The sequence below is a fragment of the Moschus berezovskii genome, chromosome 1, assembly GCF_049115385.1.
Source record: "Moschus berezovskii isolate FMDL1 chromosome 1, NW_MosBer_1.0, whole genome shotgun sequence".
NCBI lineage: Eukaryota > Metazoa > Chordata > Mammalia > Artiodactyla > Moschidae > Moschus > Moschus berezovskii.
The window spans coordinates 88,224,482-88,293,232 of record NC_142460.1 but is presented as its reverse complement, the minus strand read 5'-3'; the positions used below and the strand labels follow the sequence as shown (position 1 = coordinate 88,293,232).

At 42.1% G+C, this 68,751-nt stretch overlaps 1 protein-coding gene across 2 annotated transcripts; it reads right to left on the bottom strand.

Annotated features, from left to right (window-relative positions):
- Nucleotides 1-13,964: 13,964 nt before the first annotated feature.
- Nucleotides 13,965-46,549, bottom strand: CASR (calcium sensing receptor). 2 transcript variants are annotated; one of them, XM_088841012.1, is made up of 6 exons: nucleotides 46,214-46,549; nucleotides 43,499-43,805; nucleotides 38,725-39,609; nucleotides 22,871-23,101; nucleotides 17,216-17,375; nucleotides 13,965-15,487 (listed from the first exon to the last, which is right to left on the bottom strand). In XM_088841012.1, exons 1-6 carry the CDS (start codon nucleotides 46,501-46,503, stop codon nucleotides 13,965-13,967), a joined length of 3,396 nt encoding a protein of 1,131 aa, XP_088697138.1. In that variant the 5' UTR covers nucleotides 46,504-46,549. The 2 variants fall into 2 exon arrangements, with proteins under 2 accessions (XP_088697138.1, XP_055274483.2); XM_055418508.2 differs by having other exon boundaries at nucleotides 17,216-17,339.
- Nucleotides 46,550-68,751: the final 22,202 nt, after the last annotated feature.

Sequence of the window (68,751 nt, the reverse complement as noted above, 5' to 3'; positions counted from 1 at the left end):
ACTGAATCTAGATTTCAAATCATATATAGAAAGCCTTTCCCACATTTAGGTTATAAAGGAATTCAACATATATTTCTTCCAGCATTTTTATGGATTTTATTTTTTATACTTAGAACTGATCCATTTGGAGATTCTTCTTCTGTATAATCTGAGGTATGATCCAATTTGATCTTTTTAAAAATGGCTACCTAGTTGTCCTCAGATCATATATTTGCCCCAGTCATTTTGAGATGCCACCTTTATCACGTTCTAAATTTCCATATATATATAGGCTTAATTCTTGAGTCTGTATTCTATTGCATAATTCTGTCTACTCATGTGCCAGTACCAAACTTTAATTATAGAAGTTTCATTTTCTAATATCTGGTACAGTATAAGCTACTTTTACCTTATAGTTCTTCTCTTTCAAGTTTTTTAAAAAAGGTATTCTTGCACATTCATTTTTCCACATGAAGTTTAGAGTCTTATTCAATTTATAAATTAACTTGGGAAGAGCAGACATCTTTTTAATGGGAGTTGTTATATTTAAGGGCATGAACTATCTTTCCATTTGTTCAAGTCTATTTTTGGGTGTTTCAGTAGTGTTTTAAAGTTTTTCTCATGTTAATCTTGCACATTTTTGCTAAGTTTATTCCTTAGAGTTTATTCCTTAGAGTTTATTTTTTGTTGTTGTTGCTATTGGAAATAGGACTTTTTCCTCTTATATTTTTGAGCTGGATATTGTTAATGTACCTAATGACTATTGATTTTTATATGTTAGCTTTATATCCTGCTAACTTTAGAATTCTTTTATTGCATGGTTACTTTTGCCATTGATTCTCTTTAAGATTTTGTGACTATAATGTTATATAATCGTTAAGCTCTTGCTTTAGAACTGAGGTTATGTATTTTATTACATTAAGGAAATACCCATTAACTCCTATATTCTGAGTGTTTTTTTAATGTCAAAATGGGTGTTGATTTTTGTCAAATATGTTTTCAGCTTTTATGGTGATAATCATAGGATTTTTCTACTTAGATCTATTAATATGGTGAATTATGGTAACATATTTTCTAATAACAAAACACCCTTGTATTCCTGAGCTAAATTCATTGGGCATGGTGTATTATTTTCTTAATGTGGTACTGCATCCTGTTCAATAATATTTTAAGATTTTTACATCAGTGTACATAAGTGATATTTCTCTGTCATTTTTTTGGTGTTGCTTTTGTTGGGCTTAGGAATAAACTTTATGCTTAATTCATGAAAAAAATTTAAACTTTTCTTGTCTCTAGAATAATGTATTGGGACTATCTGTATTGGAAGATGTGATGGCATTTCCATTTGTAACTGAGTCTGGTGCATTTTTGTGGATACTTCTTTGATAAATTTCTCTACTTTTTAATATGGACATCAGTCTGTTTGAACTTTATACCTCAACTAGAGTCAATTTTTTTTTGGCCATACTACACAGGTTGCACAATCTTAGTTCCTTGACCTTTACCAGGGATTGAACCAGGGCCCTTGGTAATGAAAGCACAGAATTCTAACAACTGGACCATCAGGGAATTCCCAGGAATCAATTTTGATAGACTGTATTTTAGTAGGAAATTATCCATTTCATCAGACTTTTCAAATGTATTTGCATAATGATGTACAAAGAAGTCGCTTAAAATTTTAAAAAATATTTTCTATGTTTCCGTGGTTATTTATCTTATGTCATCTATCATTTTGTTTGAGTTTTATTAGTTTTTCAGAAAATAAAAAAAAAATTTTTTTTTTTAATGCTGCTGCTGCTAAGTCACTTCAGTCATGTCCGACTCTGTGTGACCCCATAGATGGAAGCCCACCAGGCTCCCCCATCCCTGGGATTCTCCAGGCAAGAACACTGAAGTGGGTTGCCATTTCCTTCTCCAATGTGAAAGTGAAAAATGAAAGTGAAGTCGCTCAGTCGTGTCCAACTCTCCCTTAATCTGCACACCTAGGGCTTTTCCTGTAATTCAATTATTGTCCACTAAGTGGTAGCAGATGTCTTGGCTCTACAATTCACAAGCTCAAATCAATTTTCTGCTTAAATTCATTGTATTAATAGATTTTAACTATATATTTTTCAAATAAAAATAAAGTATTTAAATAAAAACTTTATTAAGTATTTCTTTGAGGATTGGAATGAAAATTGACCTTTTCCAGTCCTGTGGCCACTGCTGAGTTTTCCAAATTTGCTGGTATATTGAGTGTAGCACTTTCACAGCATCATCCTTTAGGATTTGAAATAGCTCAATTGGAATTCCATCACCTCCCCTAGCTTTGTTCATAGTGATGCTTCCTAAGGCCCACTTGACTTTGCATTCCAGGATGTCTGGCTCTAGGTGAGTGGTCACACCATCGTGATTATCTGGGTCGTGAAGATCTTTTTTGTACAGTTCTTCTGTGTATTCTTGCCATTTCTTAATATCTTCTGCTTCTGTTAGGTCCATAATATTTCTGTCCTTTTTGAGCTCATCTTTGCATGAAATGTTTCCTTCGTATCTCTAATTTTCTTGAAGAGATCTCTAGTCTTTAAAATTCTATTGTTTTCCTCTCTTTCTTTGCATTGATCACTGAGGAAGGCTTTCTTTTTTTTTTCTCAATTAACAATTTTAAGATTTTATTTATTTTTTATTTTTAATTTATTTATCTTTTATTGGAGGCAAATTATTTTTACAATATTATATTGGTTGGTTTTGCCATACACTGACATGAATTCGCCCCGGGTGTACATGAGTTCCCCCTCCTGAACCCCCCTCCCACCTCCCTCCTCCCTTTATCCTCCCTCTGGGTCATCCCCACACGCCAGCCCCGAGCATCCTGTAACATCCATCGACCCTGAACTGGCGATTTGTTTCACATATGACAACATACATGTTTCAATGCCATTCTCCCAAATCATCCCACACTCACCCTCTCCCACAGAGTCCCAAAGATTGTTCTACACATCTGTGTCTCTTTTGCTGTCTCGTATACAGGGTTATCATTTCCATCTTTCTAAATTCCATATATATGCGTTAGTAGAGGAAGGCTTTCTTATCTCTCCTTGCTATTCTTTGGAACTCTGTATTTAAATGGGTATATCTTTCCTTTTCTCCTTTGCTTTTCACTTCTCTTCTTTTCACAGCTATTTGTAAGGCTTCCTCAGACAGCCATTTTGCTTTTTTGCACTTCTTTTTCTTTGGGATGGTCTTACAATGCCAAAGAATGCTCAAACTACTGCACAATTGCACTCATCTTGCACACTAGCAAAGTAATGCTCAAAATTCTCCAAGCCAGGCTTCAGCAATACATGAACTGTGAACTTCCAGATGTTCAAGCTGGTTTTAGAAAAGGCAGAGGAACCAGAGACAGATTGCCAACATCCTCTGGATCATCAAAAAAGCAAGAGAGTTCCAAAAAACATCTATTTCTGCTTTATTGACTATGCCAAAGCCTTTGACGGTGTGGATCACAATAAACTGTGGAACATTCTGAAAGAGATGGGAATACCAGACCACCTAACCTGCCTCTTGAGAAATTTGTGTGCAGGTCAGGAAGCAACAGTTAGAACTGGACATGGAACAAGAGACTGGTTCCAAATAGGAAAAGGAGTACGTTGAGGCTGTATATTGTCACCCTGCTTATTTAACTTATATGCAGAGTACATCATGAGGAACACTGGGCTGGAAGAAGCACAAGCTGGAATCAAGATTGCTGGGAGAAATATCAATAACCTCAGATATGCAGATGGCACTACCCTTATGGCAGAAAGTGAAGAAGAACTAAAGAGCCTCTTGATGAAAGTGAAAGAGGGGAGTGAAAAAGTTGGCTTAAAGCTCAACATTCAGAGAGCTAAGATCATGGCATCGGTCCCATCACTTCATGGGAAATAGATGGGGAAACAGTGGAAACAGTGGCTGACTACTTTTTTGGGCTCCAAAATCACTGCAGATGGTGATTGCAGCCATGAAATTAAAAGAAGCTTACTCCTTGGAAGGAAAGTTATGACCAACCTAGACAGCATATTAAATAGCAGAAACATTACTTTACCAACAAAGGTCCATCTAGTCAAGGCTATGGTTTTTCCAGTAGTCATGTATGGATGCGAGAGTTGGACTGGAAAGAAAACTAAATGCTGAAGAATTGATGCTTTTGAACAGTGGTGCTGGAGAAGACTCTTGGGAGTCCCTTGGACAGCAAGGAGATCCAACCAGTCCATCCTAAAGGAGATCAGTCCTGGGTGTTCATTGGAAGGACTGATGTTGAAGCTGAAACTCCAATACTTTGGCCACCTGATGTGAAGAGTTGACTCATTTGAAAAGACCCTGATGCTGGGAAAGATTGAGGGCAGGAGAAGAAGGGGATGACAGAGGAGGAGATGGTTGGATGGCATCACCCACTCAATGGACATGCTTTTGGGTGAACTCCGGGAGTTGGTGATGGACAGGGAGACTTGATGTGCTGCAGTCCATGGGGTTGCAAAGAGTCAGACACGACTGAGCGACTGAACTGAACTAAGTATTTCTTTATTAGAAATCATATTGACCGATCACATACATATATATATATATTAAAGTCTAAAAGGCAAGCTATACAAAAGTGTTTTTCATTCTGCTGCTGCTGCTAAGTCACTTCAGTCGTGTCCGACTCTGTGTGACCCCATGGACGGAAGCCCACCAGGCTCCCCCGTCCCTGGGATTCTCCAGGCCAGAACACTGGAGCGGGCTGCCATTTCCTTTTCCAATGTGTGAAAGTGAAAGTGAAGTCACTCAGTCGTGTCCAACCCTTAGCGACCCCACGGACTGCAGCCTGCCAGGCTCCTCCATCCATGGGATTTTCTAGGCAAGAGTACTGGAGTGGCTTGCCATTGCTTTCTCCGGTTTTTCACTCTACTGTTAGCTAATTGTATTCTTATATAAGAACAGGCTGGAATGCTATTTTTACATTCCTTCTGATGTTATTTTGTTATCCTATCTATCTGTAGAAAACTGGGTAACACAGGTTTCTTGCAATTTCCTTCTGCTACTGGTTCTAGAATGATTCTGGTTCTGGATGTGGGGCCTCCAGTAACAATTTTCGTGCCCATTTTCTTGTCCATAATTTCCATTTCTTATTTTCAGAGTTTCACTTTTATTCCTTCTGTTGACAAAATCAAGAAATGAAAATCTCTGAGACAGCAGTAACTTTCCACTGATTCAGAGGATGACATCAGTTTTTCTTCCCATCAGCTTTCTAACTGGAAACTCATTTAAACTATTTTACATATGGTGATGCTTATCTTGCCACATTCTAACCACAAATCTGAATTGCTACAATTAATTTTAGAAAGAAAGTTCTATGCATAGAGAGCATTTTCAGCTAAAATGTAAAGTTTCTGTGCAATAGCTCAACAAACATTTATAAAGTTAAAAAAAAAACAAATTATTGGGCTTTCCTGGTGGTCCAGTGGTTAATAATCTGCCTGCCAATGCAGGGGACATGGGTTTGATCACTGGTCTAGGAAGATGCCACATACTGAGGTGCAACTAAGCCTATGGGTTGCAATTACTAAGCTCATGCCCAGAGCCTATACTCTGCAACAAGAGAAGCCACCACAATGAGAAACCAGTGCAATGCAACGATGAGAGTGTAGCCCCCGCTCTCTGCAGCTAGAGAAAGCCTGCATGCAGCAATGAAAACCCAGCCCAGCCAAAAATAAATACATTAAAAAAAAATTCCTTACTTTTATTGGAAAATTTCTACACACTCAGAAAAATAGTGCAATAAACACCCCTCATCACCACTCAAATCAAGCAATTATTATTTTGCTGAGCATTTCAGTATATATCTGTATTTTAAAGAAACATTTAAAAGTAGTTGCAAACACTGTGCTGATTTACCCTTAAACAGTTCAGCCAGAATCCCCTAATTATAAGGACATTTTCTTACCTAACTATATTATCACCCCTAAGAAAATTAACAATACTTCTTTACTTTCATCTAATAACGAGTCTATATTCTCATTTCCCAAATTTCATTCAAATTAAAATTTCACACACTTACTTTTGGTTTCTTTTCAGAAATTTATAATCCAGAAAGCCCTTTACAAATGATACTGACTTTTCAAAAGGACAAGAAAATTTGGCTTACTTTTCCTTGTAGTATCATTTAATTCTAAAAGCAGATTATCAGTTTTATGATAACAAATTCCTATTACCACATGAAAGTTTTCAGAAGTTGCAGTGATTTGAAGTCACAGAATCTTTTTGGTCTGCTGATTCTTTCATGGTTCCTGAAGGTTTGCAGCTGTGGAATGTTGGAGCCAGAAAGCCCACTCGCCACTGACACGGTAAAGGTCAGTGTAACAGTTTCCTACTGCTGCTGTAGTAAGTTACTCCAAAGCAGTGGCTTCAAACATCACACATTTGTTGTTTTCTAATTCTGGATGTCAGGAGTCCAGAAAGGTGTTGGCAAGGCTGACTTCCTTTTCTGGACACCCCAGGGGAAAACCTGTTCCTGCTTCTGACTTACTGGCAGCTACCTACATTCATTGACTTGTGGTCTCTTCCTCCATCTTCAAAACCAGCAGCATAACATCTTCGAATCTCTCTTAAAAAAATTATATATAGTTTTTAAAAATTGAAGCATATAGTTGATTTACAATATTATATTAGTTTTAGGTGTACAACATAGTGATTCAATATCTTTAAAGTTTATACTACATTTAAAGTTATTATAAAATAATGTCTTTATTCCCTGTACTGAACAATGAATCCTTATAGCTTACTTATTTTGTATATAGTAGCATTTTCAAGCGGAGAAGGCAATGGCAAGCCACTCCAGTATTCTTGCCTAGAAAATCGCATGGACAGAGGAGCCTGGTAGGCTTCAGTCCATGGGGTTGCTACTAGTCAGACACGACTGAGTGACTTCACTTTCACTTTTCACTTTTACACATTGGAGAAGGAAATGGCAACCCACTCCAGTGTTCTTGCCTGGAGAATCCCAGGGATGGCGGAGCCTGGTTGGCTGCCGTCTATGGGGTCGCACAGAGTCGGACACGACTGAAGCGATTTAGCAGCAGCAGCAGCATTTTCAAGAGCTTCCCAGGTAGTGTTGGTGGTAAAGAACCACCTGCCAATTCAGGAGACATAGGAGATGTGGTTTCATCCCTGGGTCAGGAAGATTCCCTGGAGAAGGAAATGGCAACCCACTCCAGTATTCTTGCCTGGATTATCTTATGGACAGAGGAGCCTAGCATGCTACAGTCCATGGGGTCACAAAGAGTTGGATACAACTGAAACAACTTAAGCACAGCACAGCATTTTCAAATTTCTGCCTCTGACCCTTACTTTCTTGCTTCTTTCTTCCATTTATAAGCAGTCTTGTGATTACATTGGGCCCACCTGAATAATCCAGAATTCTCCCTATATCAAGATCAGCTGATTAACAATTTTAATTGCATATGCAACTGAATTCTCCCTTGCCGTGTAACATGACACATTCACAGGTTCCCAGGGTTAGGTCCAGATAAAATTGGGGGCCATTATTTTGCCTGTGACAAGAAGTGGCTAGACAAAGTTTCATTAGTTACTCACATGAGTCCCACTGCAACTTTATATATCTGTTTGTTCTGCATTGGAAGTTTTGGGTCTTCCCAGGTGGTACTAGTGCTAAAGAACCCGCCTGCCAATGCAGAAGACATAAGAGACGCAGGTTCAGTCCCTGGGTTGGGAAGATCCCCTGGAGGAGGAAATGGCAACCCACTTCAGTATTCTTGCTTGGAGAATCCCATGGACAGAGGAGCCTGGCGGGTTACAGCCCATAGGGTCGTGAAGAGTCGGACATGACTGAAGCGACATTGCACGCATGTAAGCACACAGTCCATTGTACCTTGGCTGTCAGTTCAGTTCAGTCGCTCAGTCATGTCCGATTCTTTGCGACCCCATGAATCACAGCACGCCAGGTCCCCCTGTCCACCACCAACTCCCGGAGTTCACTCAAACTCACCTGCATCGAGTCGGTGATGCCATCCAGCCATCTCATCCTCTGATGTCCCCTTCTCCTCCCGCCCCCAATCCCTCCCAGCATCAGAGTCTTTTCCAGTGAGTCAACTCGTTGCATGAGGTGGCCAAAGTATTGGAGTTTCAGCTTTAGCATCAGTCCTTCCAATGAACACCCAGGACTGATCTCCTTTAGGATGGACTGGTTGGATCTCCTTGCAGTCCAAGTGACTCTCAAGAGTCTTCTCCAACACCACAGTTCAAAAGCATCAATTCTTCGTCGATCAGCTTTCTTCACAGTCCAACTCTCACATCCATACATGACCACGGGGAAAACCATAGCCTTGACTAGACAGACCTTGGTTGGCAAAGTAATGTCTCTGCTTTTTAATATACTATCTAGGTTGGTCATAACTTTCCTTCCAAGGAGTAAGCTTCTTTTAATTTCATGGCTGCAATCAGCATCTGCAGTGATTTTGGAGCCCAAGAAAATAAAGTCTGACACTGTTTCCATTGTTTCCCCATCTATTTCCCATGAAGTGATGGGACCAGATGGCATGATCTTAGTTTTCTGAATGTTGAGCTTCAAGCCAACTTTTTCACTCTCCTCTTTCACTTTCATCAAGAGACATTTTAGTTCCTCTTCACTTTCTGCCTTGGCTTTACTAGTCCTTAAATCATGGCTAAAGTACTTCAGGTAAGGGTGTTCCTGTTTTCTCTCCCTGCCTCTCTCATTTCAATGAAGTTGTGTAACTTTACAAAAGAAAGAAGCAAACAATAAATTGTTTCCCTTCCCTGTATTCCCTTCTCTCCAGTGAAACTTAATCCATGTTATTCTGTGTGGACATATGATTCTGTGTCCTGCCCTCTTCTTCACTGTTATTTCTAAGTTTGATTACCGCTTTGACCTCATGCACATGCTGTCATATCTGATGTGTGTGGGTGGGCTCTTCTACAATGGGATCATAGTGTAATTTCCTCTGCCATTCCCCAGGTGATGCGTGTCTGGACGCTTTCCTGTCTGCATCTGCAGTGTGCCTGTTTGCAGGCCTCCCTGCACACGACCAGGGGCATGGAGGTCATGTATCCAGAACATATAGGTACTAATTAATTTTGCTGCCTGTTGGCTTATTTCCCTGGGAGTATATTCATAAACAAATTTACTGGCACAAAAGTTAAGAGGGATCTGTTAAACCAATTGCCTGAGGATAATTCAGAAAACTTGAGCAGCCCACAGTTGGTTCAACTAAGGATAAGATCATAATAGATCACATCAAGATCCAGGAAGACTTGTGTTTCATCAAGCTCCAAGAAGGCCTTTCTGGTATGCTCCAAAGAGTTGCTTTTTGAAGCTCATTGTAAAGGTCTTACATTAAATTTTTCTTGGTTTGTTTTTCAACTAAAATTTTAGTTGCCTGGCAGACTTTCAGGTTCTTTTTGTTTGTGTGTTTGATGTACTAGCTTCTCTTGTGATAAAAAACAGCCAAAGGATAAAAAAGAATCCACCAGTCAAAAAATTGTGATGAATAGGGCCACTCAAGTTATTGAAATCTTTGGTGTGATTTTCTTTTTGACTGGTGGATTCTTTTTTAAACTTTAGTTGTTTTTTAACTTTAATTTTTTATTTTGGAAATTTAGAAACACATAAAAAATAGGAGTAGAAAACTGAAGCTTCAACAGCCATTGACTTCCTGCTGTTTTTTCTTATCTTTCTCCCTACATACTTGTTTTCTCCCCCATTGTGGTTTCTAAAGCAAATTTCAGACATCCTATGATCTCACCCATAAATACTTCAGAGTGCATCATGTTTTGTTAAATGACCACAATGCTGACAACAAAGCAAATGAGGTAAAATGTTAATAATAAGTGAATCTAGGTAGAAGGGGTACAGATGTCTTTTGGACTGCTTATTTTTGCAAAATTTATATAAGCTTGAAATGAGTTATAAATAAAAAGTAAAAAAAGTGCAAACAAAAAATATGACTGTAATATGATCACATTTGATAATCCAAGAAAAAGATGTTTTTCTTTTACTATAAGACATGTTCCTAGAAAAAACCCAGAAAAATATTAAGAAGGAAATAAGTCATTCATAATTCTAACACCCAGACATAATCACTGTTAAACAATTGTGTATTATGTATCCAGGCTACTAAACGAACCCAGACACACAAACTTTTGCATATCATTTAAAAAGTCCAACAGTGCTAATGAGTTTATAATCAAATTCCCGTCCTTCCACCCCTCCGCAGTCCCACCCGCTGAGTACTTGCCCCTGCTTGCTCTCTCTTTTATCTGTTATCAGCCTCTCTCTCATGGCAAAATGCCATCTGCAATTCTGTCTTCACAGTATCTTTCTGATTTACCACAGCTGTTAAGATGAAAGGGAATCAAATTTTGCTTATTTTTTCTCAGCAGGGTGTGTTTTTCATTTTGTGTTTGATCTTAAAAAATGCTTTGTTTGTGGGTAGTGGATACTGCAGACTGGCTCATTCATCACTCACCTTCCTCCAGCACGTCATCCTGTACTCCAGAGGCTGGAGGGCAAAGACCACTTTCCCAAACTTCCTTTGGAAGAGTTCTGCATGTGACTGATGGGAATCTTGGAAAGATGATACCAATGGGGCCAAGCACAGAGGCAGAGAACTTTGGTTCCTCCAGCTACAATGAAGGTTCCAGTGTTTGGATCCCTGTGTTGTGGGTGCTGAGTGCATGGCAGGTAGTAAGTTTTTTTTTGCCAAACAACCCTGTGGAGGAATTAGGAATTTCTTTTGCATTAGGGCAAGGAGAGAAGAGCCTGAGGCCTGCTTGGTAATTCCCAGGCCCCAGTGCTTTCTCATGAGAGATCTGGCAGGCCTGGAAGGGGCCTCGTGGTTGGGACAGAGTGATGCAGTCATGAAAATCACTGTGGATTCTATGCCCTGGGGACACAGATGCCTCAGAGGATGTCAGAATGGAGTCATAATAATCACTAGATAAGAATATTCTCAGAGGGACTTCCCTAGTGGTCCAGTGGTTAAGACTTCAAGTTCCAATGCAACGGGTACAGGTGCAATCCCTGGTCAGAGAGCTAAGATCCCTCATGCCTCGAGGCCAAAAACTCAGTACATAAAACAGAAGCACTGTTGTAACAAATTGAATAAAACCTTAAAAATGGTCCACATCTAAAAAAGATAAAAGAAAAAGAAAATGTTCTCAGAGATGTCAACGGGAACTGTGGATGTTTGGGGACCCCTACCTCCTCACAAGATAGAAACCTTCCTGGAAGGGGGAAAGGAGAAACCTCTGAACAGACCCCTAAAAATCTAAATTGATTCAGAAAATTCTGAATTCGAGAGAAAACCCCAGTTTGACTAAAATGAAGTTTCTGTCATTAGGCTCAATGGGAATTTGAGAAGGAAACTAGGTTGTGACAGAAAAATAATGCAGATTCATAACTGACACCCTGATTGTGTGCTGAGAGTCGTGCCTGCTACGAATGACAGAGGACAGTGATGTTCAGTCTTCCTTTCTAACAAGAAGGTGGGGAGAGGCCACTTTATTTGCAAGCACTCGTTGAAGTGGAGCTCACCGTGAATGGTGTGTGTTTTCCCTGAGAAACCTCTTCCTCCAGCTCAGCCATGAGGGTGAGCCACTTGTCAAAGCAAACTTCGGAAGGATGAGTGTGTGGCATTTTGCATTGCAAAGTAGCTGTTTCCACTTGGCTGCTTTGACCATTAAAATAAAAATAAAAACTTGTATTTAAAACAAGCAAATAGAAAAATTAAAACCAAGCCATCAAATATTCAGCCTTTTTTAAAAAAAGTCCAAGTAAAATGTTAAATATAAGTCTTCATTCTGCTCTGGGCCTTGCTCAGAGGTGTGACCAGGGTGGGAGTGGCAGTCTGGGTCTGGTTTGGGGGAGCAGATGCCTCAGGTCTTCCTGTGTGAGACCTCTGTCTCCTACATGACGCCCTCTGGTGTCTTTTCATCCAGACTGACATTTGTAATTTCCACAAGTCATTTGTTTTTTTTTAAGTTTCAACTTTAATTTTTTTAATCTTTTGGCCTCGTCATGTGGCATGTGGGATCTTAGTACCCTGACCAGGGATCAAACCTGCGTCCCCTGCATTGGCAGCATGGTCCTTACCATCGGCCTACCAGGGAAGTCCCTTCCACAATTCATTTTCATTTTAAAAATCAAGGAAAGGTGGCCCTTTTGGAAGAAAATGGTCAGAAAGTCATCAAAAACTGTAAACTTCGTGGTGTCACACAGGTTTGCCTGGCTTAAAAGCAGCATTTAGAGAGAGCTGAGACTCAGCTGCCAGACTGGGATGGTCTTCCCTTGGTGCCGGACATCTTGGTTCTGACATCACAGAGGTGGGGGGACCATGGGGCCCTTGGGGGACTGATGTTTGGCTCCACCATGAGCTATGGTGTTCAGGACCCCTGGGATTGGGCCCTAGAGTTCTTGGGCTGATTATGGAGAAAGTTAGTGTGATCATTGGGTTTGTTGTTAAAGTGTGACTGGTTAAATAAATGTGTTGTTTTCTATTTTAAACAAGTGAAAAAAATTACAATATCAGTAATAATATTAACTAATATTTATTGCGTGCTTACTATGGACTAGGCACCATGCTAAAATACTTTACATACATTTATCTCATTTAACCCACATAAGAGTTCTGAGGGAAAAGAATGATTATTACCTCCATTTTAGACACAAAGAAGCTGGGGCTGAGTGAAGTCAAGGTTCCCTGCCTGTGGTCACCCAACTTGTGAATGACAAACCCAGCATTTGACCCCAGGTCTCTCTAGCTCCGAAACCTGACTGTTCAGCAGTATGCCATTCAACATTCGATCGTGTAACTACCCATGGGCAGACTCCCACTGCTGGAGGGAACCTAAGTTCGGCATTTGGGGGTGCCAAGACTAAAATCCCATGAGAGCTCTCTTGGAACCATGTGTTCTTACCCCAGAAATTGGTAGGCGGTCAGAGACTGGGAGCTTATTCTTCACAAGGGGAGGCATGGATCTGACTTCAGGAAGCGTTTGGGGTGGAGAAAGAAGGAGCTTCTGGATCACTGGGCCCTGAAAGGGCTCATCTAGGGCTTAGCTCATTTGTGAGTGGTGGGGTGCGCAAAGAAAATGGAACTCAATAATACTGCCTTATATCAACCAGACTGGGACATTTTTTCCAGTTTATATTGTCCATGGACTATTAAAACAGAAGCATTTTCTTATGGATAAAGCTACATATGACAACATTAATTACAGATACAGCTCATTGGATTCGTGCAGTCCCTTCCCAGCAGTCTGAGGTGATTCCTGAGATCCTGGAATCTAAACCTGGCATCACCATCACACTCCGGACAAAATCAGACGTACTGTTAGAGGATGGATGCTAACCTTCTCCACGTCACATGACAGCAGCAGCAAGTAGGAGACCACATGTTCAACAGTTTTCATAAATATGAGGGGACACATTCACCTTACAGCTTTGGACATTTCAAGTTCTTCTCACTGTCAAGGTGTTGGGCAGCGCTGGCGACATTCTGTCTTTCACACTCAACTCTAGCGGTGGCCAATGCAAAGTTCAGGGCAGACGTTTCAACATTAAAAACAAAAATCAAACCAAAACAACAGCGACAAAAACAACACCCTAGGGGGAATAGGTGGGTATCTTAAAGCCATGGTTTTATCTCTGGACTGTTGGGTGGGATAGAACAGAATAGGAGAATGGAAGCAGGGATAGGAAAGGTGAACCTGACTATAGGGATCTCAGCACTCTGATAAACCTAACCACAGAAGCACACTGCTCCCCTCTTCTTAATTTTAAGGGGGGCATTATTTCATTCACTGTCGTTTATAGCAGTGCAACTAAGTTCCAAGCATTTGGTGGGTCTCATCCCTCCTTCCTGGAGGAAGGGAGCCAGGGGGCAGTCCTTCATCCCTGTGGAGGTCATCCTGGGAAAACTGCCTGGATTCCCCCTGAACTGGCTTTCTCCTTCCCTTTAAGAACGCAGCATGTTTTCTGTAACAGTGCCGCCTCCGCCGCTGATGACAAAGCTCCGGGCATTAGACACGACAAGTGCCGGGGGCATCTCTTCGGGGTCCTCCATCGCTAGCTGGTGGGCCTCACCCACAGGGCCCTGCAGGCCTGTCTCCTGGGCGGTCAGTTCCGAGTCCGTCTCCCCGCACTGCAGCGGGAGCAACGCCTGGTGTTTGGTCAGGGCGTCGTTGCTTTTCTGGGCCTCCAGGGAGGTCTGGTGCGTGGAATTCCTGTGAGCCACGGCGCTCTTCTGAGGCTCGTCAAAGCTCAGCGAGAAGGTGACGGTGCCGCTGCCGAAGATGACCTTCTGCTTGCATCTGGGCGGCTGCTGCGACTGTGGCTGCGGCTGCGGGGTCGAGGGTGGCCGCGGCTGTGGCTGCTGCGCGTTGCGCGGGCTCAGGGCCAGCGGCTGCGGCTGCTTCTGCCTCTCCGGCTGCTGCTGCGGGAAGGGGTCCTCGCTGTTGCTCTTGCTGCTGATGGAGGAGGAGGGGGTGGATCCCGTGGAGCCCCCCAGGCTGCTGGACCGCTGGCGGGAGACGTTGCTACGGCGCAGCGTGGCTCGGGCGGCCACCTTGAAGGCGTGTGCCGCGGTGCTGCAGCGCACCTCCTCGATGGTGTTCCGGGACGGCTTGAAGAGGATGATGTAGACCTTGTTGAAGAAGATGCAGGCCAGCAAGCCAAAGCTGGCCGCCAGGATGGCGATCACCTCCACCGCAGAGACGAACTTGCCGTAAGTGCTGGCGTACGCGGGGATGAAGGAGATCCAGACGATGAAGAAGATGAGCATGCTGAAGGTGATGAACTTGGCTTCGTTGAAGTTCTCTGGCAGCTTCCGGGACTTGAAGGCGAAGAAGAAGCAGATGGCGGCCAGCAAGCAGGTGTAGCCGATCAGGAAGCCTAGCGCCATGAGCGAGCCCTCGTGGCAGGTGATGAAGATGATCTCGTCCTCCAGCTCGTGGTTGCGGTAGCTCGAGGGGGGCGCCGTATTGAGCCAAATGGCACAGATGACAATCTGCATGAAGGTGCAGAGGAAGACCAGCAGGAACTGCAGGTTGAGCCCCCACCACTTGCGGTGGAAGCTGGTGGGAATCTTGGCCTCAAACACCAGGAGGACCCGATTGGTTTTCACCAGGATGCACGAGATGCAGAGCACGAAGCTGATGCCAAAGGCCGGTTGGCGCAGGCGACAGGTCCAGTCCTGGGGCTCTCCGATGAAGAACAGGGAGCTGGAGAAGCAGCAGAGCAGGGAGAAGAGGAGGAGGTAGGAGAGTTCCCGGTTGGTGGCCTTGACGATGGGCGTGTTGCGGAACTTGATGAAGACGCCCAGCACGAAGGCTGTGAGGAAGATGCCCAGCACAGCAAAGAGAGTGAGTGCGATCCCAAAGGGCTCGGTCCAGGACAGAAACTCGATCTCCTTGGCGATGCAGGAAGTGTGGTTCTCATTGGACCAGAAGTCATCGGGGCACTTATCACAGGCACTTGCATCTGTAAAATGTCAATGAAGGGGTTTGTACTGCGTGGCAGAGACTGAAATTTGTGAGTGTGAATGTGGTGATGAGGGAACTTTAAATTTGCTTTATTGATGTAATAATTGTGATTTCTACATTATCAGATAATGTACTGAACCCTGACTTATGCTTAATAATATACTTAATTTCATGTTTCTTTGATGGTTTTATTATTTTTTTTCTTATATGTGCTGTGGTCAGTCAAATGTGCTGTGTGTTCAGTCATATGTGCTGTGTTCAGGTCCCTTCAGTTGTGTCCAACTCTTTTCAACCCTATGGACTGTGGCCCACCAGGCTCATCTATCCATGGGATTCTCCAGGCAAGAAAACTGGAGTGGGTTGCCATGCCTTCCTCCAGTTTGTATATATGGGGGCTACGTTTTGAAAAATTTTTTAATTTTATGTTGCAGTACAGTTGATTAACAACATTGTGATAGTTTCAAGTGTATAGCAAGGTGATTCAGTTTATACACATACATGGATCTATTCTTTTTCAAATTATTTTCCCATTTAGGTTGTGACATAATATTGAACTGACTCCCTGTGTTATACAGCAGGTCGTCGTTGGTCATCCATTTTGTATATAGCGGTGTGTACATGTCAATCCCAAACTCTAGGAGGGCTACTTGCCTCCTTTAACACTACTTGCTGATGTACAAACCGCCACTCAGCAAGCACAGAGTGGTCAGTCTTGCCAGACAGGTGGCTGCCCTGCGCACTGCGGGTCTGGCACTGCCCACCAGTTTTCATGGTGATTCACACTCAGCCTGACTTATTTTGGACGTAAGGATGGGCTGTGTAGACACGCCAGAGCAGCCTCTTGGATCACAGCAAAGTACGCCACGATTCTGACCTGTGCCTTCCTCCCTCCACATCAGTGGCTTTCTAGTGAGGGTGGCTGCAGATGCATTTGACCAACAAATGCTTCTTAAGCCTCTGCTGCGTCTCAGTCAGTGTGCAGTTTTGGGGAGAGAAAGGAGCACGGGCTTTGCAGTCAGAGATCTGGATGGGAATCCTGGCCCTGCCATTTATTAGCTGTGTGACTTTGGTCAGGCTTCTTAACCATTCTGAGCCTCAGTTTCCTCACTGGTAAAACGGAAGCAAGAATAACTCCATCGTGAGGATGAAATGAGTTAATAATAATGAGAAAAAAAATATATTTAGTATTTATAGAGTGCTTCCAATATGCCAATCAAATATTTCTTTACAACTTATCATGTGTTTTATCAGTTTTATCTAACTTAATCTCCCAAACTCTGTAAGATAGGTTTTTTATTATTCTTCTCACTTTATAGATGAAGAAACTGAGGCATAGGAGAAACATAAATAAGATAGTAAGTCCAGTGCCAGGCACTCTGTAGACAATCTATCGTGACCTATTAACTCTGGAGCCTGGAACAGACACAGCTTTGTCTATTCAGGATCACTGAGCTCTAGGAAAAGAAAAATAATATTGGAGTGCAGTATCGAGGTAAGAGAAAGGTGTGCAATAGATGTGTTTGTCAGCTTTCACGGTATTACAGAGATATCTAATATTCCGAGTCTGTCCCCCTCACTGTGCAGCCCAGTGTGATGCTCAGACGCACCTTGTTAAAAAGAAACCGTGCTAAGCACTGTCTCAGCCCAGCCCTTCCAGGGACTTTGCTGAGCCCAGGGCCTCACAGTGAAGGGAGCTCTGCATGTCCACCAGGGGTTGCTCCTTTACCTGTCTCGTCACTGTACTCCCCATCAGGACATTCCACACACTCAAAGCAGCAGGTGGGCTCCCCCTCAATGATTCCTTTCCTGGTCCCTGCCAGGCAGTCTCGGCTGCAGTTGGAGAAAGGCACCTGGAGGGCAGAGATCACAACAGTGAGGGGATGCAGCTGTGGGATCAGTCTTCCAGCTCCTCTGAGATGTGTCAGAGGGAGGAGCTGGGCACTAGCAACGGTGTGGCAGACTCAGGCCCAGTCCAGGCAGAGGAAGGGCCAGCAGTCTGTGTTCCTATTATCTCTGAAGGGGACAAATGCCTATGGGAAAGTGCAGGCACACAAACACACACACACAAACACATCTCAGTGGAATTCGAGGAAGATTAATTGTTGGGAGTCTACACAGTAACAAAATCCTCCTTAAATAGCCTTCCCTTCCATCCTCTACAAGTCCCAGAATAAGACATCTGCTTATTTTCCATAGAACTAAAAGTCTGAGACAAACTACAGGACACAGGGACATGGACCTACACCCAGAGGGAGAGCCACAGGGGGAGATGCTGAGACAAGGGGACATTTGAAAATGAGACTTTGAACTTTGTAGTAAAATGCAATTCCTTCAATTTTCTTTTAGGCTTTACAGGGTGATTTCTGAGATCCTTGCAACAACTCAGTGAGGTAGGCCTGACAGGCATGGAAGAAATGAAAGTAAATGGATCAGAAAACTATACCAGGTGATTACTAACCAAAAGAAAGCTGCAATAGCTACACTAAACTTCAGATAACATAGTTTTTATTTTATTTCCTTAATGGACTTCAGGTGCACAGAGTTTGATTAATTATAATCCTTAATCAACCAAGGTCCGTCTAGTCCAGGCTATGGTTTTTCCCGTGGTCATGTATGGATGTGAGAGTTGGACTGTGAAGAAAGCTGATCGCAGAAGAATTGATGCTTTTGAACTGTGGTGTTGGAGAAGACTCTTGAGAGTCCCTTGTACCGCAAGGAGATCCAACCAGTCCATTCTAAGGGAGATCAATCCTGGGTGTTCATTGGAAGGACTGATGCTAAAGCTGAAACTGCAATACTTTGGCCACCTCATGCGACGAGTTGACTCACTGGAAAAGACTCTGATGCTGGGAAAGGTTGGGGGCGGGAGGAGAAGGGGACGACCGAGAATGAGATGGCTGGATGGCATCACCGACTCGGTGGACATGAGTTTGAGTGAACTCCGGGAGTTGGTGATGGACAGAGAGGCCTGGCGTGCTGTGATTCATGGGGTCGCGGAGAGTCAGACATGACTAAGCGACTGAAATGAACTGAACTGAACTGAATCCTTAATCTAATATTACTTGTTCATGTTTGAGCCACTTTTGGCTGGTCATTTTTAACATGTGTGTGCATGCTCAGTCACTCAGTTGTGTCTGATTCTTTGTGATCATGTGGACTATAGCCTGCCAGTCTCCTCTCTCCATGGGATTCTCCAGGCAAGAATCCTGTAGTGGGTTGCCATTTCCTCCTCCAGGGGATCTTCCCTATCCAGGAATTGAACCAGTGTCTCCAGCATCTCCTGCACTGGCAGGTGGGTTCTTTTACCACTGAGCCACCTAGGAAGCCCCTCATTTTTAATGACTACCACCCAAAACAGAAACTAGGACCAGGATAATAACCTCCATCTAACTATATACTCCTCTTTCCACTTACTTCCTCCCCACCACATAGTCATACCTGAGATGACCATCATCCTGGTTCACCACAAGCAAGTAATACTAAACTTTCAAGGAACAGAGCAATCTTATCTTATACAAACTCTAGCAGAGATCAGGAAAATACATATATTCTTAAAGGAGCACCTTCCAACTAATTGTTGTAAGCCCAGTATAATAACCTTGATTCTAAAACAAGACAAGGACAGTGTGAAGGCCCATCTCACTTATTAAGTTGTCTTCAGAAGTAGAGCTGAGTTGAGGATTTGTGTCCAAGTGATTTATAAGGGAAGTTCTCCCAAGGGAATCAGGAAGAGCATGGAGAAAGTAGGACATAGGAGGGAGAAGAAGAAGCAAGGCTATGATCCTGAGCAAAGTTCCTCCGACTTCTGCCTGATCCCCTGGGGGAGCTCTGGATTGCAGGTTAGGCCCCAACGCTGTCCTGACCTGAAGAGAAGGGCTAGAGCTTTCACACTTCCAAAGCACTCAGAGGGGAAGGGAAATGTAAATTCCTAGGCTCTTCTGAGGTTCTCCTTTGCCTCTCTGAGCCTGTAGGCAAAATGGGTTCCATTAGCCTGCAGGCAGTCTCTGAAAAAGAATATGAAGTTCTGATTATTGGAAGTAAAAATGTATAGAAATCCTGGAGATACATGCAAAGGGTAAGGACTCTGAAAGGATCCGGAAAGAGTACAACTACTTTCTACTACTTGAAAACAGATGAGAAGTACTAAAATAGTAGACAAACTCAAAGGGCATGAAAAACAAAATACATTATGATTATGCTGAGTTTCTGCCAGGAACGTAAGAAAGTTTAATATTAGAAATTCTGTGTCACTCACTGTAATAATTAACACAGAAAAACATGATCATCAATAGATGAAAAAATATTTGATGAAGTTTAACACAAACTAGTGGAGAAGGCAATGGCACCCCACTCCTGTACTCTTGCCTGGAAAATCCCATGGGCGGAGGAGCCTGGTAGGCTGCAGTCCATGGGGTCGCTAAGAGTCAGACACGACTGAAAGACTTCACTTTCACTTTTCACTTTCATGCATTGGAGAAGGAAATGGCAACCCACTCCAGTATTCTTGCCTGGAGAATCCCAGGGATGGGGGAGCCTGGTGGACTGCCGTCTATGGGGTCGCACAGAGTCAGACACGACTGAAGTGACTAAGCAGCAGCAGCAACACAAACTAGTGATAAAAAACTTAATGATGTTTGACAGAAAACAAAATTCTGTAAAGCAATGATCCTTCAATTAAAAAATAAATAAATTTTTAAAAAATTAGAAAAAAACTTAATGAGAGTAGGAAGAAATATCTTTACCTTGAGAAAACATCCCCAAATTGTTAGCATAAACATCAATCCATATGACACAATATTATTTAATTTAAAATAAGGGTGCTTATTTAAAATAAGAGTGCTCAGTATCATCACTATTATTATATATTACACCAGAGTTCCTAGTTAGTGGAACAAGAAAAATATGGGCAACCATATTGGAAAGGGCTAAAAAAAAAAACCTGTTATTTTTAATAATAATGCAGATAACATGCTTGTCCACATTAGAAATAATTGGAGAGCAGCCCCGGGCTAAAATGCCACAGACTGCCACTGTTAGCTGAGTTTCATTAGTTTCTATTAAAAAAAAAACTTCACCTTTTGATGTATGCTTTTGGTTCATTTCTAGCTTCTTAAATGATTGTGACAATTTTGCCCAATCTACCATTGCTTCACCATTCAGAAGTCCTGCTTCCATCTCAATCTTTGATCATGCCAGGTAACTGAGTACTTATTAGGTATTTACTACCTAACAGTCTATGTGTATCAGAGATAGTAAATATATCATAAGAAAGCAAAAAGCATACATTTCTTGAATTAGGGAGCAATATATCATAAGAACGCAAAAAGCATACATTTCTTGAATTAGGGAACAAGTCTTCATTTTTGTAGCCCCAGTTACAAAGACTTGAATAACCCTTGATACATGGTAGGGCTCATACTATTTTCAAAACATCTCTTTAAGAAGACTATTCTCCTTCCCACTACTTGCTTGAACTGGAGACATCTTACAAAGTTAAACACATGGGAAACAGTAAAATAATTATTGTTTCCAGAAAAAAAGAAATAACTGGCTTGACAAGGAATTTTAAAACACTTGAACAGATGATCAGCAATATTTTCTAATGAAAGCGGAATAGAAGTGGCAAAACCAGATCTGATGATCACTGAGACTCTCAGGACTCTGGTTTGAAGGAAGGAAAGGATAAGCTACATCTATGAATACTGTAATGTTTGCTATTATTATGTGCTTGTAAATTCACTGCCAACTCTACTGGATCATGATATGTATTTTATACATTGCTGGTCCAACTTTGTTGATATTTTATTGAGGATGTGACCACATCTATGTTTATAAATTGGCCTATAATTGTTTTTCCTTGTACTGTTTTGATGTTAAGATTATATTAGCCTTTTAAAATGAGTTTAGTAGCTTTCTATCTTGGCTTCTGTTAGGCTGTGAGTGGCAAAAACCTCAAAATAACAATGGTTTAGTCTACACCAGTTAGAGAGAAATGTGTGCATCAACAGAGGTAAAATATAACCTGGATGACTCAACAACAGCAGGGAACAGATAATAAATAACACAGCTGAACCATTTAGACTGTCAATTGATACTTGTGATAGTTTAGACAAGAGTATAATTAGTGGACAGAGGAACATACCCTCTGGAATCCCCAAAGCTCTGTCTGAAAAAGGGTCATAACATGTTTATAACTGAGAATTCATTCTCTGAGGTAGAAACTAAAAAGACTTGCACACTGTGGATAAGATTTGCTATCTATAGGAGAACTTCTTAAAGGTAACTTATCCTTTAAATTGAGAAACAGTGAAATTGTAGTATTCATCAGAAACCCATCAACCTAAGAAGTGGTTGGTAAAAAGATGAAGTTGAATTTTTGGTCATGTCATAAAAAGTGGTCCAAGATACTCAAAGGTGATACTAGAAAGCATTAGTCCCTCAGTTGTGTCTGAATCTTTGCGACCCCATAGACGGTAGCTCACCAGCCTCCTCTGCCCATGGGATTTTCCAGGCAAGAATACTGGAGTAGGCTGCCATTTCCTATTCCAATAATAGAAAGGCAAATGCAAAGAGAAATGTAGCAGTTCTCATCCAGGCTTTTTGGAAGAGTTAGAGAGGATGCCCGGTCCAGGGTTTGTTTCTACAGAGGATCTGGGTCCTTCAGTTCAGTTCAGTTCAGTCGCTCAGTCGTGTCTGACTCTTTGCGACCCCATGAATCACAGCACGCCAGGCCTCCCTGTCCATCACCAACTCCCGGAATTCGAACATACTATATTCTAGGACACAACCGTCGTAGAATGGTTATTATTTCAGCCTATCACGTATCTTTTCCTTAAGTGCATATTCACTGGGAGTAATGTGCCTCTGGTTATTAATCAGGCTTCTAGATGAAGTGATACTCATGGAAGGAGGCCGTGATCACAGTCACAAGCATCCTCCTATTTGCTACAGGTCTCCCACAGGAGGAGAATAAATTGTCCTTTTGATTTATAGGTCAGTCTTAAGCTATTTTGGATAACAGGGAGCTACCTCTGTGTGAATTGTCCATGCCCTGTCTTGAGTGATGCTTGTGTTTGCTTAAATATTTTGCTCTGGTTGGGGGAAAGTTTTACCCAAAGAAACTATTATTTGCCATGGAGTCGGATTTGTAAAGAATAAAATTGTTTCAATAAAATAAGCATGGGGCTCCGGTTCTGAGAATTCTCTTTTGGACACTAAACACTCATGGATTTCACAGGGAATCCTGACAAGCAGTTAGTGAACTGATGGAAGTGGACTCGTGATTCTGGAGGTCCAGTGGCAAAGCCCAAGGCCCGACCGAAGCCCAGCACAGTTTCTTCCTGTGGTGGAGGCATCTAGTATCCTGATGGACAGCACATACCTCCCTTGAGAATCCACTCCACAGGATTTTTTCATCATTGATGAAGAGTCTCTCTCCTTTCTTGGCATAGACATTGTAATATCCAACTTCCTTAAACACTATGGAGCCGTCCTCTGGGGAGAGGTGCCAATTGATGATGGAATAGTTCCCTGCCAGGTCTCCACATTCATCGAAAGTTACTTGCTCCCCCATATTGCTGGTAAAATTTAGGTGCCGCAGGTGTTTCAGGACCTAAAGAACAGAGATGAATATTCTTAATACAAGCCACAGGGCTGCCATATATGGTTATGTAGGTTGAGCACTGCATTAGGACAGTAAACTATCTTGTCCAAACAAAGTGGAAGGGACACGACTTGAGGAAGAGGGACCTTTCTGTAATTTATGCTAAGGTACTTAATTCACAACCAAGATAATCACGATAACGTGATCACTGACCTAGAGCCAGACATCTTGGAATGTGAAGTCAAGTGGGCCTTAGAAAGCATCACTACTAACAAAGCTAGTGGAGGTGATGGAATTCCAGTGGAGCTATTTCAAGTCTTGAAAGATGATGCTGTGAAAGTGCTGCACTCAATATGCCAGCAGATTTGGAAAACTCAGCAGTAGCCACAGGGCTGGAAGAGGTCAGTCTTCATTCCAATCCCAAAGAAAGGCAATGCCAAAGAATGCTCAAACTACCACACAATTGCACTCATCTCACACGCTAGTAAAGTCATGCTCAAAATTCTCCAAGCCAGGCTTCAGCAGTATGTAAACCGTGAACTCCCAGATGTTCAAGCAGGTTTTAGAAAAGGCAGAGGCACGAGAGATCAAATTGCCAACATCTGCTGGATCATGGAGAAAGCAAGAGAGTTTCAGAAAAACATCTATTTCTGCTTCATTGACTATGCCAAATCCTTTGACTGTGTGGATCACAATAAACTGTGGAACATTCTGAAAGAGATGGGAATCCCAGACCACCTGACCTGCCTCTTGAGAAACTTGTATGCAGGTCAGGAAGCAACAGTCAGAACTGTACATGGAACAACAGACTGGTTCCAAATAGGAAAAGGAGTACGTCAGGGTTGTATGTTGTCACCCTGCTTATTTAACTTCTATGCAGAGTACATCATGAGGAATGCTGGGCTGGAAGAAGCACAAGCTGGAATCAAGATTGCTGGGAGAAATATCAATAACCTCAGATATGCAGATGACACTACCCTTATGGCAGAAAATGAAGAGGAACTCAAAAGCCTCTTGATGAAAGTGAAAGAGGAGAGTGAAAAGGTTGGCTTGAAGCTCAACATTCAGAAAACAAAGCTCATGGCATCTGGTCCCATCACTTCATGGCAAATGGATGGAAAAACAGTGGAAACAGTGTCAGACTTTATTTTTTTGGGCTCCAAAATCACTGCAGATGCTGATTGCAGCCATGAAATTAAAAGACGTTTGCTCCTTGGAAGGAAAGTTATGACCAACCTTGATAGTATATAAAAAAGCAGAGACATTACTTTGCCAACCAAGATCCATCTAGTCAAGGCAATGGTTTTTCCCATGGTCATGTATGGATGTGAGAGTTGGACTGTGAAGAAAGCTGATCACCGAAGAATCGATGCTTTTGAACTGTGGTGTTGGAGAAGACTCTTGAGAGTCCCTTATACTGCAAGGAGATCCAACCAGTCCATTCTAAAGGAGATCAATCCTGGATGTTCATTGGAGGGACTGATGCTGAAGCTGAAACTGCAATACTTTGGCCACCTCATGCGAAGAGTTGACTCACTGGAAAAGACTCTGACGCTGGGAAAGGTTGGGGGCGGGAGGTGAAGGGGACGACAGAGAATGAGATGGCTGGATGGCATCACCGACTCTATGGACATGAGTTTGTGTGTACTCCGGGAGTTGGTGATGGACAGGGAGGCCTGGCATGCTGTGATTCATGGGGTCGCGGAGAGTCGGACACGACTGAGCGACTGAACTGAACTGAACTGAACTTAGATGTGTTAGTGGCAGCCTTGGTAAGCCATGAGCTTTATTTGGTATGCAAATTGTGTCAGATGGTCCAAAAAGTTGTTTGGGTTTTTCAAAAGATGTGATGGAAAAACCCCAATGAATTTTTTGGTCAACCCAACAACTGGGGTAGGAAACATTTTCTTGAAGTCAGAAAAGGAAAAGGAATACTTCTTGCCATGGAACTGGCCAAATCAAGGCTTTTACAGGTGCACCATCATCTGGTGGTACCCAGGAGGGAAAGGGTTGTAAGCCAGAGCCACCCCTAGTGTCTTCTGAGATGGTCTTTGGAAAGAGTAAGTACTCTTACACTCTGCACCATCTTTCTCTAAGCTACTGCTTCTGTGGAAGTGCCCTGCTGCCAAAGTTCACAGAGAGAAGGGTGGAAGGAAGAAAGATAGAAGGCTATGAGTGGAGCCTTGGCCATCACTGTTATAATCATGGCCAGTCCTTTAGTTCTTACAGTGTGTTGGAGAAGGCAATGGCACCCCACTCCAGTACTCGTGCCTGGAAAATCCCATGGATGGAGGGGCCTGGTAGGCTGCGGTCCACGGGGTCGCTAACAGTTGGAGACGACTGAAGCGACTTAGCAGCAGCAGCAGCAGCATGAGTTATAACTGAGAAGGCGATGGCACCCTACTCCAGTACTCTTGCCTGGAAAATCCCATGGATGGAAGAGCCTGGTAGGCTGCAGTCCACGGGGTCTCGAAGAGTAGGACATGACTAAGCGACTTCACTTTCACTTTTCACTTTCATGCACTGGAGAAGAAAATGGCAACCCACTCCAGTGTTCTTGCCTGGAGAATCCCAGGGACGGGGGAGCCTGGTGGGCTGCCGTCTATGGGGTCGTACAGAGTCGGACACGACTGAAGCGACTTAGCAGTAGCAGCAGCATCATAAGTTACAAAGTCCTTGTACAAAAAAGTAATGATAATAATCACCAAAACTTACTAATCATTTTATTACCTTTGAGGCACAATGCTGAATGCTTTATATTTGTTATCTAATCTTCACAACCAATAGTACTATTAACCCTCATTTTGGGACTTGCCCAGTGGCTCAGCGGTAAAGAATCTGCCTGCAAAGCAGGAGACACCGGTTCAGTCTCTGGGTGGGGAATATCCCCTGGAGGAGGAAATGGCAACCCATGCCAGTATTCTTGTCTGGGAAATCCCAGGGACAAAGGAGCCTGGGGAGGCGGGGGGGCTACAGTCCATAGCGTTGCAATGAGTCAGACATGACTGAGCATGCATGCACTCCCATTTTATTGACGGAGAAACTGAGGAAACAGGAAGTATCTAGTCTTGGGCACATAGCTAGGAAGTGCTGTCAAGCCTGCACTTGTAGTGGCTCTGCTCCACTGCAGCATCGTTAGGCTCCTGCCTCTGCTTCTTGTGCACCTCTGACTTGGGTCAAGAGGAAGCAGTGGACACTCAGCAGCTTCCCTTTCATGTGGGAACTGCCCAGGGCCAGGAGGTCACTGAGGCACCAAGAGAGAGTAAAACACACACACAGTCCAGACGGTGAGAGTAGGGGCGCTCACTTACACCGTACCTCGTGACTCACAGGGCTTTCTCACTCTCTGGCTCTGAGTGCATGTCCTCACCAGCAGGATGAGAGGGCTGGGCCCTAGAGACTGCAGGAATCTCCAAGTTCTAGTTTGAACTTCTCTCTGTTCTATGCTGTGGTGGTCCTAGGAATACATGTAGAAGTACTTTCCCATTTAGCATAACTTTTAAGGTACCTGAAAAACCAGCATCTAATCTGACACTGAGAGGCCTGTTATCCACGTGTGTGATGAGGGAAGGGCAGCTGTCATCCTCTAATACACTCCAGAGATGACAGAGCTTTTTTTTAAAAAACAATTTATATCTGTATTTGACTGTATTTTAAAGCCAGCATTTATTGTTAGGAAAATTAAATAAAGGAGCCACCTGAACTTGCTCATAAACAGCCCTGGGGTGAGTGTGGGGACAGAGAATGTGGCTGGCCACATGTGCATACAGACACAGCCCCTGGGCGCCTCAGTCACCTGCTGTGCGTTGGGTGACCCCTTTAGTGCTCTCATTGCTGCCCTGGTGGAAGGTGGCTGCTCTGAGTGGGGGATGGGGATCCCTCACTCCCTACTGCCTGGTTCATTTGCTCTGCAACCAGAACCACTGAGTTATCCTCAAAAAGAAAAAAAAGAAAAAAGATGGAGAATGAATCCTACTAAGGATGTTCTCCCAAACCTTCCTCAGTGATCACCAATCTTACATTTTCCCTTCATTTCTACTGAGCCCTTAAAGCAGTCCTCAGAGAGGTGGTGCCACAGACCTGCTCTTTTCCTATATTAGATATCTCTAGCTCTCCTCCCTTGGCCCCCTTGCTCTCGGGATGACCTGTACACAGTAGGGGTACATCCTTTTGTCTCTACCCAGATGTCTTGACACATCTCCTTCTCTTCGAGGAACATGCATTCCTTCTGCTCTATAGGACTGACCCCTCATGCAGCACTCAGAACCTCATTCTTCCCACCTACTCTGGAACTTTTCTGACATGACCAGCCCACTCTTCTCCATTCTATAACCATTCCTCTTCTACTTCCTAGTGGGGATTGTCCATGGTTTAGACGAAACATGCTTCAAACTTCTCTAGGTACCTTCCAAAGCCTTCCATACTTTGGTCCCATCTATCTACCACTACCTGTCAGTGCAAATGTTTTATCCTTGTCATTTCCTTTCCACATGTCATGCTAACTATCTTCACCCTGATCTGCATAAAGGTAAGAAGAGTGAAGAGAGAGGGGACTACTTCTTATTTACACTTCCTTTCTGCCAGGCATTGTACTAATGCTTTGCACATATCATCTCATCTGACCCTCATAACACATCTATGGATAGGGACTACTAATATCTTCATTTTATAGATGAGGAAACGGAGGCATGGAGAGGTCAAGAAACTCATCGAAGTCATAAGCCAGAGTGTTCTCCAGCTGTGATTTAAACTTGTGCTTTTCTGCTACACCCTCTTTACTCCAATATGAATTGTTGGGAGCAAGTATTTGTGAGAAATATTTCCTCATTAAGTATATTTTTTAATAACATCATTCTTGTTTGAAGAATACTTTAAAAGGCATATGCAACAGTAAAGACAGATTATTTAGCATACATTTTCTTTCGCCTATGCAAGTTTCAATTCCTTGGTTTTTTTCTCCAGACAATACGCTCCTCCTCTACTTTTCTCAGTCTACAGCTTCTCTGCAAGAAACTCTCCGGGCAACAGTGGGTGAATTGGAAGGGAACTGGAATAAGATCATTTTAAAATTAAATGGTCATCTTCCACATTAATCAGACTGGACAGAAAAGTGACTCAAAGATCATCACTGTCTATAATTATGCGGTATTGCTGTTGGCATAGGCTAGTGATTTCTAGCATATCCTACCTTAAAAGAAAAGGAAACCAATCAAAATCATTTAAAAATCTTTGATTAAAAAACTCATTGTAGGGGCTTCCCTGGTGGTCCAATGGCTAAGACTCTGTGCTCCCAATGCAGAGGGCCTGGGTTCGATCCCTGGTCAGGGAACTAGATCACATACGCTGCAACTAGAGAGTTTGCATGCCACGACTAAAAGATCCCACATGCTGCAACTAAGACCTGGTGCAGCCAAATAAATAAACAATAAATAAAATAAATATTAAAAACTAAGTTATATGTCAATTAAAAACCCATTGTAAATTCAAGGTTGTATTTTTATACTATTAGAATCAATCAACAAACAAATATTTATAGAATATCTACTGCGTGATTTGAATTGGGCTGTGGTAGTACAGGATGTAGTAATAAAGTCCTCAAGGAGTTTACATATGGATTACAGTGATAAGATGTAAGACATATTGGATGATAGAGCCAACAGTGCAAGATAAAATACAGTTAATGCCTAACTTATGGGAATCAATTCTGAGCACAGAGGAATTCAGGGGAGATGGACATTAAAAGGGGCTTAATGCAGGCTTGAGGCATGGTAGAAATCTGGAGTGGTAAAGGACAAAGGAAAGGAAGGTGTTAAAGACAGTGGGCACAACATGGGCAAAGTATTATGTGGGCAGTGAAGAGACCAACTGCCCAAAATTTGCATAAGTGTTAGAGAACAAGGGAAATAAATTTGACAGGCAAACAGCAGCCACGGCAAAGAGACTAGATTTCATATCAAGAGGCATAGGATCAGGTAACAACAAGTGTTGATACGAATGAAGAGAAATTAGAATCTTCATACACTACTGGTGGGGATGTAAAACGAAGCAGCTGCTTTTGAAAATAGTCTGGCACTTTCTCAAAAAGATAAACATAAAGTTTCCATACAACCCAGCAATTCCACTCTTACGTATATACCCAAGAAAAATGAAACCATAAGTCCACACAATAACCATACATGAATGTTCATAGCAGCAACATTCATAATAACTAAAAAGTGGAAACAGCCTAATGCCGATCAATTAGATGAGTGGATAAATAAAATACAAGTGGATACTATTCAGCCATAAAAATAAATAAAGTACTGATAGATATGGATGAATCTTGAAAACATGCTAAGTGAAAGAAGCCAGTTGCAAAAGACCACATATTTTGTGACTCTATTTATATGAACGTCCAGAAATGTCCAAATATACAGATACAGAAAGTAAATTTGTGGTAATTTAAGAATGAGGGGAATGAGGGGAGAGGGAGTGATAGCTAAAAGATATGAGGTTTATTTTTTTTAACTTTTTATTTTATATCAGAGTATAGTTGATTAACAGCATTGTGATAGTTCAAGGTGTACAGCAAAGTGATTCAGTTATACAAAGGGAATGGAAAATGAGATTTCTTTTTGATGCAGTGAAATGTTCTAAAATTGACTGCAGTTATGCCTGTACAAGTCAGTGAATATACTAAAAACTGCTGACTTGTACATTTTAATAGGTGAACTGTATGGTGTATGAATTATATCTCAATAAGAGCTGTTTCAAAAAAGAAAGCATGGAAAGAGACTTAAAATATACAAATATGACTTCACTGGTGGAGCTGACATTCAGCAGCAGGTAGAGACCTTCATACCAAGATGACCTCCAGGATACTTGATGCTGAGAGTTTACTAAGGAGAGCTGGTAACTAGCCTCAGACGGGACAAGAGATAAAGATAGGCAGAGGTAAGAAATAGTAGTGCAAACATCTTATCCAGAAAAGAAAGCACCCTGGGACCTTTGTGGCTAGAAATTTATTTTGTTGTTGTTGTTGTTTGGTTCTAAGTTGTGTCCAACTCTTTGCAACCCCATGGACTATAGCCTGCCAGGCTCCTTTGTCCATGGGATTTTCCAGGCAATACTACTAGAGTGGGTCGTCATTTCCTACTCCAAGGAATCTTCCTGACCCCAGCATAATAGAATAGATATTAAATCAATACTACTATGTTTGTCAAATGGTGCCCCAAATGAGATTTTCACTGACCTGAGGATAGATGAGAAAAATAAGGCCAATGTGATATTAAAGAGTAAACAGGCAGGAGGATAATAAAAATTAGGTTTTTACAAGGCTTTTGTGGTTGGAACTTAAACCTATATAATAAAAAGCAAAATATTTAAAATTATACTGTGGGATTAAGGGCCAATACAATCTCTCCTTTTGAGGTATAAATGTAACCTAAGTTCTTGTTTCTGATTTAAAAAGATAAAGAAACCTTCTGAAAGCGAAAGTGAAGTTGCTCAGTCATGTCCAATTCTTTGCGACCCCATGGACTATAGCCTACCACACTCCTCTTTTGTGGTCTTTTTAGAAAGTTGAAGTTAAATATTATATTTTGCATGTTATATTCTTGGTTATAGGCAAATTTAATTCTAAAGGCCTCTTGGTGAAAGTGAAAGAGGAGAGTGAAAAGTTTGGCTTGAAGCTCAACATTCAGAAAATGAAGATCATGGCATCTGGTCCCATCACTTCATGGGAAATAGATGGGGAAACAGTGGAAACAGTGTCAGACTTTATTTTTTTGGCTCCAAAATCACTGTGGATGCTGATTGCAGCCATGAAATTAAAAGATGCTTACTCCTTGGAAGGAAAGTTATGACCAGCCTAGATAGCATATTAAAAAGCAGAGACATTACTTTGCCAACAAAGGTCCATCTAGTCAAGGCTATGGTTTTTCCCGTGGTCATGTATGGATGTGAGAGTTGGACTGTGAAGAAAGCTGATCGCCAAAGAATTGATGCTTTTGAACTGTGGTGTTGGAGAAGACTCTTGAGAGTCCCTTGGACTGCAAGGAGATCCAACCAGTCCATTCTAGAGGAAATCAATCCTGGGTGTTCATTGGAAGGACTTATGCTAAAGCTGAAACTGCAATACTTTGGCCACCTCATGCGACGAGTTGACTCACTGGAAAAGACTCTGATGCTGGGAGCGATTGGGGGTAGGAGGAGACGGGGACGACAGAGAATGAGGTGGCTGGATGGCATCACCGACTCGATGGACATGAGTTTGAGTGAACTCCGGGAGTTGGTAATGGACAGGGAGGCCTGGCGTGCTGTGGTTCATGGGGTCGCTAAGAGTCGGACACGACTGAGCGACTGAACTGACTGACTGACTGAACCATTAAAAAATGGAATAAATTGACTCTAAAACCCCTACCACTTTCTTGAGGAAAAAGAAAGTTGGAATCACCACAGTGTAACAATGTTGGAGTGATAGTTGGGAGTTGCCTGAAGAGAAGGGTAAGTCCCAAACCACAGCTGTTCCATATAAGGATGATGAAGGGAGCAATCAACACCTAAAATGCAGGACGGAAGTCTCTTAATATAGTGAGTGCCAGAATTATTCACTTAGCTGCAATAAAGTAATTCAAAGTAATTACATAATGCATGATCCTTTCTTTTTTAATAAAAAGGCCAAACATATTAAAAAATGGTTCATTATGACCAACCTTGATAATATATTAAAAGCAGAGACATTACTTTGCCAACAAAGGTCCGTCTAGTCAAGGCTCTGGTTTTCCCCGTGGTCATGTATGGATGTGAGAGTTGGACTGTGAAGAAAGCTGATCGCCGAAGAATTGATGCTTTTGAACTGTGGTGTTGGAGAAGACTCTTGAGAGTCCCTTGGACTGCAAGGAGATCCAACCAGTCCATTCTAAGGGAGATCGATCCTGGGTGTTCATTGGAAGGACTGATGCTAAAGCTGAGACTGCAGTACTTTGGCCACCTCATGCAACAAGTTGACTCACTGGAAAAGACTCTGATGCTGGGAAGGGTTGGGGGCGGGAGGAGAAGGGGACGACCGAGGATGAGATGGCTGGATGGCATCACTGACTCTGTGGACTTGAGTCTGAGTGAACTCCGGGAGTTGGTGATGGACAGGGAGGCCTGGCGTGCTGTGATTCATGGGGTCGCGGAGAGTCGGACACGACTGAGTGACTGAACTGAACTGAACTGAATGCGTAGGCAGTATCTTAAGCACTGCATGCATATTGACTAATGTCATCTCATAACGAACTCGTAAGTTTCAGATAGAAGCTTCTATTTCTCAGTGAGGAAAGTGAGGCACAGGCACATTAAGTGACTACTCAAGACCATAAAGCTATTAGGTAGCAAATGGGATTTAAATCCAGTTAGTCTGGTGCTTGCATAGAGTCGGACATGACTGAAGTGACTTAGCATGCATGCCTGTCTTGGAGAAAGAAAAGGCAACCCACTCCAGTATTCTTACCTGAAGAATCCCAGGGACAGAGAAGCCTGGTGGGCTGCCATTATAGGGTCACACAGAGTCGACATAACTGAAGTTACTTAGCAGCAGCAGCAGTCTGGTGCTAGAGTCCGAACTCTCCAACATTACAATATACTACTTATGTAAGTGTGCTGTGTGCTGTGCTAAGTCGCTCAGTTGTGTCTGACTCTGCGACACCATGGATTGTAGCTCACCAGGCTCCTCTGTCCATGGAATTCTCCAGACAAGATTACTGGAGCGGGTTGCCATGCCCTCCTCACCTATAGAGGTATAGGAGTCAGATTAAATCGCCTAGCTATTAGGTTGTCTATCTCTAGCTACAACAGTTTGATTAATGTGAAAGCTAGGTTGAGAAGATGGACATATTTTAAAATGGGATGGTAGAAACATGTATAATGCTTGCGGCAACACAAGAGGCAGTAACTGGAAGTTTTCCAAACTGAATGGCATTCAAATCTCCATGCATGACCTGCCCTCCCTTGGAGACTTTCTATTTTTTCCCCCTATTTAATCAGCTTTATTGACATATAGTTTACCTAGGGTAAAATGCACCCATTTTAAGTGTATAGTTCTGAGTCTTGGTGAATACGTATGCCTGTGTAACTACCATTACTGTCACCCCAAAATGCTTTCCTGATGTTCCTTTCAAGTCAATCCTCACGCCATTTGCAGCCCCGGGTCACTGCTGATTTGTTATTTTTTCTATCATTAGAGATAGAATATCATATAAGTTGCACAATACAGTTTGTACTCTTTTTTTTTTCAATATGGATTTTTTTTTCATGATGTTTTTGTTATTCATCTGTGTTGTTATATTTGCCTTTGCATTTGACATTCCCTTCAAGGAACAGATCCTTTCCATACATCGTACTGTGCTGTGCTTAGTCGCTCAGTCATGTCTGGCTCTTTGCGATGCTATGGATGGTAGCCTGCCAGGATCTTCTGTCCATGCGGATTCTCCAGGCAAGAATACTGGAGTGGGTTGCCATGCCCTCCTCCAGGGGATCTTCCCAACCCAGGGATCGAACCAGGGTCTCCTGCATTGCAGGCGTATTCTTTACTGTCTGAGCCACCAGGGAAGCCCTCCATACATCTTATCCATCCTTACAGATCCACTCAGATGATATCGTTTACTTTCTCCTCACTTCAGATATCCTGACCTGCACAGTATTGTAGTGTTTCATCCTCATAGTAGGTATATAAGTAAGATAACATAAGTGTTGCATTTTTGTAGTCAAAATTTGCACCTTGTCCATTAATAATCAATTATCAGTTTACTAAGTCATGTCTTCAAGTCATCTCTTTCAGTTCAGTTCAGTTCAGTTCAGTCTCTCAGTCGTGTCCGACTCTCCGCGGCCCCATGAATCACAGCACGCCAGGCCTCCCTGTCCATCACCAACTCTTTAGGCATCTTTAATATTTCTTCTGGTATGTTGACTTGCAAGTTAGGTACTCAAGCATCTGATTTTCTGGATCATATCAATATCTTTCATATCAGCAGAGGCAGAGATGGAAACCATTTCACCATTAAAAACAATGATAGGGAATCTTTAAAGTGATAATCACTGACCCACAAAAAGGCAACATAAGTTAAAAAATAATTTAGATATTTCCCCCAGAGAAAACACTCTTCTTTTAGAATTTTATTTTATTTTTTAATTTTTATTTTCTTTTTGGCCAAGCCACGCAGCTTGTGGGATTTTAGTTCTCTGACCAAGGATTGAACCGTAACCCTCAGCAGTGAAAGTGTGGCATCCTAACCACTGAACTGCTGGGGAATCCCCACGCAGACACACTTTTAGAAGGAACTAATAGTTCCATTAAAAAACAAAATACAAATTTTACTTGAGATTATAATTCTGTGTAATATGCTTCTAAATTATTTTATCTGGGGAGAAATATGAGAAAGAGGGCTTCCCTGATGGCTTAGCAGGTAAAGAATCTGCCTGCAATGCAGGAGACACAGGAGATACAGGTGCAATCCTTGGGTTGGAAGAAAAAGAAAAAAAAAACTGAAAGAAAGATTTAAACATAGAAGATAATATACAGACAGAGACTGACAGAGTCAAAAAGAAAACTAAACACCAAGAAAGGCATTCTAGAAGAGGGACCATGCATCACTTACTATGTATTATTGTGTATCATCTATTGTGTGTATCATCATGTATTATCTAGTATGTGGTAATATTTCCATCTTGTGGCCTTTTGGGGTATTTCCTCTAAAGGATTTTAAAGTCAAATTATTGCTCATTATAAGCATAAATGGGAATCACCTCTTGGATGTACTCTAAGGGTCAGTTGAAATAAGCCAAAGACTAGAAATTAGAATTTCCAGCATGTACATATGACATAACTTCTTAGCACAGAGGGAAAATGGGATGGACTGTATGAAGCACTTCATTCACAAAAAAGAGCGACAGCTCACAAAGAAGAGTCTATTGCTTCATGGCCACTTCCTGTGCTGAGTGTAAGGAAATCCAGGACCAATTCCTTTCTCTAATCTCAGTCATGTTTTCTTATTTCCCCTCTACTGCCTCTGGCTCTCATCTCAATTCATCCCCTCCCTCCCAGACCCCAATGGTACCAGCAATTCCTGGAGAGATTAATTCCATTTGACTTCTGTTATCACCACCATTCTTTCATCACGCACACCTTTTTTGGGGCTGTGTTACTCGGCTTATGGGATCTTATTTCCCCAACCAGGAATTGAGTCCAGATCCCCACAATCAAAGTATCCACTCCTAACCACTGGACCACCAGGGAATTCCCATGCATGCCTATTTTTTGACTAGTAAGTGGCTGGTATAAGGTGGGAGAAAGCAGGAAGCATGCCTTGTGCACAATCATCCTGAAAGAAGGAAGCAGTGGTTCCTTACCTATTTATTTACATGATGTTCCACTCAAATTTGATTATTAAATCAAATTTAATATGCTCATTCAATCAGAGTTTAGACTGTCCTGGGCATGAGACCCAAGCTCATCCAATCAGAGGCTAGAATATCCTGGCCAGAGTCATTGATTCGAGCCTGGGTTGTTGGGTTGAATAACTGTCTGCAAAGGACTCTCTCTACGTTGTGTTGTCAGGTCAAATCAACTAGGTTGCTATTCATTCATTCATTTTTTTCTGCACATATTCAGGTGTCAGAGGTTCTGGACACAGTGCTGAACAATACAGACATAGTTCCTGCTTTTATGAAGCTCAGAGAACAGCAGAGGAATCAGGGGGAAGAGAAGGCTGAGGACTGTTGAGAGGAGGCCTTGGGGGTGTCTGTGGAGGTCAGGAGGGAATTGAATGCTGTGTGCTCTTAAGTTACCTGTTAGTGTTACTTTCAAGGCATATGACTTGACTGATAAATTTTATGGGGAGAAAAGATCAACAAAAGAAGAAAATTGTGATTGACCTTATTTAACCAGAAGTTTTGTTGATAAGAATCTATTTTGGTCAGCTGAAGAGCTGGAGAAGATTAAATGGGGTCTATATAAATGGCAAAAGTGAAGAAAGAACGGTCAGAGAGTGTATGTGCGGTGGTGAGGGGTATAATTAGAAAAGACTCCCAGGAGAAAGAGAATTTTGAAAAAAAGTTACAAGTTCATGGTGGACAATGACAGAGACAAAAATTGACAGCTTTTCAGGTACAAGTACTATGCCCAAAACTAGTAAGTGCTTTGTGGGGAGGTACGAGGCAGATTGGCTTAGAAGAGAACTGAGAGAAGGCGGGGGTGGAATTTCAGGATTAGACTCTATAGACTGTACAGGTGATATGTTTCCATGTAGATGTTAATAATGAGAGTGAATAATTGTTGGTCCATCTCCTGATAGACCGAGACATGGTGAAGATCTTAAATGGCAGAACACCCACCCAACCGCCTGGGTTCCTGAGGCTTAAAAGAGACACAGGACCTTGTGTGAGCCAGGAGGACATACTTGCCTGTCCTAGGGTCAGCTGAGGTGTCTGTGTAGTGGCTACTCTTTATTTTGGCCACTTAGCTTTTCTTTCCTCCTCCTTTTGCTAATAGCATTCTGATTGCCCTTTGGGGATCCAACTCCCCTCTTATGCTCAGTCTAAGTAGTTTGGGAGAACTCCATTCCTGACTTCATGGATGGACTTGTGATCTCAAGCTGTCTAATCAATGTGGTTTCTGGGACTTTTCCAAGAAATCCTGGGAAGTAAGGATAACCTAGCAGTAAGGATTTTATGAGCCTGAAGCTGCTGCAGAGGCGGAAAACTGCTAACCCCAAGGGATAAGGAACAAAGAGATAAAGAGAGAATCTAGTTTTACTTGGAGTCTTTCTGAGAATTTCAGTATTGTGAGATATTAATAATGTTTATGCTTTTGTTTAAGCCAAATTGGTTTGAATTTTCCACTGCATTAAACTGAAAGTCCCGCTCTTGACTATAACTTAATTCTTGTTTTTTTTTTTTTCCTCATATGTCTGTTTCAGCCTTGAACATCCAGATTTTACTTCCTTGCCTGGGAAAAGCGTCATTTAAGAGCAGACCTGTCGAACTACCCACTGGAAGCCTCTTTCCCTTTCAATTGCACCCTGGGATTTTTCTTTAGGGTTTTTTTTTACCCGTAGGCTTCTCAGGAAGGAAAGGAAGAAGGAGAGGGAGACATGAAAGGGAAGAGAGAAAGACACTAGTATTTACTAAAAGACTGTCTATTCTTCTTTCTTGTAACTCCACTCCTCAGTATCATGGTTTCTGAAGTCTTCTTGATCTTTGACCTTCATTACAGCTCCTTTTTTCTTTGTCAGGTAGTGTCTGGGGTGCAATGTGAGGAAGGAAACTTTCAGTCCCTCATAAATATTAGAAACTTTAGCCAACAGTGATGTCTGAGTGAGACTTTTCATACACAAGAAGGGCTGAGAACCTTAGGTCCTCCTGGAATTGCTGAAGTGACTGACATAGGATGTACACCCTTTGTTTCTTGGCAACTTTCCCCAGGGGTTTGAGGTGGTTGGGTTCTGTATGTAAAGCTATTTTCATTATCAATTTTTATCCAGTCTATTGATTAATTCGAGGCATGTTGGAATCCCACTTAAAACAATCACCACCTGTTCAGAGTTTGAAAATTTACTAATTGCTTTCACATAGGTCATCTCATTTCCTTTTCCAAAAAACTTGGGTGGAAAGTAGGCTGGGTATTACGGTCATTTTACAGATGAAGAGACTGACTTAGAGCGGTGTCTTTCCTGAGATGATACAGACAGTAAAAGGGGGGAACCATAGCTGAAGCTGGAGGCTGAGTCATTCAACCCATATTCAGGGGTTCTATACTCTCCCCTCACTACCCTCTCATCATGAACTCTGATAGTTCAGTCTATCAGAGGAAAATACAAAGAGAGCATAAAACACGGTCTGACTGAAAAATCAAAGTACATATGCAAGACATGAATGGCTTCATGGGATATGTCAGGTCAGACTTTGATCTTCAGAAGCTCTATGAAATAAAGAAAATTATGTCTCTCCTGTGTATAATTTAAAAAAACAAAACAAGTCTAAAGAGTAGGGGTTCCACTGAAGTTTGGATTATTTTTTATGATAACTACTTCCGGGCTTCTTTTTGAAATATCCAGCATCTTTTTAAGAAGAGTATTTTTTTTTCTCCTGTGCCCTTGATTTACTTGTGTCATAAGCTTAGTTGACTTTCTTGGGGGTCCAACACATTATATTGTGAGTAATATAAAAGCAAAAGAGGTGGCTAAACATAGTGACACTAATTTTATGGTTTTATGCCCCTTAGCATATGGGATATAATAGGTACTCAAGAAATATTTGTTGCCTACAAGGGAACAATATCTTTAATTTAAGCACTATAAAAAGCACCCCACCCAGTACTAAATCTGTCCTGGGATATTTAAAGATATTTAGGGACCATACTCCAGGTAATTTGAACCACTAGCCTTAACGAATAATTGAGCTCAAGACTTGAAACAGAGAATCAAATTAAATTACTATCAGTTTTGCAGAAGTCAGTTGCCCAGATGTTTGAAAAGGCAATTTGACTCCAAGGATACATCTAGTGACCTCATTTAGGTATTGACTTTTGGAGGTAACCACTTTAATCTGTCTTGCTTGGATCAGTCCAACTTAGCTTATTGCACAATGAACTGCTATCTAAGAGAAGGAGGTACCTGCCAAGCTTCAACCTTCTTGATATCTGCGCAGGAACCATTGGTGAAGAGCCCTCTCCCAGGTATGCAGGTGTATATATCTTGTAGGGCGTGAGCAATAGAGTAGACGGCTAAGTAGACGTTGTAGGATATCCGTAAATGAGTATAATCCATGTAAGGAGTCTCGACACTGCTGATGTTCTCCTCCCCTGTACACAGAGGTCGGAAGGCAGTGGAACTGTTGCTTATCCTGGCACCTCCTTCTTCGTGACCTCTCAGGAAGGTGTCCATGGGTAATGGTCCTTTAGCACCCTCTTGCAGGTGGCAGTTAAATGTTTCTTCCCAAAACTCCTTGGCAAAACCGTTGTGGACAGACTTCCTGGGGTGGACTTTCTGCAGGAATTCCCGGAAGCCTGGGATCTGCCCAGCCTTCAAACCAAACCCAATGGTGCCTCCGATCACATGGAAATACTCGGGCATAGCAATCAGGGAAGAGCTGGCCCAGGCCTCGCTGGCCAGCCAGATCCTGCCTGTGATATTGCGCCGGACGATCTCTTTGATGAGGGGTTCCAGGTCTGGGCCGCTGGAGAAGACGACGATGACTTTGGCGGTGGAATTCTGGATCACCTCCACCACTTGCTGGATCTCTTCCTCATCAGAGTACTGGGAGATGAGCTCGCTGAAGTCGATGCAGATGTCCCTCTCCTCAGCTTCCTCTCGGAACTTCTCGATCCCTGGCCGGCCATAGTCATCGTCAGCTGCAATTGTGCCCACCCAGTTCCAGCGGAAGTACTCGATGATGTCAGCCATGGCGGTGGCCTGATGTTCATCATTGGGTATGGTGCGGAGGAAGGACTTGAACTGATTCTTGTTGCTGAGGAGTCTGCTGGAGGAGGCATAGCTGACCTGGAGAGAATACAGATTGAATGAGTGAGGGAAGTGCCAGGTGGACCTCAAGGCTGTGTGGAGGAGGATTTTGAGCATTCATTGATCTAATACATCAGACATGCTGGCCATGCTGGGCACTGCAGACAGGATAGAAGAGTGAGGACAACCAGAATCTGTTCCTCTCCAGTGTGAGCACTCAAGCACCTGCCAGTCTATCAACGAGCATTCTAATTCCTAGTAGGTGATCCTTCACATTGCTCCCTTCAAAATGGGTCTGGGACTTCTCAGATAGTCTAGTGGTTGGGAATCCACCTGCCAATGCAGGGTACACGGGTTCGATCCTTGACTAGGGAAGATTCCACGTGCCCTGCCTGGGGCAACTAAGCCCCTGAGCCACAACTACTGAACCCGGGCTCTAGAGTTCTTAAAGATGCAACTACTGAAGCCTGAGCACCCAAGAGCAAGTGTTCTGCAACAAGAGAAGCCACCATAATGAGAAACCGCACACCACAACTAGAGAAAGCCTGTGTGCAGGAACAAAAACCCACCATAGACAAAAGTAAAAAAAAAAAAAAAAAAAGGATCTGGCTATAAAGTCAACTCAACAACCATAGGATCTGCTTATCCTGTATGTACTATTCCATAATTTCTCCTAACTTTCTCTGTGCTTCTTCATTGGTTACAATAGCTCCATGTACATATCTTCTGCCTGTGGGGTCCACACTCTCATTTGAATATTTTAGCTTCCCCTTTACTATAATGAACACTTTGTCCGTGACTCACTTCTGGAAGGAGTCAGGTTCCCTTTGGATTATGAACCTAAGGCTCTTCAGAGGAGCCCCAGGGGTTCCCCTTTCTTATTCTGCCTAGTTTCTATCTTCTAGTCTCCAGCTACTCCCTCTCTTTCTTCCCCTATCTTCCCACCTACTCTACCCCCACAGTACTTTAGACAAAAGTACCCACAATTGCAGTCATTTCTAAGAACTGCTTATCAGTTAGGCTCAATTAGCCATTTAGGTTTATTAGGCTCAATTCCCCTTCATCACAATACCAATGAGGCACATGATCAAATATAGTCAGAAAAACATCCTTTCCTGTCCTGGCTTCTCAGTGAGCGCAACCACCACTGACAACCCTTTCCTCTGCAGTTTCAGGTGGTGGTCGAGGCCGCTTGAAGACTTTATAAAAAAAAAAAATTATTTTATTTATTTATTTGGCTGAACTGGCACACAGGACATTCAATCTTTAGTTTTGGCATGTGGGATCTAGTTCCTGATCAGGGATCAAACCTGAGCCCCCTGCATTTGGAACTTAGACTTTTAGCCACTGGACCACCAGGGAGGTCCCTTTGACAGGCTTTTGATGTGGGTCTCCAAAACTTGGAGAGGCTGAAAAACACTCTGGAGAAGCTGTCTTGATGTGTTTCCACTTTTTGGACATAGCCAGTTCTATATTTGAGCATGGTAGTGGGTCACCAACAACTGAAAGCCAACATCTTTGGTGGTAAAAGATCTTTGCCTAAAGGGGTATCCAAATACCATGTAAATCATTCACTAGTGCAGAGATTCCAATTTCTTTTCACCTTATGGCAAACATAGAAGGTGGGGTGAATGGAGAAGACTGACTAGCTCTGACCACCCTAGACCCCACTCACCATCCCAGACACAGAGAAGATCAGTGTCTTAGCTCATTGCAGCACCCTTGGGTGTTCTGGCTCACCAGTTAGGAAGCTCCAAGTTACTGGACCATTTCTTCTGAAGGACGAAGCATTTTTACACTAAATGGAACTTCTCAGTAATGAGGGAATGATAAGAGCTTTGATTTTGGGAATTATAATGTGAAAGTGACACTTCTTTCTTTCATTGAAACCACCTCCTTCTTGTTCTACTATGAGATCTCATCAGGCAGGTAGTTAGATTAATTGTTGAGATGTTATTGTTTTTAGAGAGCTCCATTTGCAGACTCAAGTGACAGAAAAGTCTATTCAGGCCTTTTGTAAATTCATTCATTATTGTTCACTTCTTGATCTTTGGAAAAATGGGTCAAAAGGGTTTCAAAGATATAAAAATTACAAACAAACATATCCTTCATGGATGTTTCTTTTAAAGAATGCATTTATAATATTTGTCTACTTTTAGAAAGGCAAACTATAAAAGTGGGGATAAATACCACTTCATTACCCACTCCTCCCCCAAAAAGCCCCTTAAAAACACACAAAACTTTTTTGTTGTAAGAGGGGAGAGTTTCATGAATGATTCAGAAAACTTCTAACCACAACTTTTTCCAGCAAGCCCACTTGTTCCAGCCACTTGGTGGCGTGAGTGGCATAAGAAATACAACTGGGGCCTCTGTCCTCACCTTGCAGGGCAGTGGTTCCCAGTTCTGCTGTGCGTTAAACTCCTCTAGGGAGCTTTCAGAACTTCTGATGCCCAGGCTGCATCTCATGTTAATTAAACAAGGATCTCTGATGGGTGAGTCCTAGTCATCAGTATGTTTAAATCTCTTGAAGTGATTCCAACATGCAGCCATGACAGAGAACTGCTGCCACAGATATACTTACATTGGTTTAGAATGATAATCGTTATGATTTCCTCAACACTTTTAAAATTCAAGTTCAACTTAACTTGATCTTTCATACAAACCACAATGAATTAAAACCCTCCCCTTCATGTTCTTTATTTGGCAATTACATCTTACCTCTGTTGACCACGACAACTTGCTTTAACTGTGTTTTAAAATACTACTGCACAATATGCCAAATATAAAGATGCATATTTGCATCTTGCCCAACACATTTACTGTTGTGGGCTTTGTTAGATCATTTTGGCACAAAGATTACAGAGCCAGGCCTTCCCCATGGGAAACACCTTTAATTCCCTGAAGTAAGGATTCGGGAAATGATGACAAGACTTTCTCAGTTGCCACATATATAAAAAGGGATAATGGCTATCACCGAGGAAATGGAGACCTTCCAGCCTAGAAATGTGAATTAGCAAAGGTACTCTTGCAATTTTAAATACTAGATGTTGAAGAAAATAATTTAAAGTGTGATTTATAATTACATTTAAAAATTGATATCAGAGATGCAACACAGTTGAGCTGATTCTCCCATCCACGGACATTTAGGTTGTTTCCAATTTTTCACTATTATAAAATGATGTCACAGACCTATAAATATTAACACGAAAAAGGTTTGCTCTATAGACTTAATGGGAAAACAATCAGGTCACAAAATGGCATTTAGAGTTTGCTGTCTTTTTTTTTTTGGTGAAAAAAAAACATGCAACTTTGAACAAATATTTATTAAAGCACTTATTTCAGTGAATTGTTAGTATCTGAAAAGGCAGACATCTATTTCCCTATCTAGGCTGAACTTTTGCACAGTAGACACTGCTTATTCATATACACTCTACAAATACTTGTTGAATGAAACAGGATATTTTCCAGTTCTAGAATGTGCAAGATAATGATTAAGTTCCAGTGAGAAAATATGCTCTACTTTCCTCTGAGCTAAACTTTCAACCAGAGGAGACAGAGACAGAGACTTTTCAGGGGATAGGATTTAGGGCGGATATTTTGGGTTTGAAAGGTGGGATTTACAGAATTTGGTCTTACTCCTTTTAGGAAGGGCAGAAGAATGGCCATAAACACTAAAATTAAAAAAAAAAAGTTTTATGTTTGAAAGAATTTTGGAAGAATTGTGAAGGTCTAGTAGAGGTTGATGACTCTGGGGTCTCAGAAATCCCCAGTGGTCATGATACAGATAATTAAAAGATCTTTGGTGCCAAAGTAAAGCCAAAGAAAGGAAAATATAACAGCAAGCTGTATGGACACTGGGTGTGGCAACCTCCGAGCCTGCTGCTCCTGATCCCTGCCCTCATTGCCCCATCTAAGGCAGCATGGGTACCTGGGGGATGTAGAAGAGCCCCAGCAGGTTGGCCACTGCAGTGGAGATGCCCGAGCCAGTAGCTCCCACCACCGCGATGGTAGAGGGGATGTGCTCTGAGCAGTTGCAGAACTCATCAAGGTTCAAAGAGTCGATTTTATTCTGGGCAACAAAACTCAGGGTGGCCTCCAAGGCTTTAGAGACGGTGTTACAAGTGTCGAATATCCTGTATCCCAGGGTCATGTTGGGAAGAAGGGCTGGACTGCTGTTTATTTCCTCTATGGCAAATATCATAGCTTGTAACCAGCGAAATCCTCGGAAATTATACCTGGAAGAAAGAAGAAATGGAAGAAAGCAAGAGGCTTTCTGGTCAACTTTTTTAGAGTAAAGACCGGGCAAAGCTGGGTTTGAACCTGGCTCTGTTACTCTAATTTCATGACATTGCTTTTTCTGCGATTCAAAGTCCTTTCTGTAAAACAGGGATAACACCCACCTCAGAAGGAGGCTGTGAATATGAGTTAACTACACAAAATTTTCAGTGTGGTGCCTCAAACAGAGTTAAGAATCAATAATAACAAGGACTGTGGTTAGTAATAGAATGAATCATTTTTTTCTGCATCATCCAGTAAAGAATTTGAAGCAGCTTATATGAAGTATTTTAACAAAAGTAATACAGAGATTAAAAAAAAAAAAAGAATCCTGGAAAATATAAATAGATTAGGATTTTAACACATAGGAACCTAAAACTAGTTTCAGATTTGCAGTCACAAATTTAAACTATGACATTTATGGAGGCTGAAGGGAAAAGAGAAATGAATGACCTCATCTTTATAAACAAACAAGCAAACAAACACATATTATGCATAGGAAGCTGTTCACAAACAGTGGTTACTTCCAGGTGGTAGAATGATGAGTTTTAACATTGTGCGCTTTTTCTGGTCTCTTTTACACTTTGTATTTTTAAAAATGAGCAGGCATTGCTTTTCAAAGAACGTTATTTAAAAAAAAAAACATCAAGCAAATGAACAAAGAGAAATAGGGTCTGTGACATAGCTTTTGCCCTCCCAGGACACAGCACATAGTGAGAACTTGGTAAGTTCTAGATCTGTATCAGTGCCCAGAGAAGAAAACCTAACAATTTCGAAGGTTCTCTCTTTGTATTGTGGGTTTCATGACTTGAACTCAGTGGCAGGGGGAAAGAAATACAAGCTGTTATACTTCACTGTATCAGTTAGCTTCCCAAAGTTCCTGGTCTAACTTTTAATGTGACATTTTCTCTTAGTAATATTTCTTCATATTTCCTTCATTTGTTTATTTTTAAACCTGAAAAGTTATAGAATTTTTCATTACACAAAACATCTATAAACTGATTTTCCTGTCTTTGTGTGTGTGCACGTGTGCGCGCTGTTGCTCAGTTGTATGTGATTCTTTGCGACCCCATAGATGATAGCCTGCCAGGCTCCTCTGTCCATGGAATTTTCCAGGCAAGAATACTGGAGTGGGTTGCCATTTCCTTCTCCAATCTTTGTTTAATACAATTAATATATACATATTACTTCAGGGTAAGCTCTTACGTGATCTCAGCTAGGTATGAGGTGCCTGCACAACTCTGTCCTGTAGGGTACAACAAAGAGGATATATGTCCTCATGGATTATGTGACGGTTATAAGCAGCAGCATCAAAACTCTACACTTAGCTTTTCTGCACTCATAAAAAAATGTGAGAATATTATCTAATTTGTGAGCCCTCATTAGAACATGAGCAGAAAGCCAGTTTTGCTGGAACAATTCTAGTTTTCATTTTCATTTTCTTGCCATCAGAAAGACAAAGGAAAAGTGCTGGATCCCATCTGGAAGTTGTAAGTTTCAAGAGAAAGTGCTCTTCTGTCTGAGAAGACGGGTCAGGGCTTGAGGTGCAGTAACGGTCTCTGATGTTCAGATTAAGGGTGGTGATATACAGCTTACTGTCCTCTGCAGAAGTCAGACACTATTTGAAGGAATTGTGCCCAGTGTTAGATGCCATTAGAGGAGTCATGATAAATTAGGGAACATTAGACAGAGGACATCCAGAGTGGTGAGGGTCTGAAAGCCATGCCATGAAATAATTATTTAGAAAACTGAGACTATTAGGTCTGGAAAAGAAATGATTCAAGAGGGCATGTTAGATGTCTTCTAATGGCTGAAGAGAGAGTCCATGAGGGAGTTAGATGGATTCTGTGTTACCAGGGGGATTTCAGCTTTCTTTAAGACTTTGTAATAGGAGTGGTTCCAAATGCTATGGGCTGCATTTTGAAGATGCCTGGGTCATGTCAGTCACTTCTTTCAACTTTAAAATCCTTAAAAAAATCAGAGTGAGGCAGCCAGCACTCAATTATGGCCATTGGGGGCACTTAAGGTCAATGGGAGGTTTTACTACTCAGGTTTGCAAAAACCTACAATAAATTTCTTTCTAGGTACTTAATTTTCCATTAAGCAACACTGCCTCCAGGTGAACAATGATGACTCAGTTACCCAGTGACCGAGCACAGGCTCCAACAGCCAATGAGTTTTTCTATTTAATATCTTTGACATTTGATTTTTAGAAAAATTTCTTTTAAAAAAATGAGGGGAGGGGATAATAAGCATCAGCATGATGACTAATCACCATTTTTGAAAAGAACCAACTTTGAAAAAATTATTTTGGATTTGGTACAGCTTTTCTCTAACCACCCAGAGGAGAAGCAACTTCTGACTTTACCTGATACACTCCACGGACTCCGGCCTCGACTTTAGATCCTGATCTTTTGCTGCAACCCCAAAATGAATAGGAAAGAGCCCCCCGAGGATAATGTCCCCTTTCTTTTGGGCTCGCTGGTCGGGCCCATAGGCGGAAGTGCACCAGGTAGAAAAAGCCAAGAGGATCCAACAGCAGCTATAAAGTGCCATCGTTCTGCTTTCTCTCCAGGGAGAAGGACGCGAGCACTGGGGGTCTGGGGGCCCCTGAGGACTTTCCCCCTGGGTGCGACTCACTCCCTTCAGTGGGGGCATATGTCTACAGAATTAATAGAATGGAACCATGGTGTTTGAATTTCCACTTCTGCCTTCTCCATTGCAGACTAGTGAGGTGGGTAGCTCTTGAGTCTTCAGAAGTCACATCATGCAGAGACTGTGAGTAGTACTTTCTGAAAAAAAGAGAGGCAAAATGAATTCAACTAAGCCTCAATCCCATGTTAGGATGACTGCAACAGAAGTGGCTCAGTATTTCTACTTAGAGGCAGGTGGGGAGGGCATGGCTTAGAAGATCAAGTTTATAGCAATTCATGTAAGATACCGAAAACTTCACTTGCCCATATTCAGAGCAGAGCCATATTTAAAGAGGCCACTGATAAACTAAAGCTCCACTGATGTTGGCACTGAACTTTAATCCATTCATTCTTCCCTATGAATAATGCTTAGAACTGGCCTAGTGGTAGCTTTTCCTTGTATTATAATACTATCTTGAGAGTCCCTTGGACTGCAAGGAGATCCAACCAGTCCATTCTGAAGGAGATCGATCCTGGGTGTTCACTGGAAGGACTGATGCTAAAGCTGAAACTCCAATACTTTGGCCACCTCACGCGACGAGTTGACTCACTGGAAAAGACTCCGATGCTGGGAAGGATTGGGGGCGGGAGGAGAAGGGGACGACAGAGAATGAGATGGCTGGATGGCATCACCGACTCGATGGACATGAGTTTGAGTGAACTCCAGGAGTTGTGACGGACAGGGAGGCCTGGCGTGCTGTGATTCATGGGGTAGCAAAGAGTCGGTCATGACTGAGCGACTGAACTGAACTGAATGCTCTTTTATTCAGCATACATGTTTTTATGGAAAATATAGAGTGGGTCATATTTAAGTTTAAATCTGACTATAAGTCAAACAAAAATGTCAGAGAAGGCCACTTATTTTTACTTATTATGGTAGCCTCCCATTTTGGGGCCTCTTCATCCCAGATCTATGATTTCAGTTTGTAAAATGATACTCTATAAACCTTTGAAGAGCAGTTCTTGTAAAGGATGCAGATAAATCAAGGGTCTGATTATGTTCTACCAGACTCTACAGCTGGATCTAGGAAATGGTCCTTCTGCCTTAGCACCATTATCCTAGTAGGAACCCTCTGCTTCTCACTTTACACTCTGTCTCACCCTTTCAACCTCCAATCACCAATTACATGTTGATTACACAGCCTCTCCTGAGGCTCAGGCCAGGCTCAGGGCCAAGCACTGTAACTGTCAACTGGGCATCTCTACCCCAATGTCCCACAGGTGCTTCCAACTTGACAGACTCTAAACTCACCTTCCTCTCAACCTTGTTCCTACTCCACTGTTTTCTGGCTCAACAAATGACATGCTATCCACAAAGACACAAAATAAGGACTCCTCACTACCTCCTCCCTCTTCTCATGGTTGTCCTTCATATTCAAATAGTTACCACGTTCTATAGACTCTACTTCCTAAATGTCACTGGAACGCACCCACTGTTTCCCATTCCCAAGGCCATCTTACGTCCATCAGCATTTCTTATCTGGATTTGTGCAGTCATCTCCTAACTGGTCTTCCTGTCTCTGGTTTTGTCCCTTTGCAATCCATCTTTGCAAGTCTTTGGATGCCATGGAACAAGTGGTTTGGAGCACAGGCTCTGGAGTTAAACCTGGCTTTGAATCATAGTTCCAACCATTTGACTTTGGAAAAGTTACTTAACCTCTGAACTCAATAAAATAATGCATGGAGAGCCATTAGCACAGTGTAACTGGTAAACTCACAGAAAACGCCAGCTGTAATGAATACCTTTCCAGTCTCACTCGTTCTAGTCTTCCCTTTGAACTCCACACTGCAGCCTCATTGAACTTCCATTACATCCTTAAGTACAGGCCTTTTTAAAAATCCTTAGACCTCGCATATGCCATTCCCCTACCATGACCCCTCTGGCCTAAACTTTGCCTGGAAAATATCTCCTTGTCTTTCAGTTTTCAGACATCCATAACTGAACTCCTGTGGTCCAGACACAGCCTTGTACCAAGATGTATGTCCAGCTTGGGAGTGAAGCACAGGTTGGATTTCTAGCCGCACTAACCCCTCAGTTGTGCAGTGAGCAACTCAGAGGACTCTTCAAGGACTCTCAGATTTGGTAGGTTCACCTGTTATAGTTTTTTATATCTTGTATCTTGGAGTTCCAGTCTTGGAAGACTGATCACACTTTATTATAATTAGATGCATAAATGTCTGATTTCAGACTCCAAGCTCTTAACCCTGGTCATATGGAGCCCCAGCCCCTTAGGAGCCCACCTCCTTCTCTACTAGCAGAGGGTGCTGAGCCCCCATTGGAAGGAGCACCCCAGCAGATACTCAACATTCACAGAATTGTCTCCAATAACGTCTGAACATCCATGACCGTCCTAGTTCTATGTCTCCAGTCCTGCTCTCAGACTTTTGGCTTCATTTCTTGTCCTTGGTCATATATTCATTCATACATTTAATAACTACATGTACTAAGGACTGGAAATATAAAGGTGCCACACACAAGGATGTTCTCTACCCTCAGGAGCTCCCCAACCAGTGGGCAGAATCTATCTCAACATTTAGAGGTAAACTATACACACACACACACACACACACACACACACACACACACACACACACACACATATATAATAGTAACAGCCATGAAATTAAAAGACGCTTACTCCTTGGAAGGAAAGTTATGACCAACCTTGATAATATATTAAAAAGCAGAGACATTACTTTGCCAACAAAGGTTCATCTAGTCAAGGCAATGGTTTTTCCCGTGGTCATGTACGGATATGAGAGTTGGACTGTGAAGAAAGCTGAGTGCCAAAGAATTGATGCTTTTGAACTGTGGTGTTGGAGAAGACTCTTGAGAGTCCCTTGGACTGCAAGGAGATCCAACCAGTCCATTCTGGGGGAGATTGATCCTGGGTGTTCATTGGAAGGACTGATGCTAAAGCTGAAACTGCAATACTTTGGCCACCTCATGCGACGAGTTGACTCACTGGAAAAGACTCTGATGCTGGGAAAGGTTGGGGGCGGGAGGAGAAGGGGACGACCGAGAATGAGATGGCTGGATGGCATCACCAACTTTGTGGACATGAGTTTGAGTGAACTCCGGGAGTTGGTGATGGACAGGGAGGCCTGGCGTGCTGTGATTCATGGGGTCGCGGAGAGTCGGACACGACTGAGCGACTGGACTAAACTGAACTGAACTTTGTTTCTAGTGATTACATTCAACTTTGTTCACCAGTACTTAGCACAACGTCTGAAATAGGAATTGCTGAATAAATGTTTGTTGAATGAATGCATATACAGGAAACTACTTTGGAAGAAGATAGAAGCTAGCATCATGTCAGGTCCTTTAAACATCCAATATATTTTAAACCTCACAATGGTAAAGAGGGCAATACCAATTCCACTTTCTAGATGGGGAAATGGATTACTCATGTGAGAAATTCTGGTGCTTGAATTAAGAATGACTCAAGAACTCAGAATTTTAAGAAGCCCTGTGTGGTGTACTTAATGAGGAAAGGGGACGTTATAACTTGCTAGGGGAAGTCTCTGAGACCTGTTAGATTTTTCCTGTGAAAGATTAACTACCTGGAGAAGTTTATTAACTTCATTAGTACATTCAACAGAAAATTTATGGCAAGTAATAGATAAAGTAGAGATTTTGGGTCAATTTGCAGCAGTTAATTCCACAAGTCTAATGTGGTTTCCAAACTACCCTTTTTAGTTTAATTACCAGGGTCTAACTGCTTTCAAAGCTGAGAATAATTTTATATCCTCCTTCCCCCTTACCTCCCACATCCAAATATATTGTTCCATTGACTCTACCATCTCTTTCCACTCCATTTTTCCTTCTCAATTCTTGTTGCCACTGCTTTAGCCAGACTACCATTGCCCCACCACCCCCAACTTCTTTGTTGCAAAAGTTTTCTTTTCTTTCCACCTCATTCCTCCTAACCCCTACATATTGACAATCACAGAAGTATCAAGTGTGATCCTAGCACAGCGGATTAACTATTGGGTTCATCATTGTGACTTTAGCTTGTAATAATTAGAATGCAAAAGTTCTGAATAATCACTAACATTTCAGTTGTAGGATCCATGGTAGGGACTTTGAATTGTATCCCTCATATTATACTCCTTTTATGGCACAGTAAAATAGTTTTTACCTGGATAAAGTTGTTCAGAATAAAGACTACTTTCTCCATAATTATGTGTGGTCATATAACTACATTATAATTATGTGTGGCCATATGACTACGCTTTAGCCAATGGGATGTAAGCTGAAGTACCCTATGGCAGCTTCTAGGAAACTATGCTTAAGAAAGAGTTGGTGTTTGTTCTTTGTTATTTCTCTTCCCCCTTCCTCTGTTCTACTGCATGGAGGTGGATGTGATAGCTGGAGCCTATCTTGAACCATGAACCATATCCCGGGGAATGATGGTGCCATGACCTGAGGATTTCATGGAGCAGAATCTCAGGCTGTTCCTAAACTTTTATATGACAGAGAAAGAAAGCTTCTAGCTGGTTAAGCCACTGTAACATATATATATATATATATATATATATATGTAATGTATGTATATATATATATATGCAGCTATGTTAACAGTTGGTTTACCTTGGTGGCTCAGTAGTAAAAGAATCTGCCTGCCAATGCAAGAGATGCAGGAGAGCCCAGTTGGATCCCTGGGTTGGGAAGATCCCCTGGAGGAGGAAATGGCAATCCACTCCAGTATTCTGGCCTGGAAAGTCCCATGGATGAGGAACCTGGTGGGCTACAAGCCACAGATTTGCAAAGAGTTGGACACAACTGAGTGATTAAGCAGCATATGCACGATATTAACAGTATCTTATCCAACAGTCACAAATAAACTCATTTGTTCTCCTCACTATAAGTTCATTTCACTTAAATCATATATAATCATGTTTACCTCTTGCAAAAAGTATCTCAAACACAAGATGAAGCTAGTATTTCTTCTTTATCTCAACGGCAGACAGAAGAAGAAGAAGAAATGACCCAGTCTAGCTGGTTTTAATTTAGAAGGTCCTTGAAGTCATGAGTGTTTCAGTACTGACAGGTGATTGATTGATCATTGAGCTCCTCATCCAAGAGACTTGGGATAGGAGGTCAGAGCAGACTGGTCTATGGTTCCACAAGTTCATGAGCTTCTAAATTCATGCAATTATTTATTCACTCAAAAAACATTGATTGAACACCTCTATTTGCTGGAAATTAGGGAGTGCAAGGTATTGAGGAAAGAAAGTTGAGATTGTTGTCTTCAAGGCGCTCAAGATGGGGAACACGTGTACACCTGGGGCGGATTCATGTCAATGTATGGCAAAACCAATACAATATTGTAAAGTAATTAGCCTCCAATTAAAATTTAAAAAATAAAAGGAGACAGGGTGGTGTATTATAATTACAAATATATGATACATATATAATTACAAATATATGATTATATAATTATATTATCATTTATATAATGATTATATAATTAAAATATATAATTACAAATATATGATACAATATGATACAAATGCTAAGAAGAAGAATGAATTAAGCTTTGAGAAAGTACAAAGGGAGGAGTGACATTCTTTCTGATGACTGCCATGAGACAAAATTAATTCATAGTTGGGGCTGGAAGCTTCAAGGGGGTGGGGCCTGTCTCTTTTTCTCATTGTAAACTGGCACCAAGCACAGTGCCTAGAACTTAGTAGATGTTCTACAGATATTTGCCGAATGAATAAATGAAGCATAAACAGTTAAAACGAGGGACTGGTTGGGCAATTCTAGGATGGAACAGGGAAGGGGTGAACCCACAAGACCGAAAGTTCCCAAGGGAAGGGGCTTCATGATCACAGTTGCATCCCCAGCATGGAACCAGGAACCTGGTACTGAATGGGTGTTCAGAAAATACCTGTTAAACTTGCATTTGTCCAAAAAGTTGGATGGCTCATCCAAATTCCAGAGTCAAGGACAAATTAACACAGGACAGCGAGGCAAGGTTAGGGGGTCAACACAGAAACACTTCAATTTTCATAAAAGAAATCTTGGCTCTTGCCCCATAGCTTTAACATTTTGAGAAATTCTGTAATTCTAGAGGAGAATGGTTTTGCCCACATTTCAATGAGAGAAAACAGAGGCACAAACCTTCTGAACATAAAATCACTTTGTAAATGAGAAGCACAGCAAGCTCAGAAACTACAATTTCTCAACTCCCAGCCTGCAGAAATAAGAATTCTAGGTTGCCTAGAAAAAAGGTGATTATGAAACCCAACTTGATTTCCAATAGATTTTTTCTTATCATTTTTCTTCCTAGGGCAAGTACACGGATTTGTCTCTAGTTTATTGTACTGTAATCTTTGCCCTCTTTAGTCATTCTGATTTTGAAGAATACTAACGGTAAGGTGTAAAGCCACCACTGCAGAAAGATGAAACGTGTATGTTTTAATGAGGGTGAACAGGAGGGAAAAAACCTGAGAAAATTCAACCGATAATCACAAAACCCCATGGAGCTGGCTCTGGTTATGGGTTTTTTCCTCTTGCTGAGGACACATCCACAATGTGGGTTATTGTAAGCACCTGATACACATTTGCCAAAGAATTAGGGACCTCTTATCTGTGATCACCAATGTGACTGACCTCAGTTCTGTGTCAGACTTCACTCTTTCTATATGAAGGCAGGGGACACCTTGTTTTACCATGAGGGCCCTCTTTCAGCACCGCAGGAGCACAGACTGCCAGGTCACACTCGGCTGCCTCTCTCCAGCCCTGCTTGCCACCGCCCACCAGCTGCACAGGTTCTTACCCTCCATCTCCCTGACGACAGGTGTGACTTTTGAAGAGTCCATGCCTCATTTAGCTCTGGTAATAGCTTAATTGAGTCGGAAAATGCAAGGACAGGAGCGTGATAAAAACCAGCTGAGTTGGGTTCCTGTTAGTCATTGGAAAAAGCTACCAGGGAAGGGATGAGAAAGGAAGCGTGGACTTGAGTGGGGAGGAGCAGCATGGAGTGCTGAGCAAAGTTGGGGAGAGAGCTCAGACAAAGCAAATAAAAAAATGATTAGGAGAGGAAATGGACATTCATTAATGTTGTACTATGAGCTCCTTGAGGCAGGGTCTGGGACCTGGAGGGGTTCCGAGAGTGACTGAATGACTATGTGTGTGGAGGGCCCAGGGCATGATACACTGTCTTAGAAGTTTACAAAACGATTGCAAAATGAGACAGAAGAAGAAAAAATAGAATGAGAGTTGAGGGGGGTGAAAATTCCAAGTTAAAAAATGACAAGAAATGCTCATTTCTCTGATTGAGAATCTCGTGAGTTGAAATAAGTGGACACTGGCTTTGGGCTTTGATTCTGCCTGTGCTGTTCCATGGCAGAACTGAAGGAGTTCCTGGGGGCGTGAGACACAAGTTACGAAATTCCTTGTCCTGAAATTTTCCTTTAAGAAAGCTCTGCTGATAGATGTGTGGACACCCTCAGACTTAATGGTTCAGGTGAAAAGTAAAGACATGCAAGTCATGTTTTTATAGAGAAAAATGCCAGCGCTTCAAGTCCTATGTGAAAGAACTATTTCTGTTGAGTAATGTCTCAGTATTGCCTTTCAAAATCTCAGGGAACCCTGACAACCCAGGGTGGCATTTTTCAGCTTCGTTCCCCAAGATGACCTGCCACCACAAGGTATTCTGCGGGTAAAATAAGGTTGTGTACTTTATGGCACAAGGGCACATTCACCTCCCCAAAGCTCTGATAAGTCTTGCAGTAAAGAAAGCTGCTTCACTTTAACCCCCACATTCCCAAATTTATTTCAGCCTGGGACACTTTTCTCCCTTCAGGACACTTGTTACAATGCTGTGAAGTACAGGTTGAGGAAGTGCTGACGTAGGTGAAAGCATAAAACCCTTCACCCGAGCCTTTCCCAGTCTCTCTGTATGCATTTTTGAATGGGGAGGTATGTCTGCCTCTCCCTGGACCTAGCATTTTTTGTAACCCCAGCTATGAAATTCCAAAAGGTAATACCGGAGAGAAGGAAGGATTGCGGTGGGAGAGGTGGGCACTGATGCATAGTAGAGTTATTTTCCGGTTTTGAGCATATATGCCCTCTCTCTCCTCCTGAGGGCGTTTCTGCTGAACTCAATAAACTTGCACACCAAGCCCTTCTCTCTCCTACTTGCAGCTCTTCTGGCCTCAAAACTGTGTCCCCCTCAAGGACCATGGGAACATGCAGAGCTGGCGAACTAGCTCTTTGAGGCCACGTGAAAAACAAAAACAAACCCCCAAATGCCCTGATTTGTAGTGTTTACTGAATATTCCTACCATGGCTGAATTCAAGCTACCAATGGCTTAACAAACAACTTGCATAAATCCTTGATATTTCACCACGGGCTCTTGTGAACCACTAGAATCTACTGCAGCATACCACTGGGACACATCTCTAAGTAAATGGAATCCTGGTCTTTGGCAAAACCGCCCAAATTACTTTATAGACATTATGAATCTTTTATCTCCTGTTTCCCTCTCTGTTCCAACTGTTAGGAAGCTGCAAGCCAAATTTGTGGCCCCACTCTAGCTAAGATAGAAACTAGAAGCATGCATTTTTGTGTTCTAATATTACTTATGGTATTACTTTTTCTTATTTCTTACTGCTCTTGTTTCACTCCAATTTGCTCACCATGTTAATTCTTTCATTTTTATAAATGGTGATATGAATATAAACACACAAACAAATGCATGAATCTGGTGTTTTGTTGCAGGCAATAAGTGTCCCCAGGTGAAACTCCCTGTGTAATTAGGAAGAAGGGGCCTGGGAAAGTCATTATTTCCTCACTGAGTGAGTAGATTTAAACAGACTGGGACACCAGGACATTAGTTTAAAAGAAACCACAGAATTTCAGAGGTAGAAGGGACCTGGGAAGTTTATTTAGTTTATACTGAAGCCTTCTGACTCACTGATGTTTGGATTGTGGTGGCCAGTTTTATCATGTGTAGGAACTGGAACTCAGAACTCACTGAAAAAACTCATTGTAAGGTTTAGTAATGAAAAGGAAGTGATTTTCTTTCTTTCTTTCTTTTTTCTGATTTGTCAGTGTACCCTAGTGTGTCTTAGTATTATTTTAGGTCTTTGAAAGATTAAACTTACTTTCAATTACAGCCTGAAATCTATTGTGGGAATTCTCATAGTTTTAATTGGACCTCAGGTGCACAAAATTGAATTAATCCATGGTTGGTGACACAGCCTCATCATTGGCTCTTGCCTGGTCCTTTTTTTGTTTCTTTATTATTTTGATTTTTTTTCTGTTCTTATATCTTTCCCATTTTTTCATCAGAGTTTTGGTCCTTTCTCCTCAAATTTTAAGAGTTCTTTATATATTACAGATTAGCCCTGTATCTGTGATATATGTTGCAAATGTTTTCTAATTTGGCAGCTGTTTTTTGATTTTATCTTACCATGCAATTTTAAAAAACACTTTCATGTAGCCAAATTTATGAATTATATCTTTTACTGCCATTGGATTTTGAGTCAATGTTAGAAAGCTTTTCCTTACATTGATTTTATAGAGAAATTCACCATATTTTTTCTAGTTTATTAAATTATTTTCAATCAATTTCTTTTTTACATCTAGTGTCCTAAAGACTGTGGAGTTTATTTTAGTATACGGTATAAGGTATGGATCTTTTTTTTTTCCCTGCTGTATCCTTGTCCATCTTTTATTTATGTGTTTATTTTTGGCTGCACCGGGTTATCATTGCTGCACAGGCTTTTCTCTAGTTGCGTTAAATTGGGGCTACTCTCCAGCTGCAATGCGGGGGCTTCTTGTTGCAGTGGCCTCTCCCGTGTGGAGCACGGGCTGTAGGGTGCACGGGCTCAGTAGTTGCGGCTCTAGAGCACAGGTGCTATAGTTGTGGTGCACGGGATTAGTTGCTCGGTGGCCTGTAGGATCTTCCTAGACCAGGGATTGAACCAGTGCCTCCTGCACTGGCAGGCAGATTCTTAACCTCTGAGTCATCAGGGAAGCCCTAAGGTTTGGGTTTAATTTTATCTTTTTTCCAAGTGGCTGCCTCCTTGTGCCAGCAATAGTTATTAGAAAGCCCATCTTCGCTTCCATGATTTAAGATACCACATTGATTATCTCCATATTTATTCAGATATACTTCAGGCCTTTCTATTCTATTCTACTGGTCTATAGGTCTATTCTTTTGGCAGTAGTACGTTATTTTCATTATGGGAACATATAGTATAGTTCCTAGTATACTAACAAACCATACTTAGTACAGTTTGATACCTGATGGACTGGTCCACCTTTGCAGCTTGTATTTCTTAGTGTGTCCCAGCTATTACTGCATGTTTGTTTTTCCTTAAGAACTTTAGCATCAACTTGTCAGCTCCACAAATAACAGCTTGTAGCTATTTTTACTGGGATTGTGTTTCACCTTTATGATGATGAATTATCCTATCTAAGAACAGAAATGCCTTACCTTTTGTTCAAGTCTAATTTTTGAGTGTTTCATCTTTTAGGTTTTGCACATTTTTGTCAAGTTTATTCCTAAGTATTTAATCACCTTTGTTATTATAAATGGGTCTTCCTTTACAATTATGTCCTTAAGCTGGTCATTGTTTGTGTCTGTGAAAGCTATTGTGTTTCATATGTCAATTATATATCAGATACCTTGCTGAGTTCTTTTACCATTTAAATTAGCTTTACTGTTCATTGATTCTCTAGCATATTCTAGAGATATTCTTTTTTCTTTCTTTCAACCAATTTTTTTTTTTGGCCACGCATGTGGAATCTTAATTCTCGTAGCAGGGATTGAACCTGCACCCTCTGCAGTGGAAGCACAGTGTCTTAACCACTGGACTACCAGGGAAAACCCTATTATTTCTTTTTTTATTGAGATATAATTAACACAAAACATTATATTAGTTCCAGATGTGTAACATAATGATTCATTTGACATTTGTATATATTGTGGAATGATCATACAATAAGTTTCGTTAATATCATCACCATTCATAGTCACAAACTTTTTTCCCTTGTAATGAAACTTTTAAGATCTACTTCATTAGCAACTTTCAAATATACAATACAGTATAATTAACTATAGTCCCCATGTTGTACATTACATTACCATGACTTATTTATAACTGGAAGATTGTACCTTTTGACCAATTTCTTTTATTTCTTTATTGACCCACTTTTATTTCTTTACTTCTGAGTTATTTTTAATAATGAATAAAATCTATTATCCAAAACAAAGAACATCAGTAGAAAACTATGTTCCCCTCTTGTATACTGTTCTGCCTCCCTCCCACCAAAGAAACCATCACCCTAAACCATGCATTCATCATTTCTGTGCTTTCCTCCCCACCCTGACCATTTACCAAAAATGAAAAACATTGCAAAACAGAGATTTTACTAACTAGTTTTAGTATATATGGGTTTCCTGGGTAGCTCAGCTAGTAAAGAATCTCCCTGCAGTGCAGGAGACCCTGTTTCAACTCCTGGGTTGGGAAGATCCCCTGGAGGAGGGCATGGCAATCCACTCAAGTATCAGGTATTCTTGCCTGGAGAATTCCCATGGACGGAGGAACCTGGTGCGCTACAGTCCATCGGGTCACACAGAGTCAGACATGGTGGAGTGACTAAGCATGCGCACACTTGGTATATATACTCTGAAATATATTTTGAAAATATGCCTATGGATACTTTTACTTCTTCATATCCTCCATACTTTTTTTTTTTCTTATTTTTAACTCTCATTTTTACCTCATCTCACTTCTACCTCTCTCTCTCAAAATAAACTTTGAATTTATATCTAAGACATCAGATATGTAAGTGCATAAGAGAACTGGCACAATGTAAACATATCCATGTAGGCAGCATCCAGATCCAGAAAAGAACCAGAATCCCTGAAGTCTCACTCAAGACTCCTCCCAGACATTACCCTTCACCCAAGGTAATCAGCAGCCTGACCTCAGAGAAGGGCATAGCTACCCACTCCGGTATTCTTGCCTGGAGAATTCCAGAGACAAAGGAGTCTGGTGGGCTAAAAGTTCATGGGGTTGCAAAGGGTTGGACACGACTGAGTGACTAACACTTTCACACTTCACAACCAACAGCCTGACCTCTTAACATTACAAACCAGTGTTCCACATTCTTGAACTTTGTATAAATGGAATTACACAATATATACTTTTTTGTTTCTGCCTTTTGTCCAACATTGTTTTTGCAAGATTCAACTGCATTGTTATATGTAACCACAGTTTGTTTTTCTCACTATTATATAGAATTTTATATGATTATATAATACATTACCCACCTCCCTGTTGATGAACTGTTTGGAGTATTAATGAATAGTGCTGCTGTGAATATTATTGAATATGCCTTTTGGTGAAATATGTTGAGCATATACCTAGAAGTGGAAATGTGGGGTCATGGAGTTTGTGTATGTTTAGTTCCAGTAGATAATGCAAAAAGTTTTTAAAATGGTTGTAACCAGTTTATCTTCCCATCAGCAGCATATGAAAATTTCCACTGATCCATATCCTTGCCCACCCTTGGTACTGCCAGTCTTTTATATTGTGGTCATCTCTTGCTTTCCTTTTATATAGTGATATTGTGTCCATCTCTATTCCTAAAAAGTATTAAAATTGTTTTTAGTTTTGAACTTTATACAAGTGTATCATGCTGTAATCTTCTGAGACTTACTTTTTTAGCTAATATTATATCAATAAGATTTGCCTATATGACTGTGTTTTACTATAGTTCATCATTTAACTGCTGTACAATAGTCCCCTGTGTGAATATATCATACTTAATGCACTTTTCCACTGATGGGTATTTGGACTGTTGTAGTAAATGGCAATCCTTTCCTTCAAGTTTGCTCCAGGACTATGCAGGAATCATGCAAGAGCTTAAGAAATTCTAAAGAAACTTGAAATGGATTAACTGCTATTAGCTTCTAGCACATTTGCAAGGCCAAAATGACATACCCCCAGTGTTTTATCATCCTGCTTTCAAGAAGATTTTTTTCTCAAAGTTAATGAAAATTACATACATTTAAAAAATTAGGGATGTTTCCTCTTGCTTATTTTACCACTGCAATGAAAGACCAGAGGTAGAACACTCTCTATCATTTAAAGGTAGAATAGAGTGGGTTCATTTTTTTTCAGGATTAACAACCCAAATTTTCTTTCAAATTTTTATGCTTAGTTCAGTTCAGTTCAGTTCAGTTGCTCAGTCGTGTCCGACTCTTTGCGACCCCATGAATCACAGCACGCCAGGCCTCCCTGTCCATTACCAACTCCCGGAGTTCACTCAAACTCATGTCCATCAAGTCGGTGATGCCATCCAGCCATCTCATTCTCTGTCGTTCCCTTCTCCTCCTGCCCCCAATCCCTCCCAGCATCAGAGTCTTTTCCAGTGAGTCAACTCGTCGCATGAGGTGGCCAAAGTATTGGAGTTTCAGCTTTAGCATCAGTCCTTCCAATGAACACCCAGGATTGATCTCCCCTAGAATGGACTGGTTGGATCTCCTTGCAGTCCAAGGGACTCTCAAGAGTCTTCTCCAGCACCACAGTTCAAAAGCATCAATTCTTCAGCGATCAGCTTTCTTCACAGTCCAACTCTCACATCCATACATGACCACGGGAAAAACCATAGCCTTGACTAGGCGGACCTTGGTTGGCAAAGTAATGTCTCTACTTTTTAATATGCTATCTAGGTTGGTCATAACTTTCCTTCCAAGAAGTCTTTTAATTTCCTGGCTGCAATCAGCATCTGCAGTGATTTTGGAGTCCAAAAAAATAAAGTCTGACACTGTTTCCACTGTTTTTCCATCTATTTCCCATGAAGTGATGGGACCAGACATGATCTTAGTTTTCTGAATGTTGAGCTTCAAGCCAACCTTTTCACTCTCCTCTTTCACTTTCATCAAGAGGCTTTTGAGTTCCTTTCTGCCATAAGGGTGGTGTCATCTGCATATCTGAGGTTATTGATATTTCTCCCGGCAATCTTGATTCCAGCTTGTGCTTCTTCCAGCCCAGCGTTCCTCATGATGTACTCTGCATATAAGTTAAATAAGCAGGGTGACAATATACAACCCTGATGTACTCCTTTTCCTATTTGGAACCAGTCTGTTGTTCCATGTCCAGTTCTGTTGCTTCCTGACCTGCATACAGGTTTCTCAAGAGGCAGGTCAGGTGGTCTGGGATTCCCATCTCTTTCAGAATGTTCCACAGTTTATTGTGATCGACACAGTCAAAGGCTTTGGCATAGTCAATGAAGCAGAAAAAGATGTTTTTCTGAAACTCTCTTCCTTTCTCCATGATCCAGTGGATGTTGGCAATTTGATCTCTGGTGCCTCTGCCTTTTCTAAAACCTGCTTGAACATCTGGAAGTTCATGGTTCACATATTGCTGAAGCCTGGCTTGGGGTTATCTCAAATATTTCCTAAAGAGATAATGCACTCAAATCCCATGGCTTTCTCTTTTATGTCATTTTTTAGAGTATGCTAACAAAACTTGGTACCATGGTTGAGACTGACCTCAGGTTGGGGTGTACCACATTCCAGTCCTTCCATGACAGACCTCAGGATGCGTTTGCCGCCTTTTGCCCATAACTCCACACTCTAGCTGACTCACATCCACATTCTGTCATTTAGGTTGTCCTCATTTTTCTAATATACATTTGATTGAACAGTCCTATCCAAACTTACATTTGTATGTTTTAAATCCCCCAATATATCACAGTGCAACCATTTAAACTGAATATTATGTTATTATTGAAGAACTACTGCACCCTGTTAAGTTCATTTTGGATTTTGTTCCTATTTTTAAGGACCATTTCTCTCTGACAGGAAATGCCAGTAAAATTTTGAGGATTTATTAACTGGCCTCTCTAACTCTGCACAGAAGAATCATGAGCCATTATTTAAAAAAACAAATCCTGCAACATGCCACCTTCCATTGCCCCTATGAGAAGATGTTCCATCGTTAATGACACCCGCTGCTCTTCTGGAGAAAGCCTGTCTCAAAGTGATAAATCTTCCCCAAATAAATCATGTCTGTGTTCCTATAAGCCTGACTTTGAAGCTGGACTATGCAACACATCCTCAAGTGGTAGAAACCCATTCAGCTGATTCTCTGTAATGTGGTAACCTCAGGCAGAACTGTGACTGTATAAAGAGCTTCATATCAGGCTGGGTGCAGGGCAACGTGAGGTCCTTGGGTCAGCAGCAGCAGCTTCACCTGGGAACTTATTAGAAATGCAAGTTCCTGGTCCCACCTCAATCTACTGAATTAGAAATGCTGTGGGTGGGACCCAGCAACCTGTGTTTTGACAGGCCCTCTTGGTGAACCTATTGTATCCTTAAATTTGAGAAACACTGCATTAACTCAGGTGAATAGTCTATTCTTGGCCCTGAAAAATCTGTTTCCTAAAGTATGATTTTCAGAATGAAACTTTTTCCCCCACAATACTATAATCGCTTCCCCCCATTCCTGTCTGCCCTTAACAGCATAACCTAGCAAAACATAAATGCACAGGAACAACAATAGTTTCCTGTTAATTCATTCTTCAGTTTCCTTGAAATTTTTCTCATGCAATAATTGCTAACATTTTATGACACTAGTATTCCAGGAAACATAATTCACAAATCATTGCTCTCTTGCTAGGGTAACTTTCTGAAATGCATGCATAAGCAGGAAACATGTTCTGTGAACTAGAGAAAATGGCCACTTACCACTGAATGGCCCCTTCTGCCCTTTCTCCCAAGAAATGGAGGGGTTTCCATTCTATCTGGTTTCCATTCTCCTCTTCCTCTGCAGAATCTTGGAAGCTCTATTTTTAAACCTAAATCTTTCATTATTAACCATTTTAAAATTTGCAAAATTTGAGTACATACTCCTCACAGCTAGTACATTAACCCCAGAAGCCAAGGAAGGTGCAGGACACTGTTCACATGTGGCCATTAGAAGTCACCTTCACAAATACGCCCTGTTTAGCATCATTGGTCTCTTCTGCTCTCTCTGAGAGTCCTTCCAGGGGCTCAGAAAGGCCTCTCTTCCCCAGGAACTGGAACAGTCCTGATCACTCTGAATCCCTGGCCATCCAGTATATTCTCAGTGCTCTCTGCCGGCCCCTGAGCCAGTGAGGGGCTCCTGAAGAGCTGGTCAGGGTAAGAAGCAGTTACCAGAGGCTTTGCAAAGAGCTCCCCCATCTCAAAAAAGGTCCTCGTTCCTTTTTTGAAATAAAATTCTATTCTCTTATTTTTGCTTTCTTCTCTCTCTCTTTTTCTTTCCTTTGTCTTTTCGAAGTTTTAAATTTTTTAAAAAGTCTTATCTTTCTGATGAAAAATAAAGCTCTTTTACAAGTTACAGGTAAGGTTATTATTCCTGCTCTTATTCAGCTGTGCTCATTTATCGATTACAGTAGATCAAGGGTCAGCACACCAAGCCAGTGGGCCAAATCTGGCTCACCTGCTTTTGTAGATAGTTTTCTTAAAATACAGGCATACATATACACTTGCATATTATCTGTGGTTGCTTTGGGGCTAAAAGGGCAGATCTGAGTAGTGATGGTTTGGTCCATCCAGAGACTATTTGGTCCACAAAGCCTGAAATGTTAACTGTTTGGTCCTTTACAGAGAAAGTCTTTTGACCCCTGGATTACACAGAACATGGAGAAAACTCTACTTTTGTCATGACTGTATGTTGACAGTTTTGGAAATAGTTATGTGCCTGGTGTTAGCAACGATTTCTGCAGGTTAAAAGGAGCTGACTCCACTAGCCTTCTCAGAGGAATGGGTCCAACAGTCTGTCCTGTGGCCAGAGAAACAGGTCACTTCTTCCCCCTGGTTGCCATCTGACTTAGGAGGCGTCAGGGGTGGTATTTGTTTACCATCTGTTTGTATGAACAGAGTAGAGTGGGTTGTCCAGTGGGACTCTCCCCACAGTGAAAACACTTTAGCTAAGGATGGGAAGTCCAAGCCGAGAAGCTGAATCACCACCAGCAGCAATTTCTGCCCCCATCAACACTGCCAGATGAGTCAGTTCTCTGGGAGCCAGCTATCTTCCTGTGAAGATGACTCTGAGGGAGGGTATGACTGTGGTGGTTTGGTTGGGAAACAGAAGTACCACTACCTCCCATGTAGTCCATGCTCAATCTGGGGGGATGGGTGGGGGGTGCTGCAGGCCTGAAAGAGAAAGCCCAGGGCTTCCAGTGAGGGAAGAAATGTCCACTCTGGAGACAGTCTTAATTCTGCTCCTTCATCGTTGTTGTTGCTGTTTAGTTGCTAAGTCACATCCAACTCTTTTGTGACCCCATGGACTGTAGCTTACCAGGCTCCTCTGTCCATGGAATTCTCCAGGCAAGAATACTAGAGTGGATTGCCTTCTCCTTCCCTGGGGGTTCTTTGCTTTCCTGAACCAGGGATCGAACACAGGTCTCCTGCATTGGTAGGTGGATTCTTTACCACTGAACCACCAGGGAAGACCCTCCCTCATTGTTGGATGGGAGCAAATTCCCTGGTGATGCTGTTCTCTTGCGTTTTCCTTCCTCACTCTCTTCTCCTCCCCTACTTTAAGGCCCCACTTCCTAATATCCTGAGACCCAGAACTGGGTGCCTGGGCTGAGATTAGAGGAGAACATCAGAAGTAGAAAAGGCTGATGTAACACTCTTTGGCCAAGGAACACCAGGATGGGGCTGGAACTAGGGCGAGGAAGGAGAGGCAGCGAGGGGGCAAAATGTAAAAGGCGCTGCTTGCTATGGTGGCCCTAGTCCCACCTTGCTCGAGGAACACCCCTGCAACTGGACAAGGGGGTTCGTTACTCACTGCAGAGATGTAGACTGTTAGCAAGGACTTAACCGGGTTGGGGCTTGTGCATGGTGATTTGGGGAAGGCTTTAAGGAAGCAGAGCTTGTTTGCTGTCAGGAAGCAGGGGTCCTTCTATGATTGTATATCTTAGTAAATTTTGTCTAGAAGGGGGAAAGACTAGAGTGAAGCTGAAGCTCACTCTAAAGAGGCAGCAGTCATCTGAGCCAGGATAGGGAGATGTTTGGTCATTTCTGAGGTTTGCACAGTGTTCAGTTTTTTTTTTTCTTCATGTACAGATATGACTGTGGAGTGGAAACGATGTCGTTTTTTTTTTGTCCATGTTCAGATGTGATCACAGAGTGGCCTTATTTTTGTCCTTATCCATCACAGTCACAGAACGGCCATGTTGGACGGTATTTTCTATGAAGTGGCTTATGTGCAACAGGAGAACACCAGGCCCTCACTGACAGTGCCACCCTGCTCCTGGCTAGCAGCAGCTGTTTTTCTTTTTTTTTTTTTTACAGATCACTTCACTTTTTTCAATGTCACAAAGTCACTGGAGAGTGGAAACAGAACTTTAGAAACCAACTGGTTCAAAGTTCTCATGTTTAAGCTCAGGAAATGAAAGCTCGGAGATGTTACCTGCCTTACTAATGTCACACAGCCAATGAGTGTTACAGTTAGCACTGGGATCCCTGTTTCTTGACTCTGGAAGCGCTGAATACACAGGTTCTACCTTCTTAGCAGCCTCATCCGTAGGTGCAGGGAGAGCCTACCCTGCTCTCCCTCTTTCTGTGCTCCAGCCTGCCCAGCCCTGAAGTTCCTCCAACAGGTTCTTTATCATCGTAGGCCCTACTCACTTGCTGTTTCCTCTGCTCGGAATGCTCTTCCTCCCCGCTGATCTGTACCTCTTGCTTAATCCATTCTTTCTTGTCCTTAGGGATTGGCTCAAACACCACTTCTAAAGAAGGCCCCTCCGGATTCCCCAGGCCTCACTCTGCTGAGCTCTGTGCATCATTCTAACACTTCCATGCCAGAGTCCTTCTGAGTCTCCAAGCAGTCAGGGGTCTGGTCTATCAGGTTCCCACCTCAGGACACAGAAGATGCTCACTAATGAATGGACACTTTACCCCAAGCCTGCTGGAGGCTCTGCTACTAGAATTCTTTTTGTAGTAGAGTTAAAAAAAAACAATTCTGAAATCTTTTCCTGGGGCTTCTATATAAACAGTACAGTCTAATTGCAAGTAAAGAATACAACAGGCTAAAGTAAAAATGCTGAGGTGTTACAAGGAGGTGGAGGGTGAATTTGATGATCTTATTCCAATGTCGTCTTTCCTGCGATTGCTATCTGGACATGCGGGTGTGCTTGAAAGGACTCCTTGTGCAGCCAGGAGCCCTTAACAGCCCTGAACCAGAGGAAGGTCCTGGAGTCTGCAGCTGTAACTGCATCATTGTCTAAAATGTCAGAAGAGAATATGGAATAGACTGGCATGGAAAAGGGTAGAGAGTTAAGATAGTTCAGAGAGCTCTTCCACATATTATTTTTTGCAGGGGAGAGAGGTATATGAATCTGAGATTCAGCTGATGAAAACTATGGCTGCTCATCCCAGAAACATGCACATAATTCTATATTTCTCAGGGGTTTCATGTACCTGAAAAACAAGGTGAGGTGACTTGCCCACAGAGGTAGAGGCCAAATGGAAGGCTTGTTTCCTTATTCCTCATGGAGCATCCTTTCCCTTACACCAAAGCATTTATTCTATTATGAGCAGCAACAGGGCATAACCTTTGAAGGCACAGGTTCAGGATGAACCTGGGATTCAAATCTCTGCTTCAACAACTACTGTTGGTGACTTGGGGCAAGTTGTTTAATTTCCGTGACTTTGTTTCCTCATCTGTATAACAATACTGGAATAACAATAGCAGGGTTGCTGTAATGGTAATATTAAAATAAGACTGGTGAGAATTTGGCAGAGAACCTATCACATAGTAAATGCTCAAGAAACCTTGGTTCTTATATGAAGATAGTGACTCCCCACTTGAATTGAGCAGAACTGTCAGTTTGTCAGGGTTTCCCTGTTGGCTCAGTGGTAAAGAATCCATCTGTAATTCAGGAGATGCAGGGGACATGGGTTCAATCCCTGGGTAGGGAAGATGTCATGGAGGAGGGCATGGCAACCCACTCCAGTATTCTTGCCTGGAGAATCCCCATGGATAGAGGAGCCTGGCAGGCTGCAGTCCATGGGATCGCAAAGGACACGACTCAAGTGACTTAGCCTGCACACACATCAGTTTGTCATTTCCCTCTGGTCCTAGAAGTCACCTGATTTAGTTCACCTGCAGCATGGCTACCTTTAAACAGTTAAGTGTATGATGATGAGACAGGACTGCTTCAGAAAGCCAGGCAAGCCACCCAACAGCTTGACTAGAGAAATGGAACTGTCCCAGATGCAGTTAGCATCTTGTCCACAGGGTGGGTGAGATTACCTGTGTGACATACTCTTAACATGAGACCATGGTCAAAACATTTGCTGACATTTCTAAGGTCACACAGGGCAGATGGTGACACTCAGGAAGCTGCAGAAAATCTGAACTGACGGCAAGCAGAACAAGCAAGGAAAGTCTGCTATAGATTTCATAGGGAGGTTCCAAACATGCAAAGCCATCAGTTTGACCGGTGAATGCAACAACTCGGAAGCCTGCTAGTGAAGAAACCAAGAGAAAGCCCTGGGGCTAAAGGAATCTGGTGGAGGAGACAGTGGTCTAGAATGGGTCTGGAGACCCTGGTTCTAGCCTCGGTTTCGCCCCTGCCCCCGGAGCCCAGCTGCTGCCCGCACCCTGGGCGTTGGTCTCCTCATCTGTATGCTGGCTGAGTCAAGCGGTGGGTACTGAGGATCCTTTTACGCAGGCGGAGCCTCAGTAGAGGCAGGGCTTAGAATGGCCACTCTTCCTGTCCCATCCCCTCGTTTGTGACAGGGTCCCTCTTCTCCTTCCCACCCACCGCCCACCACCTGGGGACTCAGCCACCGTCCCGTGGCCAGCGCCGGGCGGTGAGAGAACGCCCCGCCAGACGCGGCCTTGCTCGTTTCTCCGCCGTCAGCAGCCCGCCCGCCGCCCCTGCGCCGCCCTCGGCCTTTCAGCCTGTGCGTCCGCGCCCGCATCCGCGGCGGGGCCGGCTGTGCTGGAGCAGAAAGATTGAAGATCGATTTTCAGCTCCATCCCGGCCGTGGCGTCAGCAGGGAAGAGAGGCTGCTTTGACTTGTGATGCGGTGGGGCTGGAGGAGAGGCCCTCCGGCCTGGGCCCGCGCAGAGGGGATGCTGTCTTTGAGCCTTCCTGCAGGCTGGCCACTCCTCCAAAGGGCCGCCCCTATGCGCCTCTGCTGGGCTTGGAGGATCCCGGCCAAGGGTCCTCGCTCCTCCAGGGGTTATTGATAACGTAAGACCAGTGACATACTATAAGCAGAACGAATATGTAATTAGAATAGTCATACCTGGGCCAGAGGCATCTTAGAATACGTTTGGCTTAAATCTCTCATTTGTAAGTTAAGTACAAAACTTTTTTAGTGTGCACCTTTTACAAGAGAAAGTATAACAACAGAAATGAAATAATTCATATTTTAAGTCAAGACAAGAAAAATTTAAACAAAAAAATTTTCTCTGCCCGTTTTTGCCTCCTCCCTGCTCTCTGTTGTGCATTATGCCGTAACCAGACCTCCCAACGGCAGAAATACTCTCTTAGCAACAAAAATTAAGTTTTCTTCTGGTATCAGCCCTGTAGCTCCCCAGACAGTAACATTTCTTTCTCAGTCCTGTAGGGATGACCTTACAGGTCACAGTGTTCTACCACTTGCCCTGCATATGGAGACATCTTTGATGAACTTTATGTACAAATGCCAATATATTATTTCTCTTAAAGATATCAACTAGTGGAGACTGGTTAGCTGATCTGGGAAGATACTTGGTACCATGTAATGGAAGTTCTTAGCCTAAATACCTACTTATGATCCTATTAATGTTACTAGCTATATTACTTGTATTCTGCCCATTTTATAAGTTTATTATTTCTTGCATTACCAAATGTGTGACTGAGCTTCCAGTAAGATTAACAATGATTAGGTGACTTGAAACAATTGACCAAATATATAGTCCTATAAGATCAATGATTGTAATAGTGTAGCTCTAGATACAGAAAGAAGCAATAAGAGAGAACCATTTTTCTTGGACCATAAAAGACTAGTAACACAGGTGATTCAGAAGCTTTTGACTACTGTTAAAAAGTAGCCAAGTCCAGTAAACTGATCTGGGAATGAACATTCCTAACATCATGGGATGAACTGGTCACAAAATGCCTCCCAAACCTTGGTCAAAATTAAGACTGAAGGGAAAGAAAGGAAGTGCAAGTGTTAGTCGCTTCAG

Excerpts from the sequence above, each read along its gene's own strand:
- CASR (XM_088841012.1), bottom strand. The coding sequence starts at position 46,503 with ATGCCCCCACTGAAGGGAGTGAGTCGCACCCAGGGGGAAAGTCCTCAG. Across the intron at positions 43,806-46,213 it reads GAGTCCGTGGAGTGTATCAG|GTATAATTTCCGAGGATTTC; the intron begins GTAAAGTCAGAA and ends TCTTTCTTCCAG. Across the intron at positions 23,102-38,724 it reads AGAAGGTTGAAGCTTGGCAG|GTCCTGAAACACCTGCGGCA; the intron begins GTACCTCCTTCT and ends TCTGTTCTTTAG.